Source organism: Solanum verrucosum, unplaced genomic scaffold, assembly GCF_900185275.1.
Source record: "Solanum verrucosum unplaced genomic scaffold, falcon-dt-bn FXZP01000091.1, whole genome shotgun sequence".
NCBI classification, from domain to species: Eukaryota; Viridiplantae; Streptophyta; class Magnoliopsida; order Solanales; family Solanaceae; genus Solanum; species Solanum verrucosum.
In genome coordinates, this window is record NW_026020358.1 from 22,428 (window position 1) to 94,516 (window position 72,089).

Here is a 72,089-nt window from a genome sequence, read left to right on the forward strand (position 1 = left end):
CTCCAAGGAAGTGATAGCATTCTTCATCTCGAACTCTGCACGCTGGTGGCCCTCCAACTCCTTGCGGATGTTGTCGGTCTCCTCAAGGGTGAAGTCCTCCAGAGTCTTGAACTTGCCATCGACCTTGTTCAAACGTCTGCCTAAGATCTCCACGGCCTGCCTCGCCATTTCAACCCTCGTGATCCACTCTTCTCCGGGTGTGACATCAATGGGCTCCTCTCCAAGTTCATCGTCACTTGCTTCAGTGGTCGAAGGTGGATGAGATGTTAGCGCCTCACTTGGTGTGGGTTCGAGCATCATTTTCTCATTACTCTTTTGATGCTTCTTTCCCTTGCGGTTTTTCTTTCCTCCATCCGGACGGACGTTGGTGGTGCTAGCGGTGTTTACGTCCCCTTCGGTTGTCATTCGCTTAGTGCAAACCTGGCTCTGATACCACGTTGTCACGGACTTAGAGTTTTCACTAAAGCTCCATGCGGCACTTGACAACTTACTCGCGAATCTTTCACGATCTTGTAACCTCAAGTAAGCCCTTTAAGACTAGATCGCTAAGATAATGAAAGGAAAACTTGGAAAGAACAAGATAGCTTTTGGAAGAAGGCTTTTTGTATTGCTTGGAAGATTGCTTTACACTTGCTTGGTGCCTAGCAAATGAGGGGCACCTCTATTTATACTATCACCTAGGGACTAAAGTGCAATTTTAAATTACTTTACAAGTTCCTAAACTATTTACACAAAGGTCCCTCTCTAGAATTCTTTACACACTCTAGAGAATTCTAAGGCTTTCTTGGAAACTATCTAGGACCTTTCATTGCCTTCTTGAAAAGTCTAAAGAGTTCTAGAGTTCTCTGTAAACCTCTCCTTAACTCTAGACTCTTCCGCCCCTATCCAGACTCAAAATTTAACTGTGATGTGGCGGGACGTGACAAATTGCTAAAATTCTCTACAACAAACAGTAAAGTAATAATAAGAATAACAATAAAATCAAATATGTTCTCACAATCAAAATAACAACAATTAGTACCAAAATAGATAAGATCAAATGTGTTCACAAATAATAACAACAAAAACAACAATTAGTACCAAAAAAGATAAGATCAAATAGGTTCACAAAAAACAAGAAGAACAAATGTATTTTTATGCAACATTTCGCTCGGAGCATGTAGTCCTCTTGTGACTAATTCTTTTGCATAAAGAACATTTATTTTTCTTCGTTGAAAATGATTCCCCGATTCCTTTATGTCTTTTTGAGGACCTTCTTCCAACCTTGCCTAGCTCAACAAATGGAGAAGATATTTTTCTCTCTAAAATCTCAATAGAAACTTCTCAAGTTTCTTCAGATGGCACCGGTTTAATTTCCTCCACATATGTAATAAGGTATACCTCTACTTTTTAATACGAAGAGGAGTACTCATAAATGCATCTCCCATAGTCATCACCATATTGGAATCGAAGTGTTGCCATAACATGTGGACAAGGTACTTTGTCAATGTCAAAAACTTTAAAAGTACAAGTTTTGGCTAGCAAATCAACTGTTGCAACTTCACTATGACCGGTGACAATATACTTGTAGTTGGCGGTTTGATGGACCAATAGCTTGTTCCCTAGATTAATATTGTTTGCAATATTTTTTCTATCTAAGGGACGAAGATGGTTGGTGCATTAATGAATTTCATACGCCTCTCATGAAATTTTTCTGCAAATCGCTTGTTTATTGCATCAAATAGAGCAGTAATAGGATATTCTCTTTCATCAAGAAAGATTGAGTTAACCGACTCAACAATATTTTTCGTCATAATATTGTACCTGTAACATATAAGTGTCTAATAATATATTATAAGTATGTGTTTATAACTGTTGTATAGTTTTTATAACAATTGTTGCATATTTCTCAACAGGTGCTGAAATAAGTGTAGTAGTTACTATAAAAAAATTGCAGCAGTAGCTATAAAATACTGCAGTAGTATCAATAACAACTATAATAAAATTTACCTATTTCCAGGAAAGAATGCCCTGCTCCATCGGTGAAATTCAACACATTCAAGATGTGTGGCAGCCTGTGGAACCAAATCTCTTATCCGATTAAAATGATCACTGAACGCATCATTATTATATGTTTTTGCCGCCTTATAAAAGTGGTAGACAACACTCGCATTGTGAAAATTATTTCGAATATTTTCTCCTAAGTGCCTCATGCAACAACCATAATGAGCTAAAGGAAATACAATTGAAACCATCTTTCTAATGCTTTGATGTCTATCAAAGATTATGCACAATTCATGAGTATCAAGTACAAAACTTTTCAATTGCTCGAAAAAGTATCGGTAGGAAGCATCACATTCAGAGTCTACTACGCAAAATGCCACAAAAAAAATATGATTATTCGCATCCTGTGCAACAGAAGACAACAACACCACCATATTTACTTCTCAAAAATGTCCCATCAACAGCTATGACTTTTCTCATTTGTTCGAAACCAAGAATCCAAGCTCCATATGCCACAAAAAAATACTTGAACCTGCCATTTTCATCAATCCTCAACGCCGTTTTACTTCCCAGATTAGATGACCTAAGCATATGACTATACGCATCAATCACTCCATATCCATGTTCATGTGTCCCTCTTACCAAAGACTTTGCAATCTCGCTACCCATCCAAACTTTCCAATAACTAACCTTGCATCCCAATTCAATACGAATAGAGTTTTTCAAATCTTTTGTAGATGGAACTTTACCTTTGGGATATCTATCTTTGAAGTATGCTCCAATGACTTTTGTTGTGGAGTGTGGATTATGACTCGTAAGATGTTCCGAGCCACATGTATATCTTTTCATACTTTTTAATATAAAATCTATCAGAATTTTCAACTTTCACCGCTCTTAGCCACCACTTGCACTCAAGATGCTCACATTTGACACAATACACTGAACATGAATTAATTTACCTTCTTCAATCTAAAATCTTTTTTGACAAGCAATTTTCAATGCAATATCTAATTCTTGTTTATTCTTAAACGACATATCTTTGTAAAAATCTATTCCATCATCTTGAGCATGACTGCATTAAGTTAATTAATTATCAGCTAAAGCAAAAATTAATTAAGTGTACACAGAGGATGAACTTTTAGAAATAAGTAAATTTATGAGTTCATAGTACTTGCCTATCAACAACTTCACCAATAATGGAAAATCTATTCCAAACTTCAGGAGAAAGAATATGTTGACCTTCATGCTCTTCATTCGGAATATTCATATTCATCCTACCACATTCATCGTTCAACACTTGTTGGTCATCACATAAATTATGATTCTCCACCAATCTTTCAACCATGTAGATCGTTAAAACGCCTCTAGGTTCATCTTCCAAATAAATACTTAAACTAAGTTGATCATTTATCTTAAAAGGAGTCGCCTTCTGCTTTTCACCACAACTATGCAGGTAAGTGATCACAATATCTTCCAACTCACAATTTAATTTACAACAAGTAATTATTTTATTTGCAAAATCATCATATGCAATATCTCGATGCACAATCATTGCAATTGTCGCGGTCAAATCTTTACTCTTCCAACACCAAATATAACGATTGTTGGACTCGACCCATTCACCATTACAATCAACTGGTACTACTATTCTATCTCCCATTAATGATGTTGAAGATACCTAAAAATATTGCAACTTAGAACTAAAAAATTGATCATAAAAAAATTATATTAAAATATCACAATTGTTGTAAGTTATTCAGCAGCTACTGAAATAGATATAGCAGTTGCGTCAATTTATTCAACAACAACATTCAACAATTGTTGTAAATTACTGAAATAGTCATATCAGTTGCTCAAAATTATTATACATCAGTGGCAAGAACAATAATACAAAAATCAAATTTTTAAATGAATAATACACACAAACAATACTATTAACTTGTTAAAATGATTGAAAATTATCAGTTAAGAAGTAATTTCTAAAGCTTAGACCTTTTCAATTCACATGTTAAATTAAAATTTGAGATTTTCCCTTCTCAAATTCTTCAAATAAGAAATCTACAATAAGTTGCAACACCAATAAAAGAAGAACAAGAAGAAGAAGAAGAGGAAGAAGCTCTAGTGATAAAGATTAGAAGCGAAAAAAATGTGAAAAGACCAGGACGTTGGGAGAGAACAAAAAAAAACTGATTTGGGGGTTTTCCTATTTTAGAAATCAGGGTTTTACTTAAATTTTGGTGAAAGTGTAAAAACAAAAACTTGAGGACCTATTTAATAATTTTTAAAAATTGATTAAAAATCTATCACCTACACTTAATAATTAAAACTAGAGTCACTCTTTTTATATTCCAACACTTTTTTGTCACCTATAATTCATTCTCCCAAGTTACTGGTGGTAACGTGGTGGTCCTTATTTTATTGTATTGTTATATGATTACTATTATGGCTATATAATGATGACAATTGAATAGTTAAAGGTGCATTGTGATTGGAAGGTGGAGACCAAACATTAATGAGGAGCAATTAAGGTTGTACTATGATTGTTCATCAAATTTAAGTTCTGGACGTTATAATTGAATTGGGTGTTGGGTTGTTGTTAGTCTGCCACTGGTTTCGTAATCAGTGGCTTCCATCTTTATATATTAATATTTTTTTCTCACATTATAAACTATATTTTGATATATTGAGATAGGTAATTAAATATTAGGTGTATCGAATTATTTAAATTCCATTAAAGTTATGCTAATTGGAGGAGTTAAGACTTACCCTTAGGTTTGAACTTTAGGAAATTGATTATACAATTAGGTGAGTTTTTGGGTCTAGGCTAGACATAGAATAATATGAGTGTTTATAGACTCGTGAACTTACAAATTATGCATATATACTTGATAGATTGGGAAGGTTCGGAGGCATTGAGGAAAGGAAAAGTATTGGAGAAGTAGCTTGCTTGACTTCGGTTCTTCGGTGGAGGTAGGTTATGGTTTATTCTATGTGATAGATAGACTCTTAATAGTGATTGATATTCATTGAGTGATATTGTGAAGTTTTCAATGTACTTGGTTGTTGTGGTTTGGATAATATATGTGTTGTTGTGATTGGTCTGTAATCCCAAGACCGCAAAATCCATAATCTTAAACTGTTGTATTAAAGTGATACCTTGAATAAAGAAGGCCTTCAACCAGACACTCTTTTAGTTCCCAAAATATATATAATCCAGAATCCTTTTAAGCGCCTTATCACAAAAGTGACCGAGCAAGCAGATGATGATGGTTCAGCCGGTAAGCTAGCAAGCTTACGAAATGAATTAATGAAATATTGTTAAGAAAGTGGAAAGAGGTGATAAATAATAAAAAATGAATTAATGATATATTTGGATCGGGTGTCACGTTCCGACACGATATTATTGGATCGGATGTCACGTTCTGACACGATATTATTGGATCGGGTGTCACGTTCCGGCACGGTAACATTTAAGGAATACATATCGAATTAACTTAATGTACTCAATCTCAAAGAACTCATTTTCTAATGAGCGTGGTGTGGAGGCATGAGTCGTCGTGTGTATGTGTGAGATATCGTGATTGATTACGTACTTGATTCGATGCTATTGTCACTTGTTCATGTTGTTTGTTGCTTATCACATGCTAAGTGCTATAGTTGATTTCATGTAATTACTTTATGCATATCAGTTTCTATTTTGAGTCGGCCGATGATATCTACTCAGTACACGTTGCCTTGTACTGATCCCTACTTGTGTTTTTCTTTGTTTTCCTTTTGTGGAGTGCAGCGAGTGTACCAACGACTTTGACTTTCCCTCATCTCTATCCAGTCTCCAGCACCTCAGGTTCCAGGGTGAGCTATTCATTCTAGCTCATGTTGGATTCTCTCGGTCATGGCATGATGTCTTAAGTTTTCGGACACATACTACTTTATTCTTTTATTTTGGTGTCTTTGATACTCTAGACTTAGTATTAGGAGATTAGATGTCCTTGATGTGATGACTTTCAGGTTTTGGGAACCGATATTTAATAGACGTTTGTGGATTTGTGTTTCTTACATTAATAAGATTTAAGCTTCCGCATTACGGTTAGTATTTCAAGAGTTGAACGATAATATAAGTTGGGGTCGAATTCATTGGTTAGCCCACCTAGGAGGTCAAGTGTGGGTGCCACTCATGACTCGTTTTGGGTCGTGACACTTGGTCTTTCAAAATGATGAACTTGATCTTTTAAAACCTTGAAGATTACTTTCTTAGTGTTCTTTTCTGAGATGGAGAGAAAAAAACAAAGTATTTCTTTTGGTTCAAGGACCAAACCCTTTTAAAAAATTCTAAAGTGCCTTTTCAGGAAAGATACTTTTTCAGGTTTAAATGGTACTTTTTCAATAAGTCTCCATAGACTTAAGAAAAGGTCAATGAGTTTCAAGCTATCTAAAATAAACCTATATTAATAGATATTAATGTTTAAGGCCCCAAACTTTAATACTTTATTAAATTATACAATGGACTACTTTATGATATAATATCTACATATAATATATTAATATGTGAGTCCACAAAATAGAAATTACTAACATGTATATGTACCATATTTCTAGGTATATCAATTTTAAATCGCAACGTTGAGGGATATATTTGTCTCTTTTCCCCTATTTTTAATATTAAGGATTTGTTAAGTCCTATACATTGGAATTGCTTGTCTATTCCAAATAGTTTGCTTTCACTAGAGAAAGCCATTTTTTACACTTATTTCGATTTCATGATGTTGAATTGGCATCAGTATTATTGAGGCCAATCCCTTTTGCACCATTGACAGAGAAGTTTTCCCTATCTGCAACAAATTATGGTTCTATCCCAATATTCTTCGTAAAAACGCTAGAAGATTTTGCTATTTCAGTGTCCCTTCATGAGGCAATGCTAGATTCAAATCCACCTCAACAAATTATCCAGATGGAAGGCTTTGATCATTCACCATTTCTATCGAAACCTCAAGCACTACACAAGATTTTGCTGGAAATTTCAAAGGTTCCTGTAAAATAAACTCTGATAAATCATCCAGCAAAAATTGACCTCCAACACATATGACATTCATATATACATATATAATCAATCATTTGTCATTACAAGGAGACTATACGTGAGTTAAAACGTAGGAGACGATGTGTTTACTTATTCAATTTTATACAAGCTTAAGTGTCTACTTGTATATAGACAGAGTTAAAGGACATAGATACTAGCTGAAATCAAATTAAAAAACATATTTATATATTATGCTAAACTACTACTAGTAATAACATCCATGACAACAAGCTATTTCTCGAAAATTTGCTCTTTTATCGGTGATTCACCAATCACTAGATCTAGGGGAAAACAAGCACATTTTGAGAGTGATTACACTATCAAAGGTGATTTATTTCTTTTCTGTTTCTAAAATTATTTTTCTAAAAATCATTATAGTATGTGCTTTCAATTTTCGAAAATCTGATTTGATGTTGATCTCTTTTCTCTAAACTTTTTGGATTGTTCAATTTGTATGGTTTCAGTGACGGGAAATTTTTGAGAGTTACATCTAATAATGCATGCAATCATGACAAATACTCTTTCCGTTCACTTTTATTTGTCACTTGTTTAAATTGACACATCTATTAAAAACAATTAATGATATAAGTATTTTATCATACTATCTCTACTAATAAATGTTTAATATTGGATCTTGAAAAATGATATGGAGAATAATATTTAATGTTAAGGGTAAAACATGAAAAAAAAAATTGTCTTTTCTTGGTATGTCAAAAGTGACAAATAAAAATAAAAATATATTTCAGAAATAAGTGACAAGTAAAAGTGAACGGAGGGAGTTTATGATAGTCCCATCAATCAAGAATGGTAATGGTAACCAAGTGTTTCTTTTTTAAATTGGGGGAATGGGAAGAAGATTACGAGGCAGCGAAAAATCAGATTCTTATTAATAAGGTGAAAATTCGGATAACTCTCGTACACACACTTTAACATAACCATCATGAATTTATCCTAGAAAGAATGAACAAGACCAATGAGTGGAAAAAAACTTGCAAATAACAATATTCTTGACTTTTATCACAAATTATTTGTCCTTATCATCCTTATTTTAATCGGAAAAGAGTCAATAATATCTTTAAATTATGTAAAATTAAACAAAAATATCTTTCATTAATAAGGTTAAAAATATATTTTTTTCTTTAATGAGTTCGCTAGCTGACTTGCCAGCGCTTGGATTCTCGAACCCTAAGAGCGGATTTCTGGAATTTGCTCACATCCGATTCGGTGGCATCTGTCCAATTTTTTTCTATATAAACACTTTCTTTTCCTCATAAGAATACTATTTTTAAAGTTTTGTAAAAAGTTTTTAAATCTGGCTAGCTAGTAAAATAGTTGGAAGTTTTTTTTCCAACTTAATCTCATGTTATCAATTAAAATAGATAAATCGTGTACCTTTAACTAATAATACAAGCCATACATACAAGATTATAATAATCCATCATTATTTTTATTTAAATAATGGTAAAAAAAAATAATCAAATAACACAAACAATATTTTTTTTTAGGATAAACATTTGCTAATATAATTTTTTATTTTACCGTTAAAATGAAAAAGGGTCAACAATAACTCCATCAACGATATTTTAAAGATATTTTATAATGCGAAGCAATGCAATAAATTCCGTATTTTATGTTATTATGATTGTTGGGTCTTAACTGTAAGACCAATGATTACCATTAACAAATATTTATCCTATTTCAATTCAAAATATTTAAAAATAAAAAAAAATATTTTATCAGAAAAAAGAATTTTATTGATATGTAAATGAAAATAATATGATGAGGTACTCTGATCTTGTATAGACTATGACCTATATTATCGATTAAAAAGTACATGAGTTATTCAATTTTAATTGACAAAATAATATTAAAAAGAAAAAAAGATTACTTCCAACTTTTGTATTTGTTCAAGAGATTTTAAAGGCAAAGAAATAAGAATAGGATTCCTTAAAAATAATACTCCCTCTATCTCAGTTTATATGGACACTTTTCATTTTTTTGAAAGTCAAACAATTTAAGTTTGATCGACAATTTACGCATGGAATCTTCAAATTTTTAGAAATAAAATTTATATATTTATAAACTACGTAAAATATACTATAAGTCACAATAATTGATAATTCAAAATATTTAAAAGATGTATGAAAAATCTACGGTCAAAGATAGACTTGTTTGAATCTCGTAATTTGAAAAGTGTCACATAAATTGAGACGAAAAGAATATGTTTATTAGAAAAAAGATATTTTTGACCCAATTAAGTAATAATAAGAACATTTTGAACCAAACATTAATGAAAAAGATATTTTAAAACTAAATTATTAACAGATGGTATTTTTGTTCAATTTAACATAATCTTTATGAATATGTTAAACCCTTTTCCATATAAAATTAAAATACCTTTTATTTCTTTTAGTATAAAATAAACAAAAAGAGTGATGCATTCCCACTACTAACTTACGTGATTGCAACTCTTTATCTTTGATTATAAGCTTAAGAACAATAATATCAATATGATTTTATAGTTTTATTAATCAATCCTTTTCTTATTTTTTCCTCTGTTATTCCTTTTTTTCAAAAAAGAAGAAGCACCTCAGAAACCTTTTATTTCAACGCCCACCCATTTGTTAACAAGCTTTTCATTGCATCTCATCCATTTTATTGTCTTATATTTATATCGAGGTCCGATTAAAATTTAAATTTATTTTAAAAAGTGAGATGAAGTATTTTTACTGTTTATTTTCCTCATTATTTTTTATGTTAAAAAAGATTTTTTTTATACTACTGTTAAACAAACACGGATTGAATGTGTTGATTACAAGTTTGGTCAAAGTCAATAACTTTAATTCAAATTCCGAGTTTGTAATAAAAAATTCACTAAACTGCCGGAAAAAAAACACTCTCTAAGCATATAGCAAGAAGCCATTGAATATGCACAAATTATTAATTAAAAACTGAGCAACTTACGAGACTTAGAATCTCCAACCCATAAACTTTAAATTTTGATGTTGCTTCAGACTTAGTAATTAAATTTAACATTTCAAAACACTGTTAATAAGGTTAGTTTAGTGAAATATATTCTTAATTTAAATATTAAACAAAGTGCCAATTTAAAAGGGATCAAATAATATAAAACAAAAAATATAATAAAGATAAATTCATACTCAAAATTCAAACTCAAATCGTTTAATTAAAAGAATAAATGAATACTTATCACTCGTCCTAATTGCTCATTTGCTAACAAGTTACAATGTGACATTATTACTAGGGCTGAACATAAAATATCAAAAATCGAATTATCGAACCGGATCAAATTTTTGATTATTTGGTATTTGATATTTGGTACTTCAGTATTTGGTATGATATTCGAGAGTAAGATTTTAGAATTATGGTATTCGAATTTGGGTTTGGTATGAGACATAAGTACCATTTAGTATTCGGTATTTCCCGAATATCAAATTATTTACTTAATGAAGGTCATATATCAACATATCAATTACTCATTAGTATAAGTCCAAAGAAAAAATTAAAGAATAAGCATGAATAATTCAAATACATGTCTTTTAGTTGTATCAATTTGTTTTTCTTGATGTCTTCTTACTTGTTGATCTTCTATTATATCGTGCGTCCACATAAAAAAAATAGAAATGATTGGAGAAATAGTATTAACTTTGTAATACAATTGTTATAACTTCAATATGGTATTACCGAATATCGTATCAAACCAAAGTTTAATTTATCGTTTTTCAAATCACCAAATTAAAATTTAAAAATTTGATATTTAATATCTATTTTTAACTAAAACTACCAAATTATCAAACCCAAAATTTGAGAAAATGAACGGAATACCGAATACCCCTAATTATTACTCCCCAATTTATTGTCGGTGAAAGAGCAATTATAAAATGCGTGACTATATATTACACACTTTCTTCATTCATTTACTTCCCCTGTCCACATTCACATCTTCATTCATCATTAATCAATACGGGGAAAAAAAAAGGTGACTCCCAAATTTTAAAACCCTAATTCTCTATCCTCGTTTATACCTATTGAATTTCTTGTGTTTTTTTGGGGAAAATCACTTAGCTAAGCTATCGTTTTCTCATCTTTTTTGGGGATTTTATGGCATTTTTTTTCTGTTTGCTTGTAAGACTTTGAATTATTTTTATTTTTTTTGTGATAAAAAATGGTTGTGTACAGTAGTTTTGATTCTCTTCAATGAACAATTAAAGAAGCTTTTGTATCAGATTGTGTGAAGGTATTAATTCTAGCTTATTTGAATCCTATAAGTTTGAATTAACTATTGATGATAACAGTAAAAGTAGTGTCAGTTTTTTTTATTTCTTATGACCTTAGTGTTCGAACCAGTTTGGGCGCACCTGGACTAATTCCATATGATACATGCGACCTCCCACTAGCAACATATACCAAGTAATTCTGTTCACTAAAGCTAGGACAGATAAGAAGAAATCACCTAGTGTTTTTGTCTGTACTGGAATTCAATTGACCGCTAGAGGGGTGTACGACTAAAGAATATTGCTTCGAAATGTAACTTGGCAATGGTTGTAGAGTAGTTTTCAAGGGGGTCTGATGGAATTTGGTGGCTTCCTGTACAATAGAGGAACAGATACAAATGATTCTTATAGTTGATTCCATCTAGATGATATTTAGATGCATGTGGACTTCCGAAGCCAGTAATCAGCATGACGGTTTGAGTTTTATATGGTTGCAGTTAAATTTGTAATTTCTCTTATGCTTTTTCTTTGTGATATATTGATCAGTTCTATACAACATTGTCATATTTATTGGTGTGCTTTATTTCTTTGCTTGTACTAGTTCTCCTTGTGTTATGCTTCTTTTCGTTTTCTATGTGCTTCTTTGAGAATCACAATGTTATCCTTGATATTTATGTTTTGTTTTTATCATCTGGATTGACTCAGGGTATTAGTGGAATTTCTTTGCTTGTACTAGTTCTCCTTGTGTTATGCTTCTTTTCGTTTTCTATGTGCTTCTTTGAGAATCACAACGTTATCCTTGATATTTATGTTTTGTTTTTATCGTCTGGATTGACTCAGGGTATTAGTGGATCTAACGGGAAAGAAGCAAAGATATGGGTCGTGGAGTTAGTAGTGGAGGAGGACAGAGTTCATTAGGATACTTGTTTGGGGATGGTGAGGCTCCAACGTCAACCAAAACAAACCCCCAGGCAGTTCGAAGTGAAGCTCAGCCGATAAATGAAGAGCCATCTTCAAAGCCTGCTGCTGCTCCTTCTCCTCCTGCTGATGCTACTAAGCAGATTCCAGCAGGTATTCAAAGTATCAGGGCAGATGGTCAAAACACAGGAAACTTTATCACGGTATGTACTTATGCAAGATTATTATAATGTACTCCGAAATGCTTGAAAAATTCATTGCTATGCTTTGTTGGAGAGGTTTTTTCGTTGCTAAGCAAAAGGGAATAGGGGAGAACTTGGAGCACAAATAGTATGCAATTTGATTGTGTAGTAAATATAAGGTTTCTTGTAATGCCAAAACAATTAGCAATAACAACTAAGCTAAGGTGAAATTAAGACATCTCCACAAGTCCCCACTTTCTAATTATTAATAGCTTGTTCGGTCAAGTTTTTGGGAAACTAGATGTGCTTAAAGAAAGTGCTTATATCACATAGTTGAGGCGTTTTAGCCAAAGCTTCTAAGGTGGAGTACTATATTTTGTATGTTTTAGCAATGCATGGATTTGTTAACACTGCCACAACACACTATATTTTTGTGGATATTATTAGTATCGTTGTGGAGTACAGAACCGATTCATTGATGTCTATCACTGTTGTTTTCTTTTGTTGTGCAAGGAATGTGTACAACCCCATATGATGTTGCATTCTAATATTATTCCTTTATGAACTTTAATTTTGTAATTAACGTATTTATTTTAAGTTAATCATTAACTTAATATATTGTGTGTTGCATTTGAAGGCAAGAAATTGAGGGCACAGATTGTATGATTGCTGTTTGTTTTCTTATGGGAACTATTGAATACAGCTTTGTTTGTTTGTCCTCTTCCTACTATCGGTTTGTGTCAATAAGCCCATTTTAAATTTCCTTTCACGGACCAGCCAATTCTCCAATGTAGTTTCAGAAACAGGTAACCTGCTGGTACGTGTTGTATTTAACCCAGCAGGTTACACTACTTTGACCCATTTTGGACCCAATATATTGAGGGTCAGTTTGGGTTTAACCCTTTGGGTCAAACATATGAATGGGCCATTACACAAACCATCTAAACATATGAATCTGGCTGACAATCTGATCCGTCAAATTTATAGTGGATGGATCATTGGATTTACGTCTAGCCACTTGTTGATTCCAACAATGAAATGAGGACAAGATAATCAACATATACCATCTTTTGTGTTATGAGTTTCTTGAACACATTTCGACCAAATGATAAATTATCTATAGATAGAGGTCTGTGTGGATCTTATGTCGTTGCTATTTGGTCTGTGTGGATCTTATGTTGTTGCTATTTGCAATGTGTTTCGGCTTATGATACATTGATAAGCTGCAAGCACACTCTATTGACGTAATAACAAAACCAAGGCTGTGTGGACTTGAGTAATCCTCATCTCATGAGCTAGCTTTTGGGTTGAGTTAGACTCAAGTGTCATATCTTTACATTCTGTTAGATTGGGATTTTAGTGATTGTTCCTTGCAACCGATTTCTTAAGGATTTGTTGAGGATACAACTTCTTGTGTTAGAAAAACTAATTGGTTTTCAACTCTCACCATTGAATTACGATGGAGTAGTTCTTTGATAAGATAGACCTTTTTCTTGCTTTAAGTCTATAGTATCCTTTGTTATGGAAGAATTATGTGGTTTTAACTAGGGTTATTGGCTTGTTATAGGACCGGCCATCTACCAAAGTACATGCAGCCCCTGGTGGTGGATCTTCTCTGGGGTATCTCTTTGGGGGCGGCAGCAGCTGATAAAGAATTTCCAATCACCCATCGCGTTTTATTATTTCTTATACCTTGTTTATCAACTATCGTGTCAATGTAATTGTGTGTATCGCAGAACGTCCTGTTGTTCTATGTTTGCTACCTGGTGCTGGTGGGTAAGGGAGTTTTTTTTAAAGCCAAAAGTATATGTGGTTCAATTGCACAAACTTCTGTCCATATTCGCAGTTGACAGCCATTATATTCTAAGTTTACTCTCTTTGTTGCTATATTCATGGCTTTTGTTAATCGACTATTGGTCCAACTACATGTTGTTGCCTAGATATCGTACTCTTTAATTATATTGTTGTTCGAGGGAAAATGACTCGAACTAAAACCCCCTTTTGTTTTCTTTTACTTGTCACATTTAACTTTTCGAGAGTCAAACTGTATGAACTTTGATCAACATTTTAAGTTGTATTTTTCATCATACTAATATATATTTCCAAAAATATTAGGGTCTCGCTTATTTTTGGGTACATAAGAAAAACAAGATATTAAAATGTTCATAAGGGACGGTACATCGTTAATAATAGATCTAAGCGGATGTTGTTGTTGATGTTGATGTGAATGGATTAAACCTAGTCACTGGAACACAAACCAAAGGATTAGCTCTAGGAAGGGTAATGCCAGGTGCCTCTTCCATATCGACTTTACTTACCTCTCCACCACTAACCTTCCATTCGAAGCACTGTATCATCGAAGCAAGGCTTATTTGAACTACTTGTAATGCTAATGATGTTCCGGGGCAACCTCTTCTCCCCGTGCCAAATGGCAAAAAATGATAGTGTTGTCCCCTCACATCCAATTGGGATTTCGTGTTCCCCTCCTCCTCTTCAGTCAAAAATCTCTCAGGTATAAATTCAAGTGGATTTTCCCAATACTCAGGATCTCTGTTAATCGCCCATGTATTGACTATCAACCTAGTGTTTTTCGGTATGTGATAACCTCCAATGCAACAATCTTCCGTTGATTCTCGGAGGATCATAGGCCCCGTAGGGTGTAGTCTGAGAGTTTCTTTAACGATAGCTTGAAGGTAAGGAAGATTCAAGATATCCGATTCTTCGACAATTCGACTTTTACCTATGACAAAATCAATTTCTTGAACTGCTTTCTGCATAATGCTTGGATGGTTGATGAGTTCTGCTAGTGCCCACTCTACTGTGATAGCCGCAGTATCCGTGCCAGCAGCAAATATGTCCTGTACAATATAGATTTTGTCTCTACTTCAAATATTGCGCAACTATATATAGTTCTTTAACTGTAATGTTTTCTCATAAGATTTTTCACTTACCAGGATAAAGGCTTTGATGTTCTCTCTTGTCAATCTCATCTCCGCGCATTCATCCTCCGATATATCAAGTAAAATATCAAGCAAATCTTTGATCACTACACTTTCATCTCCATCCTTGTTTTCACCATTTCTCTTCCTTCTTGCTTCTTCATGTTCATTCATAATCCTCTCCATCATTTCATCGAACCTTTTACGTACATCTTTAGTCCTTTTTCCAAACCCTTGCAAATCCAAGTTCTTACAAAACCAAATATAATCCGAAAGATTAAATTTCCCAGTAAGTTCCGCGATATCTTGAACCAACATCCTAACACTCCCGGCTTCATCTTTGTCCTCCGAACACCTTTCGTTCATTAACATTCTCGAAATAACATTATTTGAAACCCTTAGAAGCTCAGCTTCAACATCTACCTCTTCACTAGACTCCGCTTTTTGTAAGAGAAATTCAATAAAACACTTTATTTCATCGCGTCTTACTGGTAAAAGCATGTCTAATGTTCGAGCTCCAAGGAGCTCGGACATGCATATTTTCTTCATGAACTTCCAGTAAACACCGTAAGGCGCAAAGGAAAAGTCTTGTGAACCATAAGTTAAGTAATCAACTACTGATGTTTGTGGTCGATTTAGAAAGGAAGTTTCATGTGTTTTGAGTACTTCTTTAGCCATTTCGGGTGATGAAACTACTAGACAAGGGACGGATCCAAGATTTATATGGATCAAAGGCCCATAACGAGTTGAGAGCTTGTGAAGTGCTTGGTGGGGAATAGGAGATAGGAGGTGTAAGTGACCGATGATTGGTAAACCAAATGGGCTTGGTGGAAGGTGACATGTGTTCCGTTTACGAAACACAACATATTTAAGAAATAAGGTAGAAAATAGCCAAATAAGGAATAATATCAAGTAGCCTTGAATATCCACCATTTCGATTCGACGCAGAGCTTTTTAGTTGTTAAGTTATATTAAAACTTGAGTAATATTCGTGTTAGTTGTGCACCTATTTATATAATGGAACTATATTGTATGCTATTTAGAAACGGTCAACTAGACATAAACATATATCCAATATGTCTTCATCATGATTATAAAAATAAAAATAGACATCAAGGCCGGCATTGATACATTTTTTAGAACATTAAACAAAATTATATTAATTTAATGAGGAGTCTGTATAATGTTAAACTACATTAAAAATTATCTTTAGTGGTAATTAATTAACGATAATAACTTAATTCTAGTTAAATATATATTTTTTGCGATAATTAACACTCTTTTAAAATGTTTCTAAGCCTTATAGCGACTTTTGATCTAATGACAATTAACTAATGCCGGTAATTAAAGGCTTTAGCACTCTTATTAATATGTATATTTATTGTCGCTAAAAATTATTTTTGTTGGTGTGATATTGTCCCGTTACATTGCCTAAGCAAAGACCATGTCCTGTGAATTAGGACAAAATTAATGATTGCCGAACAATATTATAAGAATTATTTTTTAAAGAAAAAAAGTAGAAAAAAAATATTAACTGATCAAACGGCAATCAGATAGGCAATTTGTTGTTTGTCGAATATAAAAGAGGTATCTCAGAAATATTTTATTTTCATCTGATGTTAATTGGAATTAGTACTAGAAAAATGAGGCCATATTTTGTTAACTCAGTCAATTTGCCTATATTTAAGTGGATTGAAAGAATGATGTTTAGATAAGTAAAATTTGAGTTTCAACTCATATTCAATCGATAAAAATATTGATATTCCTAGATAAAATACGAGTTAGCCTAACTAGTTGTCTTTCCACATTTGCTCATTCAAAATTGTTGATAATTATCGAAAGACGATGATAGATAAATATATTTTTTAATTTGACTTCAAATTGTAAATATGTCCATCAACTTTATGTATCTAATTAGCTTAAGAAAAATTATATATATATTTTTTAGCTAAAGTCAAATTATATGACATATTTATGTATTATGTCTTATAGGAAAATTTGCCTAATTTTAATCAGATCCCAATGTGCACGTGTAGAAAGCGTACATGCAACCTAGGATCTAGCTTTAAAATTTTTCACTAATCAATTAGAAAAAAAACTTTTATTAATATTAAAATAATATTATGTGCTTATCAATATTTAAAAAGTACCTATGGGAAAAATATTTATTATTTTCTCTAAAAGTTTGGCCAAACATCTTAACTTTTTTTAAATAATAAATTAAAAAATAAAAATACTTTCGACTTTTCAGAAGATTGACCAAACATACTATATAAATGAATTGTCATTCTCTTTCTGTCCTTATTTACTTGTCCATTTTTTACTTAACACATTTATTAAGAAAATAATAATTCCTCCGTCCCATTTTATATGTCACATTTTTACTTTGCACTTGCATTAAGAAATGATATAACTTTACCCTTCTACCCTTATTTGATAATTTTGGAACTCAAATTTTCAATCAATGAATATGAATTAATTTATTTGATTAATTAATTTAACCAATGAACATGAATAATTTACTTAGCTTTTCTAAGTTGGTCAAATGTATATTTCCAAGGCTAATAACTCACAAGGGTAAAAAAGGAACAATATGGTAATTTATGCATTGATTTTATGAAATGACAAGTATTATGGACTAACTATTTATAGAAAGGGATGATATATAAAATGAGACGGAGGGAGTAATTGATATATCTAAAATGGAAAGATTCTAAGTTCAAAATTAAATTACGAAAATATTCTTCACTAATTTTTTTAATTAAAAATGCCTTTAACTAACTAATAAAATTAAATTAATAATAACAATTAAATTAAATTAAATACACAATCAGATATTACAACTTACAATTTCTCATTTCTTGATAAGCTTCAATTGTTAACCTTTTCATAATTCATTTATCTGCCTAATTCCCTTCGCCAACTCTTACCTTTGCCTTTACTCATTTTTTTCATAATTCATTAATGATTCTTTTCAACAACCTAGGTGAACATTTTCAACTCTTTTTTTCTCTTCTATTTATTTCAAATTTTCCTTTATAATGTGAATTTGTATGATGTTATTTCCCCTAATTTTGTGTCTCTTTTTTTTTTTTTTTTGGTTATTTTAACTTAAGGGTGTGTTTGGTATGAAGGAAAATGTTTTCCTTGAAAACAAGTAGATTTTTGACTTATTTTCTCATTTTTGGTTGGTGAATAGAAAATATTTCCGGAAAAGATTTTTAGTGTTTGATTTATGAATGAAAAATGTTTTTGAGAAATATCTTTTATTTTTACTAGAGTAGAAAATGATTTTTAAAATTGAAAAATATTTTTTAAAAACAAACTTAATTTTTTTTCGGGGGGTTGGGGGTGGGGCTGGTGGGGTGAGGGGGGTCGAGGGTAGGGGTAAAAAAATAAAAAATTGAAGTTGAAAATATTTTTTAAAAATAAAATTAATTTTTTTTTGGGGGGGGGGGGGGGGGGGGTTGGTAGGGGGGGCGAGGATCGAGGTGAAAAAATAAAATTTGAAGTTGAATTTTTTTTCAAAAACAAACTTAATTTTTTTTTGGGGGAGGGGTCGAGGATCGAGGTGAAAAAAATAAAATTTTGACGTTGAAAATATTTTTTAAAAACAAACTTAAATTTTTTTTTGGGGGTGGGGTGGGGGTGCTGGCGGGGGGAGAGTCGAGGGTAGGGGTGAAAAAAATAAAAATTTGAAGTAGAAAATTATTTTTTAAAACAAACTTAAATTTTTTTTTGAAGGGAGTGGGGGCGAGGGTAGGGGGTAAAAAAATAAAAAATTGAAATTAGAAATATCTTTTAAAAACAACTTTTAATATATATATATATATATATATATATATATATATATATATATTGGGGGGGTGGTATGGGGCTGGGGGTAGAAGTGAGGGTGGGGTAAAAAAATTGAAATTAAAAATATTTTTAAAAAGTAAACTTTAAAAAAATTTTGGGGTGGGTGGGGTGGGGGGTGGTTGGGGATTAGTTTGAGGGTAGGGACAAAATAAACTGATTTTTTCAACAAAAAAATTGTAATTTGAAGTTGGAAAAGAGTTTTGGAAAATGTTTTCCTTAAGTTTTGAAGGAAAGTCATTTTCCTTAAATTTGAGGAAAATGAGTTGATTTGAAAAACATTTTCTAAAACATTTAACCCAACCAAACATGAGAAAATTGAAAAATATTTTCCTTCATACCAAACACACCCTAAGTGTTTGTGTCCTACCATATTGTAATGCAAAAAAAAAGAAATTAGATTTTTATAGTATTTTGAAATATAAATTTAATTATTATAGTGTATTTCATAATGTCTCTATGTAGTGATTATTGTATTGATTCTTTTTCAAAACAATATTGGAAGTTTCTCAATTAATCGAAGGGATTATTGTGAGGTATGATTAATAATACTCATGAGAAATACATATTCTTATTATGCTTACGATTTGAAATTTTAGGGGCATAAATAACGTCCTTCAACTTTTAGATCGAACAATATTTTAATCTTTAATTTTTGGCTTAAAGAATACCCCTCAAACAACTGAATTCAAATTTTGCTCTTTAAAATAGTATGTGACCTATTATGATAATTTGATTTGTCACATTTTTAATTTAGATTTAAATAAAATTCATCTATATATTGAACACACCCTGCTCCTGACCCATTTTCCCTTAAACCTCATTAGAACAAAACATGCAGTCCTTGACAATAGTCGATCAAACACTTACGGTTTAAATTTTCTAAGAAAAATTGTGAACATTCTCAAATGCTCATTACGTGACAAGTTAACTATTTAAAATAGGGTAAATGCATAAGTACCGCCAACATATGCCCAAAATTTCAGAGACACACTTATACTATACTAAGGTCCTATTATCCCCGAACTTATTTTATAAATAATTTTCTACCCCTTTTCGGCCTATATGACACTATCAACCAGATAGCTTGAAAAAACTGTCAACACGCGCTGAGCCTAGAAGATAGTGCCACGTAGGTCGAAAAAGGGTAGAAAATTATTTATAAAATAAGTTCAGGGGAGTAATAAGACCTTCGTATAATATAAGTATGTCTCTGAGATTTCGGGGATAGGTTGGAGGGGGGGGGGGGGGGGTACTTATGCATTTTTCCCATTTAAAATATGTCACCTCCTTTAATTATTTAATTAGCATCAATAAGTCATAAAGCTTCGTGTTAATTTGTTCCAAATTGACAATGATATGTATGATTAAAAGAGATGATAAATTTTATGTGGTTGACTAATTTATGTAATAAACACTTGAGAACAAACACAAAGTGTTTTCAAAACATGAATCTATAATGTATAATAGGAACTTCAAATATTTACTTGAAACAAATCGTAGTTCGAATGTCTAAATGAAACTAGTTGGAAAAATTAAATAGTTATCAATATGTTAAACATTATTAAATACAAGTTATGGAGATAAACATAACTTACAATTGACTAAACCTAATGGACCCACCCAATATGTTTAGATTTTCATGGGTTGGGCTAAAGATAATTCGAAATTGAATAAATTTGGACCCATCCATGCATTACTCATTTTAAAATGATTGTCAACCTAGCTTTATTCTCAATTTCAACTCGTTTTCTGTCATGATTAAATCACATATTTTGCCAAAATATTTTTCATCATATCCATTAGGATTAGATCTCATATCAGATTGGGTCTTCGATCTCAAGTCAAGGTCCAAATCAAGTCTCAAATCCATGACTAGGGTCAGGTTTGAGCCTCGAGTGGGGTCGAATCTTGTGTAGTGGGCCTCAGAACAAGGTTCAATATCGAGTATTGGTAGTTATATGGAGGTGGGTGTCGAATCTCAAGTCCCAAATCAAGGTCGAGGTCGGAGTTAGATCTCGAGTCTCAAATCAGGATTGAATCTTTGGTCCTAGATTGGGGTTGGGATCAAGGTAAGGTCTCAAGTTTCAGATCCTAGGTTGGGGTCAGATCTCAAGTTCTGAATCAAGGTTGGGTTTGGGTCTTTGGTCTCAAGTTAGGGTTGGGATTAGGTCTCTAGTCCTCGGTTGAGGTCAGGGTTGTGCCTCAATTGAGGTCGGAGTTGGGTATTAGGTCTTAGGACTAGGGTTGGATATCGAGTCTTAGGTTGAGGTCAAATCTTTGGTCCTGAGTTAAGTCTTGGGTCATGGTTCGAAGTCTCAGATCGAGGTCATGTCTCGGGTCTTAGATCTAGGATTGAATTTTGGCTTGTGCTCAAATCTTGAGTTGTGGTTGAGTCTTGATTTTTGAGTTGAGCTCAAATTTTGAGTTCGAGTCAGATCCTAGATTGGGGTTGGGGTCAAAAATCAAATCCTATGTTAATGTCATAGTCGAATCTCAGGTCTCAAGATATGAGTTGGGATCAAAATCTGGGTCATATCTTGTGTCGAGATCAGGGTTGGATCTAGGGTCCCAATTTTTGGGTCGGGTCTCCTAGTCAAGGTTCTAGTTCTCAAGTTCCGAGTTGGGTTTGAGATCTCTTATTTTTTGAATTTTCTTTTGGCAAATTTGGTATTTTTTTTTCCTTCTATGAATTACATTACAACAATACCATATACATTGAAGTCTCATAAACTAGGTGTGGGGAGGATATAGTGTACACACACCTTAACGTTACCTCTTGGAGATAGAAAGATTATTTCTAAAAGACCCTCGGCTTAAGCGAAGTAACTCAAAGTAGTAATGGAAACAAAAAGTGATAGTGAAGAAAACATGACAACTAATAAAAAAAACAGTGTAATGAACATATATAAGAAATCATAATATCAACAACATATAGTTTTGGATGCCTTAACTGTCTCAACCTTTTCCCCCTTAACTTGTCCACCTTGAATGCCACTCCACTTTGTTCTGGATATCCTCATTTCTAATCATATCACTTCTAGTGCCTACACATCCGTCTCAATTTTGTGGCTCCACTTGCATCTTCTAAATATGAAAGTTCTTGATTTTCCAACACTTCGCCCCATACAATAAAGTCAGTCTTACCACGATTTTATAAGACTTACCTTTATGTTTTGGTGGTACATTTTTTATCATACAACATACGGATGCAAGCCTCCATTTCATCCATATTACACTAATACAATGTATAACATTATCGTCGATCTCCTTATTTCCTTAGAACAAAGACCAAGATATACTTATATTTTTCTCTCTTGAAGACAACTTGTGTAACAAGTCAAACGTCTACAGCCACATCATGCATCGCACACCCAAAATACTCTGCTTTGGTCCTACTTAACTTGAACTTTTTAGACTCCAGAGTCTGTCTCCATACCTCCAACCTATCAATAACTCCACCATGAGTTTACTTAATCAAAACAATTTCATATGTAAATAACATACACCATAACTCCACATCCTTAATATGTCGCATCAATTCATCCATCACCAAAGTAAATAAAAACGAGCTAAGCACTGATCTCTAATGCAACTCCATCTCGATTGTGAAGTACTCTAAGTATCCTCTCACCGTTCTTATCCGAGTCTTGACTCTATCATACATGTCCTTCATCGCCTTAATGTAAGCCACTAGTACATCTTTACACTCCAAACTTTGGGATTTTGTCTTAGACCTTTTCAAGACCAATAACCATCATATATAACTCCTACTTTCTTTCACTATATGTTTCGCCATTTTCCTCACAAAATGAATGACTATAGTAGTTGATCACTCCGACATGACTCCAAACTCGTTATTGAAAATGGGCGGTTCATGATCAAATTTGATTTATATCCTAGTTTAGGCCAAAGTAAATTTGAATGGGTCCCAACCCGATTTTTAGTTCAACATACAAACCTTTCTAATTTCAATCCAACTCACTCATCTCCCCCCTATCGATATATAGCATCTCATATAGCCCATTAAACTAATAAAGAGTTGTTTATGTTTTGCTAATTTTTTATCAAAGCTTTCGTAGTTTAGTTTTTTTATACCAAGCACACTAGCGTATTTTGGAAACAACTTTCACATTGGGAAGATAATTTAATTTGATATGATAAAAATCCAATCTTTGAATTCTTATAGCTTGTCCAATCACTAAGAGAGTGTTTGGATTGGATTAAAAGTTGGTACATATAACATAATATACATTGATTTTTCTCAAATTATTTTGACTGGCTATCAAATAACACATCCTAAAACATCAACTACTAATGGTGGTTCTATTAACTTTTCACACGATTCTTTCCCACATCCTATAGAAATATATGACAGAATGTATGGAAAATTTTCTGTATTTTCTTATGATCAATGTACAGATTTCTACCACTATTTATACATGTAATTGGTGAAAAGAAAATGTAAAACAGAATTAATGTTTTTACTCTAATTCTGGATGATTTTATTCTTTACCATATATACAATTATTCTTTTTACAACTGTGTATCTTGTGAGTTGTGTATATCTTGTGAGTTGTCAATTCCAATATCAAATCAATTCAATTCAAATCAAACGAGCCCAATAGATAGCTGGCCCAACTTGTCTGTAAGGAGTCCACTCTCCTCTTTCTTATCTTGGTTTACAATGTTAACAAGAGTGGTTCCCTTTTGTGTGAATGCAACCACTTATCTCCTACACCCCCCCTCAAATTGGAGGGAAAAGAAGATTGCCCCAACTCACCAAGTATTGAATACAAAGATGGACCAGATAGAGGTTTGGTAAAGAGGTCGGCAAGCTGAAATTTTTAAGGAACAAAAGACAAAGATATCAACCCTGAAAGAAATTGTTGGCGAACAAAGTGACATTCTAGCTCAACATTTTTTGTCCGTTCATGAAAGATTGGATTCCGGGCGATATGGATTGCGTCTTGGCTATCGAAATATATAAGGACTGGTAATGATGGTTCAAAGGATAAATTAGTGAGAAGACGAGTGAGCCAGGTTAATTCTGCAACAAGACGCCTTATTGAGTGATATTCAACTTCAGTTGAAGAAAGGAATATGAAGGTTTGTTTTTTCGATTCCCAACTGATGGGAGAACCACCAAGCTTATAAAGAAGCCACTCATAGATCTGCGAGAATCACGACAAGCCGCCTAATCTGCATCACAAAAGGATAAAAGAGAAAAATTGGGGTTTGAATTGAGAAAAAGGCCTTGAGTGGGGCTTGATTTAAGGTATTGAAGGACACAAAGAGCTATTGTGAAATGGGAAATAAAGGGTTGTTGTTTGTATTGGCTAATAGTCAAGACAGTGAAAGAAAGGTCAGGCCTTGTATGGGTGAGGTAGTTAAGTTTTCCAATCAAACATCGATAGATGGTTGGATCAAGCAAAGGAGTTCCTGATGCAGCAGTTAATTTGATGGAATGATCAAGTGGATAAGATATTGTAGGGAGACTAGAGCAATCAAATTCACTGACTAAGTCTCAAGTAAACTTGCTTTGTGTAATGATGAAACTTGTTGGTTCTCGTATGATTTCCATTCCTAAGAAATAATGAATTTGCCCAAGATGCTTTATTTGAAATTCTGAATCTAGAAATGACTTAAAATCTGAAAATTCTTGAGCATCATCAACGGTAAGTAATAAATCATCAACATAAACTGCCACAATGGAGATAAAGCTTCCCGTCTTTTTAAAAAATAATGAATAATCATTGAGAGATGAGGAAAAACCTTTAAAATTGAGAGCCCCTGCAAGCCTTGCATACCATTTTCTGGAGGCTTGTTTTAAACCATAAAGAGCTTTCTTGAGTTCACACACATGGTGGGGACTGGGTGGACACATTCCGGACGGAAATTTCATGTAAACCTCTTCCTGGAGGTTTCCATGGAGAAAGACATTATTTACATCAAACTGAGAAACTGGCCAATTCTTCTTGATTGCAATAGATAATAGGCATCTGATAGTCGTCATCTTAACAACCGAAGAAAAAGTTTCATTGTAGTCTATGCCTTCATTTTGTATATCACCTCTGATAACCAATCTTGCTTTAAGCCTTTCTATACTTCCATCGGCCTTTTATTAAACCTTAAAGACCCACTTACAAGGTAAAACTTTCCTTCCAGAAGGGAGAGGCATGACATCCCATGTTTGATTAATGATCAAAACCTACAATTCAGAATCCATGGCAGATTTCCATCCAGGATGTCGAGAAGCTTGAGAATAATGAGTGGGTTCTGAAATTTGTGAAATAGAATGCAATAAAACCTGATTTTGATTGGAAATAGATATGTAGGTGGTGAGGAAGGTACTGCTAGACAAGTAGTAGTAAGATCAGTGGTAAAAATGTTATTGCAAACAAAGTCATGTAAATGACTAGGTAAAGTACCTTTGTTTTGTTTATCAGATCTTCTAGGGGTTGGGATGGTAGGGAGAAGTAAAGGGTCTTGAATAGTGGAGGTAGGTGGAGTAGTAGTAGTTTGAGGATGAGAAGTGGAATTTGCGTCCATAGCATGAGATAAAACTGGTGAGGGTTGGTCTAAAATTGTACGAGAAGAAAAGAGCATGGATTAATCTGTAATGTGATTAGAATAAATAGAAGTGATAGGTGGAACAATGGTAGATAAAATGGTATTAGGAAAAGAGGAAAATGGAAATATGTGTTCATGAAAATGAATATCCCTTGATATGCATACCTTCTTAGAATCTAGAATAAGGACTTTGTATCCTTTTTGTCCAGTAGGATAGCCTAAAAAGATGCAAGCAGCTGCTCTAGGCTGAAATTAGCCTCTATCACGTGATAATGTAGAAGCATAACACAAACATCCAAAGCTTCTTAAATAATGATATGAAGGTTTATGATTAAACAAGAGTGCCTAAGGAGTGTTACCTTGCAGTACTCTAGATGGAAACTTGTTAATCAAATATGTTGCGGTGAGTGTGCACTCTCCCTAATAAGGAATCAAAATTTTGGAATGGAATGTCAAGCCCCGAGCCTACACCCTAGGTGGAACTGGCACTCGAGAACCATTTCTTGCCCCAAGCGATCCCTTGGCCTAGCTAGACTCCCAACGGAAGACTTTAAACATTATTACAATGATCAAATGCATTTATAAAACAACTGTCTCAATTTAAACTCATAACGTTTAAGGATAAAACATTCAAACTAGCCATAGATGGAAACTCAAGTCTTATAGAAAAACATCTGCAATTCAAGACTAAACAACTATGACTACTCGTCTATGAAGCCTCTAAAACATAGAGGGATGTCGGGACAAGACCCCCGATCATCCTAACAACTGAAATACTAAAGCAGTGTGAAAGGAGTCCTTCGGAAATCAAGGAGGCTCACTAACTGACTCTGAGTGCTCAATTGGATCAACGAGGCGCTTAATGCTAATCCTGGTTACCTTTGTCTGCATCATAAAATGATGCAGGCCTAATGGCATCAGTACATTGAATGTACGAGTATGCGAGTGGAATACTAAACAAGACATAAGCTTGAAAGGAATCTGAAAAGAACACTTACATTGGCTTTACTGAACTCATGAATAACTAAACTCAAATGCAAAGTAAAAACAACAATAAAGGCTCAGTTTATACAAAGCATTTAAAACAATAGGTGATAACTCAATGTATTAAAGATATACAATAACAACTCAGTTTACTCATATAATAAAATAATATAATACTATGGGAGTTTCTCTAACCGACAATCACCACTATGAGCCTAAGTGATGATACAACATCTCGCCCACGCTACCAGAACTGTCCTATACTTTGTCGTCATATAGAACGCCTCAACTAAGTGGATCCACTAGTCTATGCTAAAAAAACTAAGGAATCATCTAAAAAGTATGATCCTTTCTACCTATGATGGCTACATGGTTTATGGAGACTTGAGTTATTATGAACTCGCGTTCCCATATCGGTTCTCAATACTACTCCCAAAATATACTCAACTCATATGTTTTAAAAACAAAAACTCTTTCTGTGATTTGAGATAATTACTCAAAAACTACCTCAAAGGCTCTCTTAGAGATCGGTGTTTCCTTTCTTGCTCAAATGTGAAAATATTTTAACTCTTGGTAATACTTAGTTCCCGTATAATCTTTAAAGAAATGAAGTTTACTCTTACTCTTTACTCAACTCAAAGCTTAAGTCTTAAAACAAAGTTAAAACGTTTGTAAAAGACTTTTAGAAAACTCTATGACCTTCCCTTGACTTGACTAAAATTAACTTTCCTTGAATTGAATTATAGATTCAAGGTTCATGATCTCATGTTTATGGATGATTTCATGATGTTTAGACGTACCTTAGAGTGTAGAAATCAACTAGAAAACATAGGTACGTTGCTAAGGAAATAGTACGAAAAGAAGTGGGAAAGGTGGGAGAACTGGCGTCCCTGGCACTCTAAGAAGCGCGGGGCGCCAGAGCCCAAACTTCAGAACTGAAGTTATGGCGCTCTGGCTGGCGCTTCACCCCAGAGCCCAAACTTCAGACACTGAAGTGGGACGCTCTGGTTGGCGCGGCTCCCCAGACCCCTGCCCAGAAAACTCCAATTTTTCTCCTTCATTTTTCAATTCTAAGCCCTCTAATTTCACTTGGTTCTTTCCCCAAATACTTAGAATCGAATATATGCTCAAAATCACACCTAATTGCATGAATCAAACTCAAGAAACTTCAACAACAAGAACCCACAAGATTCCAAATGAATTTCATCAATAACTCATAATATTTGCTTTCAAAACTACAAAGTTTCGCTGAATTGAATCATGATTGGCGCGTGGATGAACTAACCCAACGCTATGTGATCTCACATACCTCGTAGGGATCTCCCCTTGACGAAATCCACGACCTTAGCTTCAAGAACTTGACGATTCCTGGCTTCTTCTTCTCCTTTCTCCTTTCCTTTTCTCTTCTCTCAAAACCCTAACCCAAATTTCAAAAGCGTAAATTGACTAATTTCAGTTTAGACCCCTAAGTAATTACCAAAAATGAAATAAATTAATTGGGTATGGAAAAGACCAAAATACCCTTCCAAAATCCATATTAGACTTTCCTTATCTAAACAACCCAACTTCAAATGGGCATATCTCACTCATACGAATTCATAATCACGCTAACTTGGCGGTTTTAGAAAGATAATTCCAAGATATTTCCTACGGTATCTGAAAGTACACCTAAATCGTCCTGAGCTAGGAGTTATGGTCGTTTAAAATTGACCAAAAACTCAAACTTAACATAACCTAACCAATTTTCCAAATTTTTCATTCTTTCCAAAAATGACTCTTTCTAGTTCTTTCAATTAGCAAGATGTTACATGGAACATTAAGGCTCTAGCAATTTCCAGTAAGTGCCTATGTTTCCTTTCCAGAATTTCATTCTATTGAGGTGTGGTTGTACAAGAAGTCTGATGTAGAATTCCCTGTTATTGTAAAAATGAAGAAGTTTATGCACTCTTCCCTAGTTCCAAGGCATTGTCCGATCTTATTAGTTTCACTTTAGCATTGAATTGTCTTTCTATCATGCATAAGAAACACTTGAGTACTGAAAAGACATTTGATTTAGCAGTCAACAAATAAGCCCAAGTCCATCTGCTGAAATCGTCCACAATTGTGAGAAAGTATTTATAACCATTATAAGTAGGAACCTTATAGGGACCCCAAATATCAATGTGAAGAAGATAAAAAAATCCTTTACTCCTGATATGACTAGTTGAAAATGGTAGTCTGGACAATCTTGCTAAGGGGCACACAGTGTAAATGCATTCAAAATTTGAAGAGAATGAAATTGAACTGATATATTTCATTGCATTGAAAGGAAAATGCCCTAATCTTACATGACAAATCAATTCACTCAGCTTGTTCATCGCTTAAAACATATTCAAGAAGAAAAATCTATTGGATCAGAAGTCAATGTCAACTCGGCTGCTGGTATATTTTTTAACATTCGCCCTCTTGTTATTCAGTATATAATTCAAATTTTAAATCTTGGATCATTAGTTCAGGGGCCTTTGAACATATATGCTTTGATCCTAACTCTTTCTTATCTCCCATTCCCTTACCTAAGCCTTTAATGGTCAGGTTACCTAATTCATCTAGTGTAAAGGTTACTCATGCATGATCTATTTCTCTTTTGCCTGATTTTATACTAACAAATGTCGTTCATATCTCAAGTTTCAGATATAATTTACTCTCAATTCATAAACTATGTCTATCTTTCAAGTGTGTCATCATGTTCACGTCTACTAGTTGTCTTTTGCAGGGGCCTTTCTTGAAGAGCCCTCAAGTTTTCGGTGAAGTCAAAGATGGACTATGTATTTTAAAGCCTACTGGAACTCAACCTCTTGCTACAAATAATATAGTTTTATTTCCTAAGAGAGCTAGTTCTCATTCTGTTTCAGATTCAGTAGTTTCGTTTCCTATGAGATTTAATTTTCATTATGTTCTAGCTTCAGTTTATGTCCCTATTTTAGCTAAATCACAATCTGATGTAATGTAATATAGGACAGAATATATGGGAAATTTTCTGTATTTTCTTATGATCAAAGTATAGATTTCTACCACTATTAATACATGTAATTGTTGAAAAGGAAATGTAAAACAGAATTAATGTTTTTACTCTAACTCCAGATGATTTTATTCTTTACCATATATACAATTATTCTTTTTACAGTTGTGTATCTTGTGAGTTGTGTATATCTTGTGAGTTGTCAATTCCAATATCAGATCAATTCAAATCAAACGAGCCCAATAGATAGCTGGCCCAACTTGTCTGTAAGGAGTCCATTCTCCTCTTTCTTATCTTGGTTAACAATGTTAACAAGAGTGGTTCCCTTTTTGTGTGAATGCAGCCTCTTATTGTAGAAATATAGGACAGAATGTATGGAAATTTTTTTGTATTTTCTTATTATCAATGTACAGATTTCTACCACTATTTATACATGTAATTATTGAAAAGGAAATGTAAAACAGAATTAATGTTTTTACTCTAATTCTAGATGATTTTATTCTTAACCATATATACAATTATTCTTTTTATAGCTGTGTATATCTTGTGAGTTGTCAATTTCAATATCAGATCAATTCAAATCAAACGAGCCCAATAGATAGCTGGCCCAACTTGTCTGTAAGGAGTCCATTCTCCTCTTTCTTATCTTGGTTTACAATGTTAACAGGGGTGGCTCCCTTTTTGTGTGAATGCAACCTCTTTTATCTCCAACACATCCTGGACAAACAATCTCTTCAAGTTGAGCATTTTTTTTTCTACAATATATATATTTGAAATTGAAGTATTATATTTTAAAAAGTTGAAATCACAAATTTGAAATTGAAATCCTACTTTTCAAAGAATCTTGAATTAGTAATTATAATTTGAAATTGAAGTTGAAATTTTGTTCAAATTTCACAAACAAACACGATTTCAAATTGAAACTTCAAATTTGAACTCTAATTCAAATTAGATGGCTAAATGCCTATTAGGAAATCCAAAAAATAAAATAAAATATGATGACATGGTTATTGGGCTATTACTCAAGTTCTAGCCAAAGACCCTTTGCCTAATTTTATTTGGAATAGGATTTAAATTTTTCTCTTTTTTTTTTTTCCCAATTCTACTTGGAAAATGATCGAAATTTTATTTCTACTTGGAGTTAATTTTGGCTTTAGGAAAAAACACCACTCTATGAATAGGATAATTTGAGAGATTTATTAAATTGCTCATTAGTATGTCTTTGAAAAACATTAGCACGTAAGAGAGGCATTATGAGAGAGCTTTCAACAAGAAAGAAGAGAGAAGAAAAGGGTTCTTTTTGCCGCAATCTTTTTCTCCGACCAACAACTTTTAGATCGTGAAACCGATTCGTTAACTGTTGGATCGACTAAAATTTTTACCAGATGTTCCTAACATCTTGGTATTTGACTTGAACGGTGGAGATCGAAGCATGATCCAATTTCAAGTCTCGAACAGTAGTTGAGTTTAATTTGGGTGTATTCTTTCTATTTGCTTTTGTTGGTATGACTATTGCTTCTTTGTATTTGGCAATTGTTGTGTAGCCATTTAGGAGTATATTTGTAACCCTCTTATTGTTATAATGAAAAAATTTAGATTTTGGCGATCCCATGATTGTTACCTTTAATTTGAGAGTTTTTCCACATTAAATTTGGTGTTCTTTATTTCCAAGATTACGTCTTTCCATCACAATAATGATATAGGAAACTTTAAAATGGGCAGCTAATTAATAGACAATAATTAAAGAAAAGAACAACTCTTTTTCCATGTAAGTGCAAGACCAGTGGAATCTAAAGAGAAACTTGTTTGAATTATTATGCAAAAGGGGTTTGAACAAATAGGTAAAAATATCAAAAACCAAAAGATATTATTCATCGCTCATATTTTCTCTTTCCAAAATGGAGTAAACATTACAAAGTCTCCATCATAAAATAGACAAAATAAAAATAAATGGAAGAACTTGATATAATTTGTTAGATTCTTGAAGCTGGGGTAGAAAGTATCTTGATATGTCATGATGTGGGGTTTTAATTTGTTGGGAATCTTATATATAATACTATATTTTATTTTGATTCTCTCTATTTTGCCATTAATTTTTTTGAAAATGATGGATCAGATTCCAAAATTACCTTTGATGTTTTCATCATTTCTTCCTCCTCTACCTTTTGTTTTGTTTTTAATTTGTTCTTTTATTTCCATTGATGGTGTGTGTGGGGATGAACTAAAGAAAATGATGGTTGCTATGATATTTTGTCTATAAACACAATGAAAGATGACATAAGTTTGGTTCTTGTGAAAGTAGAAACACTCTTGATGACATCAAAGGTTGAGGTCTTAGTCATATAGTGACTTCTTTCGTTAGCTCGGTGATATGCTAGTTTATTTAATCTAGGTAACAACTGAAAACTCAAGAAGGTCTTTTTGGTGAAGCATTTGTCGGTAATCAAAAGTCTCATTCTGATTATGTCATGAGACCGACTGAATCAAGTCCATAAACCTGAGAATAAAAGATTGTTCATTCTATTTCGTCAAGTAGGTAATTAAAGTAAGGATACAAATCACTTTAAATAATAAAATGCATTCAATCATAATTACAGATTTTGGATTCGAACTATGAATATTGAAAATATTCTGATAGAGAACACTTCTCATCTAACGAATCTTACTCAACGCAAATTTTAATTAGTAAAACTCCATCCTAATGTATTGAGATGACATAATAATTCATTTTCACATTATAAGGGTGATGCATTTAAAGCAAACATACAAAAAGAAAACAAGGCATTTAAAGCAAACATACAATAGAAAACAACAAGACAAGGCCATGCCTATTCTCTCATAGAACTTATATTAGCTAACAAAGGTAAATTGTTAATTGACCCCAAGTAGCAAGAGGTCACATGAACCCATTAAACAAAACGTTCATCAATATATATCCATAAAAGGCAAATGATTCGTTTGACTCAACATAGCAAATTAATTAGCTCATATCTTAAGTTATAACAAGTGAGACATATTAGTACAAAAAATATTATAACAAGTGAGACATTAGTACTAATATCTCAAGATAATCACCACCTTGCATATATTAAAATATTCAAACAACAATGGTCCCAAGTCACTTGTCATTGTAGTACAAAAAACATGTGTTTCAATTCCTCCACGAAAAGATTTTAGGCATAATATCTCCGAATTTCTGAACTTGACGCTTTTTATTTATCCTTTATGTCTCAATTTATGTGGTATTTTTCGTTTTTGGAGAGTCAAACAGTTTAAGTTTGACCGAAAACTTACTTGTAGAATCTTCAATTTTTTTAAAATGAATTTATATATTTGTAAACTAAGTAAAAAGTTCTATAAGTCACAATGATTGACAATTTAAAATAATTAAAAGATATATGAAAAGTTTACAGTCAAAGATAGACTTGTTTGAATCTCGAAATCCAAAAGGTGCCACATAAATTGGGATGGAGGGAGTAAAATATATATCTTTTAATTTGATTTAATTTGATATTTATGTCTTTTAATTTAAGTGCGCATAAGCAGACACTTAAACTTGTATAAAATTAAGCAAATAGACAAATGCGTCCTACCAGGGGCGGATCTATGAAGGGGTGTGGTGGTGCCACGCCACCCCCGAACTTCGACGGAAACTCTATATATACATAGGTATATATATATATATATATATATATATATATAATATTTATATAAAGATAAAGCGTGCCACCCAGAGAACAAAATTGGCTTGTGGTGCCACGATAGAAGGGCAACTTTAGAAGGCTGATGTTGCGGGTTCGAATCCCATTTGTACCTTTTTTTTTTGAGAAATTTGCTGCAAACGTTTTTTAAGAAAAAAAAAAGGCTCCAAGCACGTTTTTTAAAGAAAAAATAGCTGGCACATTTTTTCTTTTTTTATAATTGTTATTAACTTAAATTAAATTAATTACATTATTACTCCTTTGACTTTTCACTTGCTTATTTACTTGTAAAGTTGACTTTGATTTTACATGTTGCTGCGGCAACTGTGGAGAGAGCATTTTCGTCAATGAAGCACATAAAAAATAAAGTGCGGAATAGTATTGATAATCAATATTTAAATGATTGTCTAGTGTGTTACATAGAGCGTGATGTATTTATAAATGTTAGTAATGATGTCATTATCGATCGTTTTCAGAATATGAAAACTCGTTGAGGACAATTGTAAGTGAATGATGAATATTTATAATATTAGTAATATTATTGAAAGCTTTAAATTTGTTAACTTCATGCTTTTAGTGTGGAGTGTGGATTTGTAATATCTTATTATTTATATTTTATTGATTGATTTATGATATATATCGAAAAGACGAATAATTTAATCAAATATAAAATTAATTTAATCGATAAGTCTCTTTGGCATCCACGGACTCTAAATCTTGGATCCGCCACTGCGTCCTACATGATATAATACACGTAAAACATCATAGAGAATGTTGCATATGATGTGATTGCTACGTAGAACGTCAAGTAAGACAACACATATATCTACTTATTTAATTATATATAAATTTAATTGTTTAATATTTGTGCATACTCAAAATTAAATGTGCACATAATACATTTTTATATATTATCCATTCTATTTTAACAAATCTTTAATTTCAACGTGACATATTTAAAGATCATCATCCTTTTACTTCAGAGAGTCTTCTGAGCGTTATTTTGTCGTGATCGCTGTACGCACGCACGAGGAACCCCACAAAGTAAATTCTCTTGCATGTCATGCCAGTCATTTCACATCCAGGTGAAATGTGTCAGATTTATGGGTGGATCGAGAATTTAAATTGTATAAATTTAATTTTAATATTAAACTTAATAAAAAATTTATATTAGTTTTTGTATTATTAAATTTATACATATTATTTGTTGTTAAATGGATTAAATTCATATAATAACAGATAATATATATACATTTAATATTTTTTTAAAAACAGAAAAAAACTTATTACTCACTATTTTTAGCGAGTCATAAGTTTAATATCGGTACTTTTTAATATCACTACTTTACATTCATCATTTTTAAAAGGGCAAATTACATAAATCACATACTTTTAAGGCAAAATTATAATATATCCCTTAAAAGTTTATAATTACAGAAATCCCTCAAACGGATACAATAATATAAGCGTTGATACATTAATCTGATGTGCAAGATACATTAATCGTTAAGTAAGATACATTACATTTTATACATAATATACTAATCTGATGTACATTTTATACATGATACACTAATTTGATGCGCGAGATACAATAATATAAGCGTTGATACATTAATCTGATGCGCGAAAATGAGGAATTTTGAAAATTTGTAAAATTTATAGGGGATAATGATAATAAGTAAACTAAAAGGTGGAATTTCTGTAATTTTTTCTTTTTAAAAATCTAACCTAAAATGTTATGTGCTCATCATCTTTTTTCTGTTTAATATTTAGTGTCCATCTTATTATAAATAGTTATAAAACAAGCCACCCCAAATGTATAAGTCGTATAGTGTAAAAGTACTCACAATTTTATTTTTTCTTATTCTCTTTTGTTTTGAAATCTGACTTGCTCTCAGCTATGATTTGAACCTCTCATTCCATGAGAAAGGAGTGCCATGAACGACTGGGGGGGCGGGGGCGGGGGGAATCTTTGATTGCGTATTCATGTTTTTCTAGCTAAGATCAAATTATCACATGTCCCTTTCATTTTAAATAACTTGTTCATTTATAATAGATAAATAAATAAAATTCATTTTACCCCTATAATTATTATTTTTTGAAAGTCTAAATAAGTTTAAAAAATTTATAAAAGAAAACTTTGTCTAGAAAAATGAATAAAAGATAAATTAGTAAACTCATTCATATTATTTATAAGTGTGAATAACTAATATAAAACTAAGAGATTCTTTGATTGCGTATTGAATAAAGATTCATGTTTTTCTTGTTTTACTAGCTAAGATCAAATTATCACATGTCCCTTTCGTTTTAAATTACATGTTCATTTATTAAATCGAAAATAGATAAATAAACAAAAATTGATTTTACCTCTATAATTAATAGTTTTTAAAAGTCTAAATAAGTTTCAAACAAAAATTCTTTTTCTAGAAAAATGAATAAAAGATAAATTAGTAAAATCATCCATATATTATTTATAACTGTGAATAACTAATATAAAACGAAGAGAGTAGTATTTATCGTAATTTTGGTTAGCTTTAGTAGATATAAATTGATGGTCCACATGAAGAGTAGTAAATTAGCTTTTAAGGTATACATATTACATATTACAAGATTCAGAAATTGCTGGTACCCATTTTTCCCTTTCTCTCCTCTGTAAGACACTCTGTCTCTCTCTGTCTTGGTTTCAGTGGTTCTTTTTTTTTTTTTTTTCTATGGATATATGATTCCAAGAATTTTTTAAATTTTATTTTTGGTTCCCTTTTCTCTTTTACACTTTTAATTTACTTGCTTAATTCCCTTTTGTTTGTTTTAAACTGTACATACACTACTTGTTTGATTTTATTAATTATGTTTAATGTGTAGAGTATACATGTTGTTTACTAAATTGTCATGTTTGCTTAACTGTTTGAGAAATTACCAGAAAAAGAAGCTGTAATTTTACTTTAGAACTTTTCTTGAAATCTGTATTTTGATTAATTGCTCTGCATGTATTTGTCTAGCCGGTAGATTTGGGCTCTCGGTTTATGCTCCAGTTGTTTGAGTGTGAAAAAGGTGTTATAGTGGGTTAGATCTCCACGTTGGTTGGGGAATGGATGGGTGATTTGTTTATATGCACTTGACAATAATTGTCATATTTTTATATGGTATCAGTGTCATGTTCATTCTTGTTTGGACTTTCGCTCCATACTCTAGTTGCGCCTTGGCGTGAATGGGGTGCTAGAGTAGATTAGAGTCTCACGTTAGTTGGGAAAATGGACTTGTGATCTGCTTATATGGACTTGGACAATTCTAGCCTGAGATAGTTTTTATGGTTGAGTTAGACCTAAGTGTCACATCTTTACAGGATGCTAGTAGAAATGTATTGGAAAAATTCTACCCTGACTTGCTTGGGATTGAGGCCTGGGTGTGAACGGGGTGCTAGAGTGGGTTAGAGTTTGACGTTAGTTGGGAAAATGGACTGGTGGTATGCTTACATGGACTTGGAAAATTCTACCGTCATGAGCTAGTTTTTGGGCTGTGTTAGACCCAAGTATCACATCTTTACAGTATGCTAGTAGAAATGTACTGGAAAATTTCTACCCCGACTTGCTTCGGACTGAGGACTGTTTTTTTTTTTATTTACAACATATAGTCCCAATTGTAGTTGACTTCTTGTATGTTGGTAATTTGTGCAGTGAATGATGGCTTTTTCAGGTGCTAAAGAAGATGGAAGAGAGGTGAAGATTTACGAGTATTTGGATGAACTAAGCACTGATCTAGCAGAGTATATATCAGAACTATCAGAAGCTTCTGTGAAAGAGAGAGGAGTATTTGCCATCGCGTTATCCGGTGGATCGCTCATTAGTTTAATTAGGTATGTAAGCACATTCTCTATCTGTTCATATTTGTTCTGTTGCCTTCTCTATAAGATTGTGTAAATATGTTTGAAAACTTGGAGGAAGCAGAAAACTATGTGAAGCACCTTACAGCAAGACTGTTGATTGGTCCAAATGGTATATATTTTGGGTGGACGAACGTGTTGTGGCGAAGAATCATGCTGATAGTAATTACAAGCTAGCCAAAGATGGATTTTTGTCTAAGGTAAATGTCTCAACTTCAGCTTTATTCTGCACACTATTTGTTGTTGTGAGCCTCAGTAGTAGTTAACATTGACTATCCTATTTCTTTGTCAAAGCAATGCCTTTCCTTTTACGGGTTGTGATTCATTATAGACGTGTTCTTTGTCACGAGATCTTTAAAGTAGATCTCTTCTAAGAAATTGTTTTGGGTGATTGAATTTACTATAGCCAGATCTTGATATTTCACTCTAAGAGTACGATCACAACGTCCCTGTGGAAGAATAGTTATGTTAAAATTGTCCACATATGATGCACCTTGAAAATGCAGGGAATCTTCCAAACCTTTGTGTTCTTGTTATCCTTTTAGGCCGGTCCATCTCTTTTGTCATTTACGAATATCATGTAGACTTTTCGTGCTGTTGGTCATGTCTAACATTTTCGAGAACTTTGATATAATCTGCTAGTTGTGGAAAAGTATTTAACATGAGATCACTATACTGTTCCTTAATCACTAGTGATACTTACTTTGAATAGCTTCCTTTATGATTTTTGATACTATATAGCCCATCGAATAATTGTTAAAGATCTCTAGTGAGAAAGATGAGGAACTTTGTCTCCTCTTTTTTCTACCTAGTACTGTATTTTGAAATCGTATTTCTATCTTCTGTTCCGAAGTAAGTTATCACGTTATAACCATAGAAGGTTTTGTTTGTCATTGTGGTAGGATAAATCATCATTCTTGTTCTGATATTTGTATCAACTTAACGTGAAAAGACTCGCAATTGTAGATACAATTATGAAGTTTGATGGCCAGGTTTAGATATTCTGAAGGGCCATTTTTACTTTTTCTGGTGTTAACTATTGTTATACGGTCCCATCGATCTGTTCTAATGGTGTAGAGACGAGCGGTGAAGGAATTAAAAAAAAGGATAGACTTTTAGTAAAGTTTCCCTTTTCTTATCCACAATATTCCATTTACTTGTAACCCGAGTTGGATTCAAAAGTAAACGAACGAAAAAGAGAAGACTAAGGGGGTGAAATCGTGGTTTTATGATAGTACATAGAAGCCAATACTCTATTGATTTCCTTCAAATCTCTCACCTGGTGTAGTATGTCTCAATTATGGCGCGTTTTCACTTTTCAGGTACCTATAGTTCCAAGCCATGTACATTCGATCAACGACACAGTATCAGCTGAGAAGGCAGCTGAAGACTATGAGTTTGTAATTAGACAGCTTGTAAGGACTCGTGTAATCAGCGTTTCTGATGTTAGCGACTGCCCCAAGTTTGACCTCATCCTACTCGGGATGGGACCTGACGGTCACATTGCATCTCTATTCCCTGATCACTCCATACTCGATGAGAAAGACGAATGGGTGACTTTTGTAACTGACTCACCTAAGCCTCCTCCGGAGAGGATAACTTTTACTTTGCCTGTCATTAACTCTGCTTCTAATGTGGCTGTGGTTGTAACTGGAAGCAGCAAAGCAGAGGCTGCACATTTGGCAATTGATGATGTCAGGCCTGACGTTCCGTCATCGCCTGCAAAGATGGTCCAGCCAACTAAAGGGAAATTAATATGGTATCTGGATAAAGCAGCTGCCTCAAAACTAGATTGCACAAAATGTTCAGAGTAGGGCCAGGGTTTCAAGTTCCCTTGTCAACAAAATGTACAACTGTATGGGGCACAAAGCATGTGGAACTTAGTACATTCTTATCTTTTGTCAGGATTTTGTAGTTCACCTTTCCTTAATTTCACAACTTTTTTATGCCTTTTGGAATTAGAGTGGTTATTGAACTTTTGTGATGGATCGAGTATCTTCCCTATTCTGATGTAAGGGGACATCAATAATAGATCCTTACCCACCTTTGAACTAATATGAAGAGACAGATCGATGACTTAAGTTGTTTGGACTTTTCAAAAAATTGTCACTCTTGTCGAATCCTTTAAAAATGTACTATTTATTGGTGGATCCAAACCGTTTCAATTAGCATTTTGAAGAGTCCTAGCAAAATGCAATACTTAGCTAACCCGAGACAAATTTATCTCCTCTTTAGGCAGGGATGGCAATGGGGAAGAGAGGATGCGGGGCGGTTGAAGTGGGTAATTTAAAAACTAATGCTGGCGGGGCGGGTTGCGAGTCTATGTGGCTTTATGCGGGTTCAAACTTAATTTTAACTTTTTATATGTATAAGAATAATAGAACATTACTTATCAAGATAATTTTTTTAAAGTCATTAAAATATTTAAGATAGTAGATGAAAATAGTTCAATCAAAACTAATACAGTTTCTTACATGCTTCTCAATTAACCTCTAAAAATAAAATTATAAGTCATTATCTATTAAATTAATATAAATTAATGAGAAGATGAATTTATGTTTATGAATTTAATTTTAGTATCAAACTTAATTAAAAAGAGGAAATAATCAAAAAATTATGCGAAGCGGGGAGAGGCGGGTTGAAAATGAAAAAAATTGTTACACGGAGAGGGCTAAAAATTTTGCGTGTTAAGCTTAACCCTCCCCTCCCCGCCCCGCCTCATCTCTACCAAAAAATCTCCTTCTTCGCAAATGCAGTCCTCCTCTAGCAAACACGAAGAACAGTGTACTAGAAACAAAAGACATCAATTCAGCTATGAAGTTCATCAACCGAAACACCAAATGAACCAACAAAAATCATTTGAAACCCCAAGAAAACATACCAAATATGCAGATTGACTATAAAATATGTTTCCTGAGCGAATATTGATCGTTGTAAAAATTAACTCTCTTAAAACTCAAAAAACTAATCCATGAATCAAATCAAATCTGAACACCTTTGGATCCATGCAATCACCAAACTGAGTCAAAAGTGACCTTAAGGGACCTAACAAAACTATCAAAATTTGAATCCGAGCTTGTTAACCTAGAATATTGACTTTGGTCAAACATCTCAAATTTTGAACCTTCAAAACTAAAAATATCATCCATTCACCTCGGGAATTATTCCACTGATATTTGAAAGTTACAAATGACATAGCTAGCGTTTGGCCATAGATTCTCAAATATTTTTGGCAAATATTATTTGGGTGAGAATTTTGGGTGAAATTTCACTATGTATTTGACCATAATATTTGGGAAACACAATTCACTTTTTTAAGAAATATGATTTATACCCATATGTTTTAAAAACTATCAAAACTAATCATAGGTTGTATTACATAGCAAGATAGAAACGTCAATGAAACAAGATTCGTGACTTCCGCAACAATTCAATTGGATCTTCGTTGCAGCAAATAACAAGTAGTGTCCATTACACTAGAGCAATGTGATAGTTCGGAGTGAGTGCAACAAGCATCATCCGTACATCGTGAAGTTGATGAAGTAGATGAAGCACATGACTTTATTACACTGAGCCGATTGTTTGTCATTTCCATCAACAACCATATCATCACTTTCATATTCACTGAATATTCCATCAATGATTTGATGTGCAAGCAAAAATTTATGTAATGCTATGCAAACAACTACTATAGAGGGTGTTTTTGTAAAAGATTAAATTAATTTTTATAAGCTCCCAAATAATGAAATTTGGCCCAAATACTAGTTTTTTCTAGTATTTGGAAATTTGGGTTATTTGTCAAAAATATTTGTCAAATAATGACAAATTCAAATTATATGAACAAATACAATTTGCCAAATTTTTTCCAAATATTACTTGGAAAATCTATGGCCAAACGAGTCCATAGAAAAGCTATAGGGAGTATAAAAATAGGAAAAATACGTAGAAAATCCAAAATGACCATGAGGATGAATCAAAAAACTAGGTGGGTGAATTTATTTAATTGGGATGACAGTTTAAAATTAGATCAATGATAAAATAACGCATGGAGTTTAAATAAATATTTTTAAAAAATTCAATGTTGAACATTAGTCATAAGGGTATAGGTGAAACGAAAAGAGAACCAAAGTAATCAGGGGGATATTTTTAACAAATTGAGAAGATGAAGTGTATAGTTTGATCTTCTTTTTCCAATCCAAGGTATTTTTTTGCCCTTTTTATATATTTTATGACAACATCGAAGAATATGTATAATACTTTAGTCACTTCAATAGCAAAAACGTGAAATTAAAAATTAAAGTATTTTATATTTTCAATAAATATGTTGTGGTTTTTTCTGGATATGTTTTCTCTCTCGGTGCACGTTAGCATAACTTGCCCCCACCATGGGTAAGAGAGCTCGGATACCCAGTCAAAAAGCGATAATGGTGAGGGAAGCTCAAGAAATGAAGGGGAACTCTCAAAGAGGTAAAAAACCAGGTCCAATAGTGGGGAAAACTGTGGAGTCGGGCATGAAGGTAGATGAATCAGGTTCAAAATTAGGTGAATCTAGAGGTAGAGAGGAACTAAAGTCAATCAGTGCAGATCCAGCTTCAGTGCAACTGAAAAACAAAGAAAAAGTAACAAGGGTAATGTCGAAGGAAAAACTAGAGCAGACCAATGGACAGTGTCATGCAATCGGGAACACCAGCAAAGTAATGTAGTTGGAATATGTAATGAGATTGTGCAAACATCTAGGGGGGAAGTCAGGTGGAATCTAGTAGTAGCAGGCAGTCCTGGGCAGATGAAGTGGAGGAGGAAATTGCTTCGCAAGGGAAGAAGAAATCGATATGGGATGATTTTGATATAACAAAGTTATCAAATGCAGGGTACAAGTTGGAGTATGTAGAGCCTCCAAAACAAGGGGAAAACCAAATGGTGGAAATAGAATTGGAGGATATCAGATTTGAGATAAAATTTTGGGGCAATGTTGTAGTATGTTATGTGCTTCGAGCTCACCCACCCTTCCAAGTAGTGCAGGGGTTTATTCAGAGGCTATGGGGAAAGCATGGGATTGATAAAGTATCAATGTTGAAAAATGGAGTGATTGTGGTGAGATTTAAGTCAGAAATAAGGAAACAAGAGGTGCTACAAGGTGGAATCTACCATTTTGATAACAAGCCATTTATTGTAAAGGAATGGACACCAAATTTAGAGTTCACAAGGGTGGAATTGCAAATTGTACGTATATGGATCAAATTGCCAGGGTTGGCTATCAAATACTGGAGCAGGAAAGGGTTGAGTAAAATAGGGAGCCTGGTAGGAAGGTCGTTAATGGTAGATCATAATACTGAGGCAAGAAATGGGCTAAATTTTGCTAGAATGCTGGTGGAGGTAGAAATGGGTGCACAACTACCAGATGAGGTGAGATTTAAGAATGAGAAAGAAAAACTGATAGAACAATCTGTGCAATATGACTGGAAGCCTACACTATGCAGATTCTGCAATAAATATGGACATGTGGAGGAGGACTGTAGAGTGAAGAAAAAGATACCAAAATCGGGTCAGATGAATAGAAAGAATACAACGGAACAAGGTGCAGGCATAGTGAAGCAGAAGCAAGCTACAGAGGTAGTTCAGAAACCAACACAGATAATTTAACAACACACAAGAGGGGATAAAGGGATCATTATGAATAAGGAAGGCAGGCAAACTCCTGTAAGAATAGGGAAACCTAAGTCTCTAACAAGGCAGAATTCTACAGTAATAAGTGAAAATTCATTTCATTTTGCAGAGGAAGACTGATAATGTAGGGGGTAGGGAAAATGTGGGTGGCCAGACTAATGAAAGGTCTGGAAATGGTTAACTTGCTTAGCTGGAATGTGAGGGGGCTAAATGGCCTAAATAAGCAAAAAGAGGTCAAACTTCTTTGCAATGAGGAAAATGTAGGGTTGATAGGATTACTTGAAACAAAGATAAAGAGGGGAAAAATAGAAAAGCTGGCTGGGAAAATATTTGTAGGATGGGAATATACTACTAATTTGGAGTACCATTATAATGGTAGGATATGGTTAACTTGGAAACCTGACTACTATAAAGTGCAAATCATCAGCAAGTGTGCTCAACAGATTACTTGTGAGGTAACATTCATACCTCTTCAAATTTCTTTTGAAATTTCATATGTATATGCTTTTAACAGTATGGAGGATAGGAAAACATTGTGGGATAGTTTGGGTACTCAAAGTAGAAGATGTGTAAAACCATAGATGGTGATTGGGGACTTCAATTCAATATTGTCTGGTGATGATAGAATAGGAGGAAATCATGTAGTGTGGTCGGAAATAGTAGATTTTAATGAATGTGTGACAGATTGTGGGCTGATGGTTTTCCCTACTCAAGGGAACATGTATACTTGGAGTGATAAACATGATTGTAATAAAAAAAAAATCAAAAATTAACTGGGTTCTTATCAATAATGACTGGCTGGATAAAATATCTTCCTGCAAAGCTATATTTTTACCTGAGGAAATTAGTGATCACTGCCCTGCAAGAGTGAGCTTTAGTGAATGTTATAAGATTAGGAAATCTTTCAAGTTTTGTAATGTATGGGCTGAGCACCCCCAGTTCAAGGAGATAGTAGAGAATGGTTGGAAAGTAAATATAGAAGGTTGTAAGATGTTCTAGGTGGTGAGGAAACTGAAATTACTGAAGAAGGAGTTGAGGCATCTACACTCTAAAAACTTTCAGAACAGTCTTACTGAAGCTAATGAGGACAGGGAGAAACTGAAGCAAGTACAAGGAAAATTGCAGACAAATCCAAATAATATTAAGTACCAGCAGTTAGAAAGTCAGGCTTATCAAAAGTTCAGGACTTTTTCTTATTTATCTGAATTGTTTCTGCAACAAAGAAGCAAAGCAACATGGATAAGATTGGGGGATGACAATACAAAGTATTTATATTCAGTCATAAAGCACAGAAAATTGCAGCATGCCACTACACAATTAAAGAATAGATCATGTGTTTGGGAAAATGTTCCTGCAGAGATTGCTAAATTAATAGTGGAGTACTATGAATACATCTTAGGAAGGAAAACTGAGCATAGAATAAAGGCAGTATGTGAACTAATATGCCAGGGGACTACACTTTCTGAGGGGGCAACAAAATGAACTGATAAAGAATTTTGAGCCAAGTAAGGCGAAGAAAACAATGTTCCAGATAGATAGCAATAAGAGTCCTGGACCTGATGGTTTTGGGAGTGGTTTCTATAGAGCAGCTTGGTCTATTGTGGGGGAAGATGTTACAAGTGCAGTGCTGTAATTTTTTCAAAACAGCAGAATACTGAGACAGATTAATGCCACTAGCATAACCCTCATTCCAAAGGTGGACATACCAGAATATGCTAGCCAATTACAGACTATTTCTTGTTGTAATGTGATCTATAAGTGCATCTCCAAACTTATTTGTAGTAGACTTAAGTCAGCTATAAGTAGTATTGTAGCAGAAAACCAATCAGCTTTTGTGCAGGGAGGTCAATGATGCATAATGTATTGATTTGTCATGACTTTTTGAGGCACTACAATAGGAAGAATGTGTCTCCTAGATGCCTCACGAAAATTGATCTGAAAAAAGCTTATGATATGGTGAGTTGGGATTTTCTAGAAGAAGTGCTAACTGGGTTTGGTTTCCCTGAAAAATTTATTAAATGGATTATGTTGTGTGTAACTACAACTATGTTCTCAGTGAAAGTGAATGGAGAAAATCATTGATACTTTGCTGGGAGGAGAGGGCTTAGGCAAGGAGACCCAATATCTCCTTTACTATTTGTGCTGGTGATGGAATGCTTATCAAGAACCCTCCAAACAATGAGTCTGCTACCATATTTTAGGTACCATCCAATGTGTAAGAAGGTGAAACTGACTCACTTGATCTTTGTTGATGACTTGATGATATTTTGTAAAGGTAATCTAGCTTCTGTAAACAGAGTAATGGAAGCATTATCACACTTTAGTGCAGCCATAGATTTGGAAGCCAACATGGAAAAGTCAAGTGTCTTCTTAGCTGGGATTGATGATGATACAAGAAATCAGATCATTAAAAGGATAGGGTTTGTGGTTGGAGAATTCCCTATCAAATACCTTGGTTTGCCACTTTCATCAAAGAAATTGAGGAAAACTGACTGTTTGTCCTTGATTGATAAGATTACTCAGAGGATAAAGGTGACATACTCCAAGAAGCTATCATATGCTGGAAGATTACAGGTGATAAAATGTTGTTCTATTTTCTATACATAGCTTTTGGGGAGCAATGTTTATCCTACCCCAAAGTGTGCTAAAGGAAGTAGATAAAATATACATGAGTTATCTGTGGGGCAGTTCTGATGAAGAGAAGAAGAAGGTTGCACTGGTCTCATGGGATAAAGTGTATCATCCTAAAAGACGAGGTGGATTGAATATAAAAGGAAGTAATACTTGGAATATAGCTTCGATGGGCCAATTGATATGGCATATCATAGAGAACAAGGAAGCTTTGTGGGTTAAATGGGTACATGATATATATCTAAAGGATGAAAGTTCAATATGGAATCACAAGGTCCCTATAGAGTGTAGTTGGTATTAGAGGAAACTTAATGCAATTAAGTATCAAATGTAGGTATGGTACTGCCAAGGCAAATACAAATTGACTCAAAGTGAGAAATATTCTATTACAAGAAGCTATCAGGCATTATTAGGACATAGGCCACACATGAAAATTACTGATTTGATTTGAACTGTTATGGCTCTACCTAAGCACAAATTTATGGTGTGGTTGGCAGTGCAAGGTCGACTACTCACTCAGGAGAGGAAATTGAGATTGCATATTCCAATTGAGGATAATGACTGTTGCCTATGTGATGAGCAGACTATGGAGACCACAATACATTTATTTGAAGAATGCAGCTGGACAAAAAGTGTATGGCAAGAGTTGATGAAGTGGGCAGGTATTACATTGACAAATAATGGAATCAAGCAGGTAATAGAGTGTATAAAGGTGAAACACTGGAAGCAGTTTCAAAAGGAGGTCGTTGCAGCTATAAGTGGGGCGATACTTTATCATACTTGGAGAGCTAGAAACTGGAAAAAATTTAATAGGAAAAGTGTACATAGAGAGGAGGTAGTAACACAAATTAAGAAGGAGTTGATAGAGAGATTATATTTCTTAAGTAAATCAAAGAAGGCAAGAAACTGTAGTTTTTTCATTCAACACTTGCAATGTATTTAGTTGTTTTTTGTAAGAGGCCTAAGTACTTTTAGCAAGAATGGGTGCTCTTTATTTTGTAATTGTTTTTGATGTTATGGTAATGTTTACAGTGGTTACCAAAAAATAAATATGTTGTGCGGACATGAAAGAACCTTAATTTTCTTCCCTTGTCAAGTGAGATTTCAGTTTTTTCAATAAAATTATGTTACTCATAAATTACTTTTCAATTAGTTTTAGGGATAATTTCGCTATTATCACATTATGGGAAAACAAGTAATGGTTAAAGGTGTGTTTGGTACGGAGGAAAACATTTTTCGGAAAGTATTTTTCAATTTTCTCATGTTTGGTTGGGTAAAATATTTTGGAAAATGTGTTTCAAATCAACTCATTTTCCTCAAATTCAAGGAAAATGACTTCTCTTCAAAAATTAAGGAAAACATTTTCCAAAACTTTCCTCCAACTTCAAATTACAATTTTTTTGTTGAAAAAATAAATTTAAAACTTATTTTTAAATAGTATTTTGAACTTCATTTTTTTTTTTTACCCACCATCACCCTGACCTCCCCCTCCCGCCAGCCCCCTAACCCACCCCCCCCCCCCAAATAAAAAGAAATTTAAATTTTGTTTTTAAAAAGTATTTTCAATTTCAAATTTTTATTTTCACCCCTACACTCGCCCCCTACCAGCCCCCCGCCCCCAAAAAAAAAAAAAAGTTTGTTTTTAAAAAATACTTTCAATTTCAATTTTTTATTTTTCAACCCCCACCCTACCCCACCCCACCCCTACTCCCCCGGTCAACCCCACTACCAGCCCCCCCCCCACCCCCCAAAAAAAAATTAAATTTTGTTTTTTAAAAAATATTTCCAATTTCAAATTTTTAATTTTTTTACCCCATCTCCCCCTACCCATCCCCGGCTAGCCCCACTACCAGCCCACCACCACCCCCTCCCACCCCCAAAAAAAATAAAGTTTGTTTTTAAAAAATATTTTCAAATTTTTATTTTTTTACCACCCACGCTACCCCCCACCCGCGATCCCCTCCCCCCCCAATCAGCCCCACCCTCTCCCAAAAAAAATTAAGTTTGTTTTTTAAAAACATTTTTAATTTCAATTTTTTATATTTTTACCCCATCTCCCTCCTTTAATTTCAATTTTTTATATTTTTACCCCAGGGTTAGAGGTACACTAGGCTCATGATGTCCAATTGGACCCTCTTCATCGGAAAATTACATCGTATATATAAGTAAAATTATACTTTAAACGGTTAAATAAAGCATTTTGGACATCCTTAAGCACACTAAAGTTTCTTAGCCCAACGGTATCATGGCCCAAAGCGAAGGTTTATAATTGTGTGCATGCACGGGTTCGAATCCCAGTTGCTGCATTTATTTTTACATTTTCAAAAAGCTTCTAATTAATTTCTAATTACAGTTAATAAATCAGTTATGTTTTTAATAATTCAAAATTAATATTATCTATTTAAAATCTTAATTAGTGACCTAATCATAGTTAATAAATATGTTATTTTTCCAATAATTCAAAACTCATATAATCTATTAGAATAATCTCAAATTAGAAACCTACAACTTAAAAATATAACAAAAAAAAGCATAGTAAACATTAAATTTTAATCATTTTTTCTTTTCACTAAAATTTTATATAAAATTTAAAACTAATTATTTAATTTAAATTTAATAAGCAAATTCTAATTTTTTTTATAAAGCTACTAAAAGTGAAAAAGGCTCTATATAGAATTTCTTTTTATAAAAACTCGTTTGATTTTACTCTTTATTTTTCATATCTTGTTGTTAAGTCACCAAAGGTTGGTGAAATCTTGAAGTATAAAAGTGATTTCATTATAAACTGAATTTTCTCTTTCTCTTTTTTCTTTTTCGTTCACTTCCTATTAAATAAACATGAAAATTCAAGCTAAATTTTACGTTGTTTGATTTTTAAAATTTTAGTATATTTTTTAATTAAAAAAATAAATTGTTAATGTTACGTAGTTTGATTTCAAAATTTTAGTGCACCATCGTCAAATTATTTTTTTTACCTATGCGATTCTTGGACATCCTTCGTGAAATTTCTAGCTACGCCACTGTCCCCCCTCCCCCACCCTTCCCCAAAAAAATTAAGTTTATTTTAATATTTTCAGTTTCAATTCAAAATTTATTTTCTACTCTCTAGTAAAAATAAAAGATATTTTCTCAAAAATAATTTTCATTAATAAATCAAATACTAAAATATCTTTTCCGGGATACTTTCTACTCACCAACCAAACATGAGAAAATACGTCAAAAATCTACTTGTTTTCCAGGAAAACATTTTCCATGGAAAACATTTTTCTTCGTACCAAACACACCCTAAGAGTTTAACATGATTGAAAAAATAAGATGTTATACATCATTCTATGTTAACAATATTCTAAAAAAATAGTGTCAAATTTAGTTTATTAAATAAAATTTCTCAATCCTTTTCCAAGTTTGAGCAGGTTTAACTATGCGTATATATATTTACGATTTCGACTAAGCCATTTTTGAAGAAACTCTAGTTTAATCAAAATGTCATTCTCATTCATTCCAATGGATATAATTCGTTCTCGAAAGCTTGAATTTTGTAAAACACGAATGAGTCTTCCATTGCTACATAAATGATCTTTTTTTCCCAAGTCCTCTTTAATATAAATGAGTAGATCTTTATTATTTAATCGATTCAATTCAATTTATCGCCCTCAGCGAACTCTGTTTAAAAAAGAAAGATTATTCGAACCACATTTTTTTGTGTTATTTGTGGAATATATAATACATATATGATCATATGCAAAAATAAATATTAACAACTCTTCAATCGACAAAACAACGGAATTATAATATACTTTATTTCAATACAAAGCATTATAAAGGATTAGAGATGGTTTACTGTCACAGACGCACATTCATTAACAAAGAAGAGTTTGTATTATTTGGACGATATAAAGAAATTTGGTTTATTTTTATAAAATGATCTATATCCTAATTCAATATAAAGATAAGGATAAAAAAAAATTGGGAAGCAATACGTCACAATCCAAAAATACATTAGGCCATGAGGGCACCTACCATTTTTCATGGACGAATCTCATTCTTTTTACAAATCCACTTTAGATGGTTAGAAAAAGGAGACTCAATTAAAATATTATTATAATAAAATTTCCATATTTCAAGTCAAACAAAGTGAATAAATAAAACCCCCAAAATCTGGTGTCACAAATTCAAGAACATCACGTTTATTTTTGGATCGTGACATCTATATATACTTATTCCTTCCTATATGCTCTAGGAGCTGCGTACTTCAATACATATTTAAAGCAAAAAATAATAATAATAATAGAAATACATGTGATATATACATTTTAGAGGTGCAGATAGTTATGTTTCGGATGTTATTACTACTATATGGGTGAGCAAAAATCAATTTAATCGATAAGAATACTATTGATTTATCGGAACTGGGTTATTAATTCAGTTAATGATTTTTAAACGGTTTTGTAAAAAAAAAAAAACCTATCAAGTTATCGGTTCAGTTTTGAATTTTATGATTTTTGTTAATGGTTAATTAAATTAATAATCCAATGAGATTGTATTAAAATTATTATTTTACTTCTTATTATATAACAATGACTTTAACATTTTACCCATATATCCTTTCTAAATTTTAGTTTAACTTTTGGTTGGAAGCAACACAAACTAAGATCGCTCACCTCCATTGAGAGATCTTCTCTTTTCTTGACATAAACTAGTATTACCTTTTCTCTCTCAATTTTAAATTTGATTGACAAAGACAAACAATTAATGTTGTTTCCTCAATTTGTTGAATGAGTCTTTAGAAGAAATTCGAACAATTATTGTCTTAACCAAAAATAAACAATGTAGAAGTTTGCCTTGGACTTCTATTCTTGTTACTATTTCTATTTTTATGAAAATTGCATATATATGATCATATGAATGTGTGAAAAAGAATAAGAGTAATTACTTATTATTCTAAGAAAGCTAAAGAAAAAAAAAATTCAAAGTTTTTTGAGATGTTTTGTTTAACTAAAAGGAGAAAATGAGAATATGAGATTAAAGAAGGTAAAATGATTAATCCAAATGAGCAGGATAAATAAAAACTAGGAAGCAAATAATATCATAGGGATAAATTTTTCAGTACAAAAGTTGAAAGTAGCAAACATTAGAGACTAATCATCCATGATATATAATTAAAAAGGTCCCCCAATTAAAGTCGACCATCTTAAATATTAATTTTCTTCCAATGCAAGTAGAATATCTCCATAAATCCCAAATATTGCTTCACTCCTCCAACGCTAAACCTAAATAAATCAAGAATAATTTTTATGTTAGACAAGTTTTTCACTATGTATATTTATATAATCAATTAATAAAAATAACAAAAAAAACTACTACTTCCCCTATTCAGAATATCAGGATCAAGTTGACTAATTTTCAGTGTAAATTCAAATATATATTGTTAGAAGCATCGAAAAATATTATAAATTACCTTAGTTAATAATTTAAAATATCAAAAAAGCGATAATTGAATTTATTTAACTTTTAATAGTAAAATGTCACGTAAAATGTAACAAATCAAATATAATCAAGAAACTGATTGGTAAATAAGGATAGATAATAATAAAATCTTACATTGTTGTTGTTCTCACTTCTCAGCCAAGGTCCCATTTGGAGTATTTGGAATGTACCTAGCCCACTATAACAAGAAATTATTATATTATATTATATTATATTATATTACTTTATATAATTATACATGTGCTTGAAAAAATAATAAATACAGTAAACTTAAATTTTTAAAAAATAATTCATTTAACTCACATTTTTAGCTGCTGCACTGAAAGCTTCTCTGTGTGGAATCTCTGGATGTGCTGTTTTAATACGCTGTATCTCATCCCTTTATAATAATCAAATAAATTAAGAATAATTTTTTTAATAAATAATAATGATTACAGGATTTAACATATACTCCCACGTGTCAAAAAACTTGTCATATTTTTTATATTTTTTATTTACATGCAATATTGATTAGAAGAGATATTTGACAATTTATAATCTATTTTCATTTATATATTTACTGTATTTATGTGTCAGAATTGTGGTGTTTGTAATTTTGAAAAACAATTACTATTATGGATTAAATAGTAAGAAAATAATAATTTGTCTTGAAATTCTAAAATGACAATTATTTTGAGAATTTTTTTAAAATGAAAAATATTTTTGAGACGGAGGGAATATAATTTATGAGCATTTAAAAAAAACTAACTGAATGAAAAAAGAAAAGAAGAGGATGTTTTACTTCATGAACCGATTGTAGGCCGATGGTAGCCTGTGCTTCTTCTCAGGAGCTTCAAACATAGTAACAAAAAATAATATCATAATCAGTAATTTATATTATAAGCTAAACAGAGAGGTTGATTTTTATCGATGATCACTTAATTTTTACTTTATTATAGTTATAGTCATTTTATTATATTTTGTAACAGAAAAGAATATCACAAAAATTATGATATTATTTTTTTTAAAATGAAAAAAAATCACTCAGCTTTACCTAAATATTATAGCAAGTCATTATAAGGAGATAAAAGAGAATCTATTTATATGATATTTCATTACTAAAAACAAATTACTTAATTATCGAATTTGTTGATAATCTCCAATTAATTTAATGCTAAATAGCTCTTAACTAATTAGATTTTCTTATAATTCATTGTTAATTCATAACTAAATTAAATCGGCACAAATTATTTGTTGTTTAACTACATAATTTTATCAATCGCTAATTTCTTATTTTCTAGTAATTCTTAGGCAAAGTTGAATAACTTAAAAAATAAATTGTTTAGTAAATTAATTGGTGTGCTTTTGGGGCGAAGTTCAATGACAAGAATATAGTGACATTTTCGACTCTATTTAAGTAAAGTTGAGTGATTCTTTATTATGTTACAAAAAATATAGTTTAAAAACTTTTGTATACAATAAGATAAAAAATTTAAATGTCAACTATACATTATTATAATCAACCCAACAAATAGACAAAAGGAAGACAAATTATATATATATATATATATATATATATATATATATATATATATGCTTACGTTTTACAACAAAAGGTGCCTTTGGAGATGATGGTTCACTTGAAGATGAAGACTGTCCCTTCTTGAAATTGTTGAACAAATCTTGATGCTTAAACAAAAAAAAATACATACATTTTTTTTTTGAGAAAATCAATAAAAATGGAAAGTAAACTAAATAAATTAATTTAATATTAATTACCTGATGAATGGGTTGGTGATCATAAAATTGTGGTTGAAGTGGAGGTCTACTGCTTAAAAAGGAAAGATTACCACAATGCCCACATTTCACTGTCACAGTATCCAACAGCTTCTTGCATGGAATTCCCACCTACATATAAGTTATAACCCCAAAAAACATATATAGCTTAAAAATTATATTCATCGATAGTATAAAAAATAAAATTATATATAAAAAGTTTAAAAATATTTTTATATGTATATATAGTAGCTGTTGAATCATCTTAGTTTCATTGTATTTTAAATTTTAGTTTCGTCACTACGTATGACTAACCTCTACAACATGTTACTAATTTCATTTATTATGAGTATTTATCTTTTAAATACTATTTTTAAATGACGTTGTTAGTATATTTACATTGTCAATATATAAAAATTTAAATCCAAAAAAAAAAACACAAAATATTGACAATATGAGTGTGTTGCATTTGCACGTGTATTGTGTATATATGATGAAAAATAGAATGTTGAAAAGTGAAGAATGAGAGAAATGATCGTTATACATATAACTATGTTGTATATATAGCATGTGATTTGACAAAATAGATTTGTTATCTCTTATCTTATGCTATATATTATAAAAGTCAAATCATATATAAGAAGGAAACAATCATAGTAGCTTTCTATTGAACTTTCATGTCTTTCTATTCCATTTCCCTTTACTAGGAAAAAAGACTGATTCAACGAGATATGTCTGTTAAATAAAATAATAATAGTACGTACCGCAAGAATAATGTTACAGAAGCTGCAACGGACATAGCAAAGATGTTCAGAAGGATCCATGGAGTTAATTTTATGATCAGCAGATTCCAATAAGTTGAGACAAGAGGAATTAGGAGAAGAGGAAGACATATATATAAGTAGATAAGTATATATTTTTGGACTTTGAAGAGTATATATATAAATAGTTCAAAGATGAGAGTAAAATACAAGGCAAATCATATAGGGTTTTTGGGTTTGTATCCAGCTAGATTGATGCTTTTGGACTATCCCTTAAAAATAGATATTCATTTTTTACTCGTCCAGTATTAAATTGACATATTTTTTAAGAAATAATAAATATAGCGTCAATTTTATTAAACCATCATTTATATATAGTCAATATTTCGGAAAAAAGATTATAGTTTATAATAAGAACAAATTAGGAATTATAAATCATTTATTGAGTTTTTAAATTATAAGTAAAAGGAAATATCTATTTTGTAATATAATGAACAAATAAAAGTGGATTCACGAAGAGAGTAATAATTTGAATTAACACCTAGTTTAAGAAAAAATTAGAATGTGTAATCTTAAACTTTCTATATCATTTAGATGTTAAATTATATTTTTTTGAAACTCTTGAGCTTAAATAAATCACACATTCATGTGACTATGAAAGCTTCTTATTAATAATTAATTGGAAAACTAAAATTAAATTATTTTTACATGTAAAAGTATGTTAATTTTTTTCAATATATAATAATAAAAAATATATCACATAAATTAAACGCGGAAGTATTAGGATTATCACAAAAGAAACAGACCAAGAATATATATATAATTCTTCTAATGGTGAGTATGTCTTTTCAAAAATTGGTCCTACCATGGATAGTATCATATTTGTTTGAGACACAAAAAATAAATAGCATGCAATAATGTTTAATTAACTTGATAAAGATGAAGTGTACACATTGGTTTTGCGATTTTAAAAAATAAATTATATGCACTTAATATTTATATCAAATCAATAAATACATAATATATGATAATGTCAAGAAGCATGATAATTCTTGTGACAACATTATAATATGGAATTATATCTTTAGGTTATTCACCAAAGGTTCTTGGTATTATATGATGTGTTATGCAAGTGTCTGAATTAATGTCAGTGTCCTTGATTTAGGAAGAAAATGGCAATCTCTTTCTTATAGATGCTGATGGAAGTGTGGATAAAGCAATTTGACTTTTTAAATATAAATTAAATTGATTTTGAGAAAAAATGACAAAAATGATCTAGAAAAACTATGAAAAAGAACTCATATTTAGAGCCTAGAAGTATACTTTTTGTAGTTTTTTAAAAATCTGATCCAACTTTTTGAGATGTAATTTGTGTTATTTTTTATAAAAATATATTTCTAGTGTCTAATACAATTTTTTGTATTGCATATTTTAGGATTTGATGTGATTTTTTTGATGTTTATAATTAAAATATTTGTTTTACTGTTTTTGTCAAATTTAGTAAACACAAATCGCTAAATGTTTGATAGAGACTAAAATAATTAATTTTTGTATACACTTAAAAGACCAAAATTATTCAGCGAATACTTAAAAGAAACTATTTTAACCTACTCTCGAACATAAAGGACCATTTTATCACTTTTTAAATATAAATTAAATGAATTTATATGACAAGTATAAGCAAGCAATAATTGGTATTATGTAACCATAGAGTTGTAGTGGGATGCTTCAATCTCAATTAGACGTCTTAATTTTAAGTTTTTGAGAATAAAAAAAAATGTATAGGGAGTGCCTCTCCTAAAAATGAGCCTTATAATATTCGAACCAAGTTAAATTATAATGCAGATATCGAACACCGAACAACCAAAAAAAACTGTCATTCTAACAAAAGGACATTTTGAATTTAGCTTGAAAGATAGGTAATTTAATCACAAGAAGACAATACATTGGATATGCAATAATTCTTATAGTACTACTCTGATTCTTTGAATTTAATAAATTTTAATTGTCCCTTCAGATTTCAACAGATACTGTGCAGCATCTTTATGTAAAGCTTTTCCCTTTGCCACTCCTATCAAATAAAAGCTTATCTAATCAACCTATACTATATTTTGTTTCTTTTGATATTTAGGGCAAATAAATTTCCACTAACATCAAAGAAATTAATATTGTTGTGATTTTGGTTTTCTTATATATATATATTGATACATCAAGTTTGATATGGAGATTTACCTAATATTATAAGTCAATTTAATCTAATAACATTACAAGCTTCTTAGAATCGGACCTTATGCTATTTCTATTCTTTTACTTTACTGATTTATTCTATTTTATTTCATACTCCTTAGCTTTGTTCATATTAATTAAGCAAGTTATATTATGTAATGTTGGGTTGTGAAGGGTGATTGGACGTCATGCGGAAGCTTACAATTTGCAAATCATATAGTTGATAAATCAGATAACAAAAACTTATATTAAAAACTCATATAAAGAAAAACATTGAAACTTTAGAGAGAATAAATCTCCCCATAAACAAGAATCTTAAACGACTACATTGTGGATATTATTGTTTTTGTGTTAGAAGAAACAAACTTATATTTATAGAGTCCTAAAACTTTTTCTTACTAGAAAAAGAGTCCTAAAAGGAGAGAATAAATCAAATATGAAAGAATATTATATTTTCCTTTCAAGAAAAGTAAAAACATTTATGTAATGTTTTGTCTTTTCTTTAAGGAAAAATAAATCTTAAATTATGGTAAGAAAATCAGGGCAAAACCCTAACAAATCTCCCCTTTTGGCTGGATTTTCTTGATAAAGCTTGATCTGTCTTCTTCATTGCATGATAATCTTGTTCTTCACAAAATCTTCATGTATCGCTGCTGCTTACCATGATTTAAAAATTGATATGGGTTAAAATTGGAGCCCTGTGTTAAAAGTGATGAACAAGGTTGAAAGTGGAGCTCATGCGTTAAAAGTATTACGCATGAGTTGAAAGTGGAGCTCATGCGTTAAAAATAAGATGCATGAGTTAAAAGTGGAGTCCGAGCATTAAAGTTTGCAGGGGTTGAAAGTTGGAGCTCATGCTCTAAAATAAACATGAGTTGAAAATTGATTTTGTTTTAAACGATGGAGCAGCAGGATATTGTTGAAAATATATTTGAATTTTTTTCTCCACATGTAGTAGCACAAAAATATTCATTATCATCAAATTTGTTGCAAATTGATTTGAAACCACTTGAACTTTTCTTCAATCTTGTTGAACCATTGGATCATTGAACCATGTGCTCTGATACCACTTGTTGGGTTGTGAAGGGTGATTGGGAGTCATGCGGAAGCTTACAATTTGCAAATCATATAGTTGATAAATCAGATAACAAAAACTTATACTAAAAACTAATATTATTATTATATGAAAACTAATATAAAGAAAAACATTGAAACTTTAGAGAGAATAAATCTCCCCATAAACAAGAACCTTAAACGACTACATTGTGGATATAATTGTTTTTGTGTTAGAAGAAACAAACTTATATTTATAGAGTCCTAAAACTTTTTCTTACTAGAAAAAGAGTCCTAAAAGGAGAGAATAAACCAAATATGAAAGAATATTATATTTTCCTTTCAAGAAAAGTAAAAACATTTATGTAATGTTTTATCTTTTCTTTAAGGAAAAATAAATCTTAAATTATGGTAAGAAAATCAGGGCAAAACCCTAACATGTAAATCATGTATTTTGGTCATTGTGTTTCCTTAAATCATGTCTACATATTTAATTGCACCATTTTAAGGGCAAACACTTTCAAAATTCATGCATCTCGTCTTGACATTTTTCTTCACTCTGATGGCATGTGGTATTTACTGATTCAACTAATTCAAATTTGATTCGTTTTAAACTCAATAAAAGAGATAAAATACTCTAATTAAGAATTTCTCCAACAACTTAAATTGAATAAAGAGGAAGTTAATATATAGGAATACTATACGATAATTCCAAGGACGAATAAAGGGATCATATAAACAAACAACAAGGACAAGACAGAAGTTAAATGAATGCACGAATGGATGATCAATTAAACAATGTTATGCTTATGCCTCTGATCATCACACTTGTTCCGTATTCATTTTGAAAATCGACTAATTCAAACGTCTGTAGAAAAGTCTCATTTTAAAACATAAAATGTTCATTATTAAAAACAACTACATCCCTAAAGCTTTAACTAGAGACATATAATTTTAAAACTCCATTATTTATGATCTTAGATAATTGGCATAATGCATAAATATGTCATTTAACTTGGCTTCACCTGGTATTTATGCTCTCCAACTTTGGGTATTTTCAAGTATGCACTTAAACATAACTTGTATAAAGTTGAATAAGTAGCGCACATGTATGTGTCCTACGTGACATATATAATACACGTATGACACAAAGTAGCCACTTAGGATGTGTGTATCTATTTATTCAATTTTATACAAGTTTAAATGTCTATTTGTACAGTACGATGAAAGTTGTAAGCTGTGTGTTCGGGGGGAGTTATTGTCTATCGTTGGCCTCTATGGTAGAATCAGTCGGGAGACCTGAGAGGCGGTGGTTTACCCTGCGGCGGATGTCAGCGGTTCGAGTCCGCTTATCTCCCACTCGTGAACTTAGCCGATATAAGTTAAAAGGACATATATTTATGTATTAAGACTAGATAATTTATACTTATTGATATCCATCCTAATTACATCTACTAACCCTTTTTTCCATGTTTGTGGGTGCCATAATATTAAAGAAAGAAAGTTGAAAATGACCAGTGCTACAATCACAAGTCACTTTCATAGTGATCTTTTGAGGCAGCTTAGGAGAGGAAAGTTTGTGTCTTTTTATTGATGGGACTATTCAAGAGTTTGCTAAACAAGGAAACTACCTATTTCTACCCTTCATCCTCTACAACTTTCTTTCATAGTATAAACGACTTTCCCAAGGTGGCCCTCCCATATACATATAGAGCTTTTCCAAATTAATGTCTCATGCATGCAAAATTAAGTAAATCAATGCCCCTTTATGGCCACAAGATTCCGCCCCATTTCTTCCTCGAACTTATTGCCAAAGAGTTTTAGGTAATAAACATTATAAAAGTAAATAATTTTTACTCTAGTGAATCATCTTTTATCTATTGTAGTAGGTGAAGAATCTAATCAAACATATCGTTTTCAGGATTATTAAATTTGTTTCACTAGTTTAATAGTATGATCACATGTATATAAACACAGATGGGGAGAAAGAACGATGTTGACACTATAATAAAAACAACTTTTAACGGCAATAAATAAACACATTAATAAACAGTGCTAAAGTTTTTACCGGCATTAATTAAGTGTCATTAGATTCAGTGTCGCTAAAGGCTTTAGGGACATATACAAAGAGTGTTAATTGCCGCTAAAAATACATATTTAGCGGCAATTGAGCTATTGCCGTTAATTAATTGTCGCTAAAGATTATTTTTGACTCAGTGTGACAGGCAACTACACCGAAGAATCTATGAATCTTACCTTGTCACAAAATTGTTCACTTTTCGAAGAATAAATTTTCACAAGAATTTTCACTAAAACTTTATAAAATTTGTATAAGAAAGATTCCTACTTATTCAACAGACATAAGACACCGATTCATAATGAGTCCTAACTATTATGACTTTTTCTTTTAATTCAAGTTAAATATATTACAAATACTACATATTTATTTATTTATTATTAATTACATGAGTGATCCAAAATCGTATTCCTTTAAAAAATACGATATCTTGTTTTCAAGATTTCAGACTCTATATTTCAAGAAAACTTACTCATAAATATAATTTGAATGACTCGATAGAATAATAAACTATTTATATTTATATAATGTATATATTAAACTTAAACTCCTACAAAAGTACAAATGCCAAAGCCAATAAAGTTTTTAACTTTTTTCTCTTCCATCTCTTGTGTTTGTGATTGCCTTGGATTTTATATGGATTTGGACATAATCATTTGATGTACTAGTAGCATATTTGCTTCCCTTTTATAGAAGCTTTGATTGGACTCGTCTGTCTCTTTAATTTGGGATTCATGTCTCTTTGGACTTTTCTTGTTACTCGTGGGTGTACATATCGAAGGATTCTTAACTCTAATTTATGTGGCCTGCCCAATGAAGTTGAGACAACAAATGACCAAATGTATGTTTTCCGGAGCTACAATATTAGTTACGAATTTGAACGAACTCAGTAGATTTGGCCCAAATTCACTAGGGTGTTTGGTCATGAAAATAAAAAAAAATATACTTATTTTTATTTGAAACTTTTAAAGTCGAAGTTAAAATTGTGTTTGATCGTTAATTACAAAGAATACTTAGCATGCATTTGGATATGCGACACGAAGTTATAATTTCAAATTAGCGTTTGGACATAAGGTATGTGATCATGATTCAAATCTCAAATTCTTCTAAAAACATGATTTGAGATTTCAAATCGTGATTTTAAATAGTTTTTAAAATGTAAAAGTTGACCTATAAGTTTGTCTTTTTGTTAAATTAAAAAAAAAAAGGACTCATCATTTTTAATTTTGCAAGAAATAAAAATTCATGCTCGGCGTGAAGTGATTGTTTGTATCATGTGAAAGAATTATATTAAAGAATAATTATTCACTACTATTGTTGACTGATGGATTGTAATAAAATTATATGCATTTGAAAGTTTATTATCGAAATGCTTATTTATATATATATAATAAAAAAAAGCATGGTGATATATATATATATATATATATATATATATATATATATATACTAGTTTTGACGCAGGTGCGTTGCATGTGAAAATCAAACCATGTACCACACTATTTTTAAAAATAATATGAATATTGCTAAATAAAAAATTAGTCACTCTTAAAATCTCTTAGTTACACCTCTTAAATAAACTTTCTACTCCCTTCCCCATAGTGCATTACTTTGTTATTATTGTTTTGTAGGTGTTCTTACTTTTAATATAATATAATATAAATAAATATTGATATAAAATATAAAAGATATACTAAATTGAATGTTTCAGCTAGAGTATTAGATTAATTTAACATTCATGTTATGGAGTGTTCTAATTTTACTGAACTTTGAGATTGTCAACGTTTGTAAATCAAGCTTGAGGGTTTAAGAAGAGAAGAATAGAAAACATAAAAAAATGTAGTTTAAAACTGTGAGGAAACCCCTCCACTTATAGTTAAAATGTGTAGTATTAGTATGTGCATATTGTTTCTTATCATAAGAATATAGAAGATATACTAAATTGAGTGTTTTAATAATAATAATAATAATAATAATAATAATAATAATAATAATAATAATACTTTTTTAAAATGTAGTTTTAAAATTTGATGAAGCTCCTCTTTTTACAGCCGACAAAGGGTAGTGTATGAAAAACTGCTTGTGGTGCCTTATGAAAAAGAAGTCACAATCCTTTAGAAAAGTCACAGCTCTTCAGAAAAGTCAAAAGTCATCGGAAAAGTCATAACTCTTCGGAAAAGTAGCAACCCTTCGGAAAAGTCACAACTCTTCGAAAAAGTCGCAACACTCTAGAAAAGTCACAACTCTTCAAAAAGGTCACAACTCATCAGAAAAGTTATAACTCTTCGAAAATGTCACAACCCTTCAATGTGAAAAGTTGTCCGCCTTTAACATAATATAATACATATAAATAAATATAATACATTATAAAATATAGAAGATATACTACATTTGGTGTTTTAAGTTGGGGGTATTATAATAATTTAACATTTAAGTTATTAGTTCATTCTTTTAAGATAATATAGAAGATAAAAAAAAATAGATATAGATTGGTCTAAATTTTAATTTGATATGAAATTTTAAAAAATAAAGAAGACTTTTAATTTAAGGATCATATGTAGAATATATAAAAATGTCTTCTAACTTTGTGGTCTTAAAGATGCGTCCTCACCCCCAAGAAAAAAGAACATTCTATATTAAATTGAATAAAAATAAAAGTACAACAAATAAATTAAAAATGAAAGAGTACTTATTAAATGTAGTTTGGATTCTTCAAACAAGTTTTTGATCAAATACTTTTTCTCCAACAGTTTGAAACTTTTCAGATTCTGAACACCAAGTTGTAGTTTGTGTAGCGAAAAATCATCGAACTTCTTGTCAAGTAAGAGTTGCTGCAAAAGTATATTTTATGGCTATGAAAATGAGTGCATATTAATTATCACAATACTCTTCTCGTTTGAAGTTGAGTTATTTCATTCTCTTTGTTGCATCAATTTTTATTGATCTATCTAATTTACCGATAAAAAAAATATTGTAATTGCATTGTCACGCCCCGAGCCTGCACCCTGGGCGGGACTGGCAATCGAAAGCCATTGATGGCCCCAAGTGAACCCTTGGCCTGACTTACTTAACTCAGCAGAAGATAATATTCAAATCTTTAATGATCAATGAACTTAACTGAACTAGATAATAAAATAACTGAGAATGTTTTAAAGATTACACATTCAACTTGGCCAAAAGAGGCAACCCAAGTCTTAATAATAAGAAATGATAATGAAAAGACTCAAAGGACTAACATTTGACTGTCTATGAAGCCTCTAAAACAACTGAGATGGATGTTGGGACAAACCCCACAACATCCTAATGAACTGACTAGAAAGCAATGAAAAATAGATCCTCCGGAATGCAAGGAGGATCACTGACTGACTCTGAACTGCTCACTGGATCAACGGTGTGCTAGAATGTCGATCTTAGTTACTTGTGTCTGCATCATAAGAAGATGCAGGCCAACTGGCATTAGTACATTGAATGTACGAGTATGCGAGTTGGAATGCTAAAACAACATAGGCTTGAACGGGAATCTGAAAGACACTTACCTTGGTTCTTCTCAACTCATGAATACTTACTGAACTCATTTCAATATAAAGCAGTTTAAAACAAGTGCAATATAAAGAAAAGTTATTTAAAAACATGATGTCAACTATGTGTATATAAAAGGATACAATATAACTTTGAAATGTATGCAAAAATACAATAACCTGATGTAAATAAAAATACAATAACTTCTGTGGGAGTTTCTCTAACCGACTACCATCACATAAGAGCTATAGTGATGAGACAACGATCTATCTCACGCTGCCAGCGCATCCTATACTCGGCCAGAGGTATAGGACCTGAACTACTAAATGGATCCACTAGTCTATTGTGAAAAGGGTTCATCTAAAGAGTATGACCCTTTTTTACCCATGGTGGCTACATGGTTTTATGGGGACGTGAGTTACTTGAACTCATGCTCGCCCCCAATTCGGTGCTCAATACTACTCCCAAAATATACTAGCTCGTATGTTTAAAAACATACTTCTTCTGTGATTTGAGATTAGTGCTCAAAAACTAAGCTCAAAGGCTATCTTAGAAATCAAAGTTTCCCCTATTGCTTCATTTATAAAGTGATTACTTTTTCTGAAAACTATCCCGAAGGCTCTTTGGAAATCTCAGTTTCCGATCTTATTTAAATGTGAAAACATTTTTAATCTCTTTGGGAATACTTAGTCCCCAAATACTTTTGAAGAAATGAACTTCAACTTTACTCTTTACTGAACTCAAAACTTAAGTCTTAAAATAAAGTTAAAACGCTTGCAAAAGACTTTTGGAAAACTCTAAGAACTTCTCTTGACTTGACTCTTACTTCTCTTGACTTGGATCCTAACTTTCCTTGAATGGATTTTGGGTTCAAAGTTCATGATGTCATGTTTATGTATGATTTCATGATGTGTAGATGTACCTTAGAGTGTTGGAATCAACTAGAAAACATAGGTACATTGCTAAAGAACACATACGAAAAGGTGGAGAACGAATGGGGAGAACTGGGGTCCCTGGCGCTCTGAGAGGCGCGGGGCGCCAGCCCTCAACAATCAGAGACCAAGTTGGGGAGCTCTGGCTGGGACGTTGCCCCAGAGCCCCACATTCAAGGACTACTTTGGGGCGCGTTGGCTGGCGCGACTCCCCACCCCTTCCCCAAGTGTCTGACAATTTTTCTTCTCCGTTTTTCAACTCTAAACCCTCTAAACTTCAATGGTTCTTTCCCCAAACACTTAGGATCATTTATACCCTCAATATATGATAGAGTCAAACTGAAATTACACCCGGAAACATGAATCAAATCGCAAGAAACTTCAACAAAACAACCCACAAGAATTCAAACGAATTTCATCAAGAACTCAAAGGATTTACTTTCAAATCACACATATTTTGCTGAATTGAATCATGATTGGCACGTGGGTGAACTAACCCAATGCTATGTGATCTCACATACCTTTTTAGGGATCACCCTCGACGAAATCCACAAGCTAACCTTGACGAAATCGACGAATCTTGCTTCCTCTTCTCCTTTCTCCTCTTTTCTCTTTTTTTCAAGCCCTAGCGTGAACTCTAACTTTTCTAAACTGACCAAAATATGGTTTTACCCCAATTAATCTCCTAAAAACAAATTCGAATAATTAGGTAAGGAAAAGACTAAATTACCCTTCCAAAATCCGGATTGGGCATTTCCTTATTCGAACAGCCCAACTTCCAAAGGTCATAACTCACTCATACAAACTCGAAATCGTGTAAACTTGGCAGCATTGGAAAGATAATTCCAAGTGCTTTCCAATCATATCTGGAAGTACACATAAATCATCCTGAGTTAGGAGTTATGGTTGTTTGAAATTGACCAAAACTCAACTTTTTCCTAACTTAAACAAATTTTCATTCTTTCCAAAAATGACTATTTCCAATTATTAGCTTCCTCCTAGTTATTTCAAATTTCGAGATGTTACAATATCTTCCCCTTGGGAACATTCGTCGTTGAATGAGATTACTCTTACTAGGCTAAGGGAGTAATATCAAGTTCAAACACCCAACAAGCAAATGCAAACAAACGACACAACATGCTCACTCATAATTTAAAGAGTACTAGAAGAAAATTAGTACCTTGGTCTGCATTTTCCCCGGACTCTAAGAGATGTGGATATCTTTTCTTCGTATCCTCTTTAGCTTCCTAAGTAGCTTCCTCAACAAATTGGTTCCTCCAAAAGACTTTGACTGATGATACTTCTTTAGTCCTCAACTTGCGAACTTGACGATCTAGAATCTGAACCGGAATCTTTTCATAAGATAGGCTATCCTTGATCCCAATAGCTTCAGTTGGTATGATCAATGACAGATCGCCCATGCACTTCTTCAACATAGAGACGTGAAATACCGGATGAACCGTTGCTAACTCTTGTGGTAGCTCCAATTCATAAGCTACATTGTCAATCCTCTTGGCTATGCGATAAGGTCCAATATACCTGAGACTAAGCTTCCCTTTCTTACCAAAGCTCATAACATGGGTGAAATTTTCAAATATACCTAATCAACTACTTCGAACTCTAACGTCCTTCTCCTAACATCAGTGTAGGATTTTGAATACTCTGTGTCGTTTTCAATGTTTTATTTAAAAATATAATTTAGACTGGTTTGAAGAGTCGTCACTTAATTTTTAAGTAAAATTAAGAAAACTATTTTTTTTCAAAAGGTTAAAACAGAAATCTAATGAAAATATTCAAAGGGGTTCGGGGTTCATTAGCATTTCGGGAAGGGTTTGAAAGCACCCAAAATGCCCGCTAACACGCGGTTATCCGATAATTAACTATTTGGCTAAACAATTTTAAAATAAAAAGCATACTTTGTTTTAAAGAAACAACAATTTAAGACTTGAAATTGCTTTAAAAGGGAAAGGGGATAAAAGGACATTACTTATGTACTAGATATTCTTAAGTTAAATAAAATATACTTGTTTGATTTTTAAAATATGAGTGGATCATCTTTTGGGGATTTGAATTAAGGAAAAACCTCAAATTAACTAACAAATAAACAATTAAACAAATACGAAACAGATAAAATAAATAAAATGAGTTTTGGGCCCAAGTCTGGTTTTCTGTCCGCCTAGGCCAGCACTTGGGCCCAATTTTTTGTTTTGGGACCAAAGACCCAATATACCTATCCTAAACTAATCTTTGAAATTTGTTTTTTCCTTTGGGCCTTTGGCCCCAATTCTTGCCCCCTTGTACCTGTCCTAATAACTAACAAATAATAATAATAATTACAATAGAAGAGCTTAGGCCCAAAAATAACAAAATACAAAAATAAAATTTTAGTTATTTTTGGGCCCATTTCTCTACATTTATACAACGTATACAGTGAATGTATATCACTGTATATTGATGTATATCTCACGTATATTGATGTATACATCGTGTATACAACCCTTCTTGCACTTTTGAACACCTGTATATCAACTTTCGGGGACCTGTTCATCAGCTCCATTGTTGGTAATTGAGGACTGACTCGAGAAGGGAGGAACATCGGGCCTTTATGGCCCAATTCGAAACGCAAACGAGAGGAGTTCATGGAGAACTCAGGCAAATTTCACATGAGGCAAAAGAAAATGAAAACAAAAGTTAGAAACTCAAATGAAGATATCTCAGATAGTAACATTTAAAACCAAGATGGGTATCAACTCAAGAATAAAATGGTATATGTACACTTCCTTAGCCTTGAGAGAAATGGAATGAAAATAATAGATGAAGTACTGGCAACAAATAATGAATTCAACAAATACTAATAAATGGAAAGAAAAAACTAAAAGAAAACTAAAGCCATGCTATAGTGACCCAACTCTTCGTATTCAAGTTACTGCTTCAACTAACTTACTATTTCATTAACAAATTGATAATTAATTGAAGAGTACAAGCAGTAAACAAATAAAGCCATAGTTAAACTCTAAACTAGAAGCCAAAGAATAGAAAAAAAAAACAAAAAAATTGAGCTAAAAAAAACAATGAAGGACAATGACTACTATTTAATAGTCATAGGCACCAAATAATATGAAAAAAAATTGCAATTAGGCCACCTAATCAAACAATCTATATATTCACCAAGCCCTCACATATACAGAAAGCAACATTCCGAATCAAATTTAAAAGAGTGATAGGAGAAGATAAATTTCAAACCGACCGAGCATGGATGCAAATGAACATGATCAAAACAAACAACTAAAGACTCAAAACAAACAATAATAAGGATAGTAAATGAACTCAAAATCCTAACGTCTTAATTCAGTCATCCAACTCGAGGTGAAAGAATGAAGAATGTGTCGTCAAATACTAAATGCTGTTACAAATTCACCACGACCAGAAATAGGCTAAGAAGAGTAAAACAGCTTGAAGACTAAATAAAATGCAACTATGAAAACCCAAAAAGGAACAAGAGCAGTAACAATCTTAGGCTAGCAAACAACATCGAAATACATTCATTGTCCACACATACACACTTATCATATTAAACCAGCGAAAGACAAAAATCTCAATCACACGAGGGAACCCTATCCTTGGTGAATTATAGAACAATACAACCAACTAAACAAACAAAACAAAACTCAGATTAAGAATAAGACCATAAGAAGAACGAGATTATATACCTTTTTCGAGGCAGCGACTGGAACTCGAGTTGTCGAAAAACGATTCCACCACTAGAAACAAAGAATTTCGACGAAAAGTTTGAACTCCAAAGCAATAAACTCATAAACTTTAGTTATATATAAGAGTTATCACCCTAAAATCTACTTCTGTTTTTCCTATTTGTTATTGAATTTTCAATTCCTTTTTGTGTTTTTTCCTTTCATTGTCTCTCTTTTATATATTGTTTCTTTTTTGAAGCTAAAACTAAAGAAAATCATCCCCAACCTTTCCCAACTTTTTCCAAATTTTTCCCCTTGTCTCCTGCCAAGTTTTTTTCAACCCCTTCATTGAAGAAGAATGAGAGCTTAAGTAGAGGGGAACTCGACCAGATTTAGGGGGAATTTCGGGAGGGATTTTAAGTGAATTCCAAATTCAAATTTTGAATTCAAACTCACTGGATAAGGAATATGCTATCCTCAGTACGAAATATTCCCCACTCTCAACAAATTTGAACGAATTGATAAGGGCAACCGTTGATTCTCGGAGCAAGGACGAGCGCGACAACAGATTGAGACATCTGGATTATTCCCGTACGGAGAAGATAAGGCAGAGTGAAAGCGAGATGCGCAAGCTGGGCTAAATTACTGCTGGACTCGATTTGGGTTTCGATTTTATGGGCACCGCTTCACGCTGGAGAAGAAGACATTGACGTACAGGGGTTAATGGGTATTGTTGTGTGTGTATGTTGTTTGTATGGTTATTTGAAAGCATAGGGTCTTTTGTTTTGGTATTGTTGTATGTTATTGTGGGCTAGGAATTGGTGTATTGAAGGGAATGGGTTGTTGTTGTATTGTATGTATTGTTGGGTTCTTTTGGAAATGAATTTAAGCTTTTCTAATGGGTTGAAATCAAAGTGAGGAGATGACTACCAATTGGAATTATCAAGAATTAAAATTACATCTCATTGAGTTTAAAAACTTAGCCGAATTGAAATTAATCAGTGAATTCGGCTAGCACTCAAACAAGATAAATTAATATTGATTAATTAACGAGCTTCTTAATTTTAAAGAAATAAAATAATTAACTTAATTATAGATTTATAACTAAAAATATAGGTATTAACTAACTATATCAATTAACCAACTAATTAGGTAAAATTAAAATCTTTTTTAGACGAGTTTTGAATATTCATAAAATATACTAATTATATACAAAGTTACATAAAAGACATATTATTATTTAAAAATTATATAAAAAACAAAACTATTTAAAATAACTTGAAAAATATTTTGAATTTTATAAAGTCAATTATTTCAAATCGTTTGAAATTTAAGAAGCTCGATGATTAATTTATATTATGGAGGTCCAAAATTGGGTGTCAACAACTGTCCCTCGTTTTGCTCGGATTGATGCAAGAAATTCAAGGAAAATGAAATTGACTAATCCAATTTTGATCGACCACATATTCATCTTTTGGAAAAGATATTTTGGTACGGACTTTAGGAATTATGGCCAAACCCCCAAAAATAAGTTTCCTACATATCTTAGGCTATATGAGAATTCAGGCCACTTGTAGTTCGATATGCTTGATTTAGCGCACGATTTTGAAGAATTCAAAAGTCATCCTGATATCGAATTATGAAGGCACCAGAATGCTTGGAAATAAGATTTAAGAGAGAATGTTGGAATACAACCGAGCTTTCAAATATTGATCCCTCATACATATCGCTCAACTTTGGGAATCAGACTGCTTGTAGTTCGACTCAATCGGTTGAAAAGGAAATCCATTATGCAAGATAACCTTTGGTTCTGGAGTAGTGACAAATAAGTTAAGTATGAAAAAAGGCTTGCAATCTCTTAGCCATGAATGCGGAGCTTTTCACATCCATAAGTAAGAACTTACATGGACATAATTTTCAAAGCTCTTGATGCATTGTCACTCGGATCAGAAAGTTGCCTCCGATGAAAACCAATTTTTTTTGGATACGACAATGAAATCGATAAACTTAAAGAAAAACCCACATGCCTTCTGATAGGGGTGTGGTTTGATTGTGGTGGAAGTCGCTCCTCAGCTCGTGTCCTAAGAGTTTGATCCACCTCTTTGGACTATGTCCCAGTTCGCTGCGAAGAAAAAATTCCACACTGTGCTGCATCCTTGTTGATGTCGTCCGCACGATGCTTTCAGTTACTCTTGCTGTGAAAGACGTCACATAAGTATGTTCAGTATATGTCTGCACACTCAAAGTAAATAATTAGTAGACATAGTGCTGCTCTAGCTAGCAGTTTGAGTAAAAAAGAAAGATCATGCATATAATAAATTAGTATATATTTATGAGTAATCATAAACTTCTTTTTCAACTTGATGAGAAAATAAAGAAGTATTGAGGGTAAAATATAATGGATACCACTTTCGAACACAGTATGTCCATTACAGCTCATGATTTGTTGCGGATTTGGAGATGTCATTGATTATTTTCTGCATGGCAAACTCCGGTAATTTATGCAACGAGCTAGATGGCTCAATGATTATCCAACTGTAACGAGGTGGATGGCTCGATAATTATCCAACTGTAACGAGATGGATGACTTGATATTATTCATTTCTCAGCTCGCGCTAAGATGAAAAAAAATTCCACTTTGTGCTGCATTTTTTTTTATGTCGTCTGCACCTGTGGTTTGATTTGAGAATTTATCCTCTTGGATGCTCTCGACAAAGAATGAAATAAACTTGTTAGCAGAAATTATAATTTTAATAGAGAAGTGATATGTTTTACCATATTCGACACTTGTTCTTTTCTATAAATGTTTTGACGTCAGCCTTTATCGATTTTGACGTAGTAGATGATGACTTGATATGATGTGGATGACGATGCTTCATTGATAAAAATATGATGATCTATTGGTAAGATGGTGATGATCCATTGGTAGGATAATGTTGATACATGATAGGATGGTGATGCCCCATTGGTAGGATGATGTTGATGCTCCATTGATAGGATGATGTTCTTCGTTGAAGATCCATTGGTAGGATTGTGTTGATGCTCCATCTATAAGATGATGATTCTTCATTGATGATCCATTGGTAGGATTATGTTAATGCTCCATTGATAGGACGATGATTCTTCGTTGATGATCCATTGGTAGGATTATGTTGATGTCACTCTGGATGATGACGTTGATGCTCCATTGATAGAATGATGATTCTTCATTGACGATTCATTGACAGGATCATGTCGATATTCCATCAATAAAATGACGATGATGTCACTCACATGGGTGATATTATCTTATTTGATAATACTGTAGAAATGTCCTTCTAAGGGGTTTCACAATACTGCGTCTGATATCGACACGATTTGTGAATATTCCTCAAATGTTCTTGATACTAAAAAAATGTAATTTGATGTCATTGTAGATGTTTGTACATCTTGAGAGTCGCGTTTTCACTTGCTCATGCTTTGCTGGAGATTTGAACGAGGTGTCGTTGCTCGTATTCTGAACTCATTATTTTCTTCTGAAAAACTTTAATAACTTTCCTATAAACCTGCATCCACAGAAAAATAGTTAGTTTTTTAAAACAAACTGATCTGTGTTGAGTTCTTCAATCGCTTTCTCCTTGTCTTGCTATCTTCGGTTGATCACTTCGATCTCTTGCTCCTCGATAGACATAAGATGAAATTATACAAAATATTTAACATATCATAAGTCTAAAAAGAATATTTTCAAAAATCAACTTGAAAAGGTCATTGTCAAATGTCATGTCATACATAGCTTAAATGAACATCCTTGGTCTGAAACTTCGGTGTATCCGACAACTTGTTCCAGAGAATTCAAAAATCCTTAAAGCTTGGGAAATTTCTAACACGGTCCTCCCGAAATCTGCTATAATTGAAGGGTTTTGCAGTTGACTCTGAAATTCAAAGGTGTCGGAGATTGATGCAGTTGACTATGAACTTTAACGATGCCAGAGATCATTTGAAGTTAGCTTTAAACTTCTAATATGCTTAAAGGAATTTTTGAGGTCATCCTAAAACTTTTTGTCCCAGTTAGATGTTTTGGGGTATCTCAAACTGTTGATATATCACTTGTAGAATTTTCTAGACCATCTCAAAAATTCTGTCCCAGTTGCAATTCTAAATGTATATTCAGTCTTGACTTGTTGTAGAGATCCTTTTTTGAGAATTTTTTAGTCCCTCTTAAAAAATTTCTCCCAGTTTCTATTGTAAAGAAAAAATAGAAAACTTATGGGAGACATGATCGTACTGTTATGGAGTCTACGTATCCCGTTGATGCAGGAATCAGGTCAAACGCGGTTCCCCCTTATCGAGGATAAACAAAAATAAGAAATTTTGATAAGAAAACGATCGAGCCAACACAGGCCGCCTACGTATCTCGTTCTTGAGAATTCAGGTCAAACGTAGTTCAAGTATAAAAGGGAAATATTTAAAGTATATGAGGGGTGACCGAAGCCAACATAGGCCGCCTACGTATCTCATTCTCAAAAATTCAGGTCAGACGTAGTTCATTAAAAAAAATTCATTATCTAACTATGGAACATGAGACGATTACAAATAAATGATGTGATTACAAGGAAAGAAATAAAAGAAACTCTGAATCTTCAAATATCATAACTCTTGATAGCATCTGTGTTGGTTGGAAACTTGAGATGAATGTCTATGTTCAACCACGACACGTGATCCAACAAATGCATCGATGTATTTTTCAAGTGAACTGTTGAGTTCTCTTTTCGGATCTTCTCTCAGATGGACCCTAATTCTGACTTCTTTGACACAGTTTCTGTCTCATCTAGATTCAACTTATTCTGATTCTTGAACTGTTTCAAATCTTTGACAAGGTGTTTGAATATATGATCTCCTCGTCATATTCATTCAGCTTGTGACATAACATGATATTGACAGGTTTTAAAATTATTTTTATTGAAACTAAAAACAAAGACTGTTAAATA

At 32.4% G+C, this 72,089-nt stretch overlaps 4 protein-coding genes across 4 annotated transcripts; 2 read left to right on the forward strand and 2 right to left on the reverse strand.

Moving 5' to 3' along the window:
- The first annotated feature begins 12,110 nt into the window (after window positions 1-12,110).
- On the forward strand, window positions 12,111-14,282 carry LOC125837746 (protein SPIRAL1-like 1). Its single transcript, XM_049516820.1, has 2 exons — window positions 12,111-12,416; window positions 13,963-14,282. The coding sequence occupies exons 1-2, from the start codon at window positions 12,171-12,173 to the stop codon at window positions 14,041-14,043; spliced, it is 327 nt and encodes a 108-aa protein (XP_049372777.1). The 5' UTR covers window positions 12,111-12,170; the 3' UTR covers window positions 14,044-14,282.
- Window positions 14,283-14,590: 308 nt separating this feature from the next.
- Window positions 14,591-16,267, reverse strand: LOC125837756 (cytochrome P450 93A2-like). Its single transcript, XM_049516833.1, has 2 exons — window positions 15,347-16,267; window positions 14,591-15,253 (listed from the first exon to the last, which is right to left on the reverse strand). The coding sequence occupies exons 1-2, from the start codon at window positions 16,265-16,267 to the stop codon at window positions 14,591-14,593; spliced, it is 1,584 nt and encodes a 527-aa protein (XP_049372790.1).
- Window positions 16,268-36,892: 20,625 nt separating this feature from the next.
- Window positions 36,893-39,246, forward strand: LOC125837754 (probable 6-phosphogluconolactonase 2). The gene is made up of 4 exons (XM_049516832.1): window positions 36,893-36,911; window positions 37,123-37,301; window positions 37,393-37,528; window positions 38,651-39,246. Exons 2-4 carry the CDS (start codon window positions 37,126-37,128, stop codon window positions 39,140-39,142), a joined length of 804 nt encoding a protein of 267 aa, XP_049372789.1. The 5' UTR covers window positions 36,893-36,911; window positions 37,123-37,125; the 3' UTR covers window positions 39,143-39,246.
- Window positions 39,247-51,237: 11,991 nt separating this feature from the next.
- On the reverse strand, window positions 51,238-53,799 carry LOC125837747 (protein CRABS CLAW-like). Its single transcript, XM_049516821.1, has 6 exons — window positions 53,630-53,799; window positions 52,869-52,997; window positions 52,691-52,778; window positions 51,892-51,940; window positions 51,414-51,489; window positions 51,238-51,288 (listed from the first exon to the last, which is right to left on the reverse strand). The coding sequence occupies exons 1-6, from the start codon at window positions 53,756-53,758 to the stop codon at window positions 51,238-51,240; spliced, it is 522 nt and encodes a 173-aa protein (XP_049372778.1). The 5' UTR covers window positions 53,759-53,799.
- Between the last annotated feature and the right edge of the window lie 18,290 nt (window positions 53,800-72,089).

Excerpts from the sequence above, each read along its gene's own strand:
- LOC125837746 (XM_049516820.1), top strand. The coding sequence starts at position 12,171 with ATGGGTCGTGGAGTTAGTAGTGGAGGAGGACAGAGTTCATTAGGATAC. Across the intron at positions 12,417-13,962 it reads ACACAGGAAACTTTATCACG|GACCGGCCATCTACCAAAGT; the intron begins GTATGTACTTAT and ends GGCTTGTTATAG.
- LOC125837756 (XM_049516833.1), bottom strand. The coding sequence starts at position 16,267 with ATGGTGGATATTCAAGGCTACTTGATATTATTCCTTATTTGGCTATTT. Across the intron at positions 15,254-15,346 it reads ACATCAAAGCCTTTATCCTG|GACATATTTGCTGCTGGCAC; the intron begins GTAAGTGAAAAA and ends TATATTGTACAG.
- LOC125837754 (XM_049516832.1), top strand. The coding sequence starts at position 37,126 with ATGATGGCTTTTTCAGGTGCTAAAGAAGATGGAAGAGAGGTGAAGATT. Across the intron at positions 37,302-37,392 it reads TCGCTCATTAGTTTAATTAG|AAAACTATGTGAAGCACCTT; the intron begins GTATGTAAGCAC and ends TGGAGGAAGCAG. Across the intron at positions 37,529-38,650 it reads AAGATGGATTTTTGTCTAAG|GTACCTATAGTTCCAAGCCA; the intron begins GTAAATGTCTCA and ends TTCACTTTTCAG.
- LOC125837747 (XM_049516821.1), bottom strand. The coding sequence starts at position 53,758 with ATGTCTTCCTCTTCTCCTAATTCCTCTTGTCTCAACTTATTGGAATCT. Across the intron at positions 52,779-52,868 it reads ATCACCAACCCATTCATCAG|CATCAAGATTTGTTCAACAA; the intron begins GTAATTAATATT and ends TTTTTGTTTAAG. Across the intron at positions 51,941-52,690 it reads GGCACCTTTTGTTGTAAAAC|CTCCTGAGAAGAAGCACAGG; the intron begins GTAAGCATATAT and ends CTATGTTTGAAG.